The sequence below is a fragment of the Papaver somniferum genome, chromosome 7 (genome assembly GCF_003573695.1).
Source record: "Papaver somniferum cultivar HN1 chromosome 7, ASM357369v1, whole genome shotgun sequence".
Lineage (NCBI taxonomy): Eukaryota > Viridiplantae > Streptophyta > Magnoliopsida > Ranunculales > Papaveraceae > Papaver > Papaver somniferum.
The window spans coordinates 129,515,517-129,587,605 of record NC_039364.1 but is presented as its reverse complement, the minus strand read 5'-3'; the positions used below and the strand labels follow the sequence as shown (position 1 = coordinate 129,587,605).

General features: G+C 38.3%; 1 protein-coding gene across 1 annotated transcript; it reads left to right on the top strand.

Moving 5' to 3' along the window:
* The first annotated feature begins 29,455 nt into the window (after positions 1-29,455).
* On the top strand, positions 29,456-57,349 carry LOC113298403 (protein SWEETIE). Its single transcript, XM_026547139.1, has 48 exons — positions 29,456-29,863; positions 30,045-30,252; positions 31,764-31,870; positions 33,456-33,692; positions 33,816-33,905; positions 33,995-34,082; positions 35,635-35,699; positions 36,175-36,279; positions 37,896-37,985; positions 38,131-38,211; positions 38,716-38,784; positions 39,474-39,599; positions 40,211-40,314; positions 41,610-41,742; positions 41,820-41,926; positions 42,844-42,960; positions 43,095-43,262; positions 43,452-43,538; positions 43,727-43,820; positions 44,364-44,432; positions 44,514-44,636; positions 44,751-44,819; positions 44,941-45,045; positions 45,271-45,359; positions 46,213-46,369; positions 46,659-46,808; positions 47,095-47,144; positions 47,329-47,428; positions 47,514-47,570; positions 48,197-48,264; positions 48,819-48,912; positions 49,165-49,373; positions 50,629-50,773; positions 50,878-50,946; positions 51,104-51,160; positions 51,349-51,435; positions 51,514-51,642; positions 51,782-51,985; positions 52,093-52,545; positions 53,379-53,444; positions 53,567-53,664; positions 53,789-53,885; positions 54,065-54,200; positions 54,464-54,771; positions 54,885-55,031; positions 55,122-55,286; positions 55,578-55,703; positions 56,054-57,349. The coding sequence occupies exons 1-48, from the start codon at positions 29,699-29,701 to the stop codon at positions 57,107-57,109; spliced, it is 6,924 nt and encodes a 2,307-aa protein (XP_026402924.1). The 5' UTR covers positions 29,456-29,698; the 3' UTR covers positions 57,110-57,349.
* Positions 57,350-72,089: the final 14,740 nt, after the last annotated feature.

Here is a 72,089-nt window from a genome sequence, read left to right as displayed (position 1 = left end):
GGAACAGAGGCTTGAAAACTAGTAAAAGTTTCTGCTGAAAATTTCTTCGCAGCCGGCGTAGTAAGTTTTTTAAAAATAATGCCGGCTATTGTTTCGGCATTCTCGACAAGTGGTTTTCAATGCCGGCAGTACTTACAATTTAGAGATTTTTTCTGTTATGGTAAAAACGACCTCAATCCAAATGGATTTGCCACTATTCAAGAAGGGGGTGAATTTGGTTGCTTCCATGGTGTTGATTACAGGCGAATGATTATGGGTTGAAGCTGTTAATGGTTAGCTGCCGCGAAGAAGTGCAGGTGATGGATGGTCTGACGTTGCAGAGGTGAAGTCGTGTCGGCTGGTGGTGTAGTTGAGATGAGAGCTGGCAGCCAGTGGTGTTTGTTGGATGCTGTGACGATATGGCTTAGGTTGAATCGATGGCGGGGGTTGCTGAAATCCTGAGACAACAAACAAGATCGTTGGAGCAACTAACTTGGACAGTGTGATTTGTATGAGATGTTGATACTGCTGGAGGATAGACGGTGAGAAGTTGAATGAGATGGAGAGAGGTGATATTGGCTGGTGGAGAGATATTGTCTCAATAATCCAAAACGGTGAATGAAGGTGCTCAGGTGGTCCGTGTATGCATATAATTCATCACTCGTCACGTGTCTGGACAGACACACCTGGAGGACACATAGCCTGGAGCATCGAGATATGTGCTATGCATGGATATCCAAGCAACACGTTTCATCAGTATAAGACCATCATCTGATGGATCTGAGGACTGAGAATCGAGGAGCATTGAAGGAAAAGGTTACTGCGAAGCACTTAAGAACACCCAAGAGTTCACTTTATTCCATCTTGAGAGGGATCCAAGATCAACGGCAAGGGTTGGTCCAACTGACGCGGATGTGACAGGGGTGGCAGACAATTAGCTGGCGCGTGCAGACGACCCAACCACCCGCATTAAACACCCTAGATTAGCATACGTGTCAACCAACCTGTGGAGGGGGAAGAGGCGACTCATCGTCACCAAGTATAAACCGCTGGGGGCATCGGTTCAGAACGAAGATACCAGCGGGATCTTCACAAAGAACAAGAAGATAAGATTCCAACAGCCTCTGACGGTGGACTCCATGTACCACTACTATAAATACTCCTCCCAACCAAGAGAGAAGGGGTCGACCAATTGAGAGAAAAACTAGAGAAGAGTTTAGGAAAGAGAAATAGGAAGAGTAAGTATGGTTTCTATTCCCCATGGCATCGTTATTCACCTAAAAGTCATTCGACTATCTTTGTAATATCTCCATACATAGTGAAACCCTCAACCCCGTGGACGTAGGCCTTAGTACTGAACCACGTAAATCATTGTCTCATTTACATTTCAGCACTTACTTTCTGTTATCATTATTATGTCTTGTGATATATGCTTCGGAGCTGTGTAGAATAATTGGATCGATCCCTCACGACTAGACAAGGACGAGTCCAAAGGCTCTGAGTCGATGAGTCAACGTGATCCGTGTCGTTTTATATTTACATTATTTTACGTATTGTTTTATCGGCTCACGCGAATATTGTTTGTGAACACGTGGATGCCTTCGTAATTTATGTGTTCACAATCTGGCGCTAGAAACAGGGACTCTATCCCGGTAAAAGATTTATCTTTCCTGTGATTTTACCCTCTTGGACTCTCAGCGCTATTCCATGTGAAACAGTGTCTTGAATACGTCTCCATCGCTTTGTTATATTTCTTCTCAAAAACATTATTTCTTATAACAAAAGCCCATCAGATCTCATTTTCCCTCACATATGACTTAGATTTTGAACCATTTTAAACCAAACCGCCAGGATCTATTCTTTTCAAGTTTATGCTAAGTACTTTTCAAACTGCGCTTTAGATCTGTTAGCTTCGGATTTATGATCTTCGGATCTAACCTTCATTTTGAAAAGATTCTCTTTGATACCTTAAAGCGTTCGAAGGGATTTCCTTCGGGCTCATTCATAAGTGCTTTCTTTGTATTTAACCTGTTTGATTTGAAAAGATTTTCCTCCAAGAGGATCCCGCTACGGATTTGTGCTTTCGTCGGATTTATAAGTTTTCATAGTCCCTTTAACTTTGATCAATTAAATAAAACCGTCGAATGATCGCATGTAAAACCATTTAAGAAGTCAATACCTCTGAAGAGGGGAATAATAGCTGGATTCTCTCTTTTTACCTTCGGTGTCTCGGATCCATGAGTAGATCTGTGTTTTCAAAGTGTTTGGATCTCTCCAGATCTCCATTTTTAGTTCTCTATCTCTTGGAAATTTTCGATCAAGTTACGCTTTTGGGCCTACACGCTTGACTAGCTTTACTAACAGGATCCACATGGATATCGGATTTTCGATGATGTTTTACCTGTGCAGGCAAGTAAAGCAAAAATGGAAAGCACGATGCAGTAAAGGCTAAGGCATCGTCCAAAGAAACACCCAGGACAATACCAGTCATGACACGCAGCAAGCAAAAGGGTGAAAAAGCGAAAACAACAAACTAAAATCCAGACACTGTGGATATCACCTCCCCGTCAAATACCAATGATGTAGCAGCGGCGGCTCACAAAGCAGCAACAGCAAAAGCCGATGCAGCAAGAGCTGAAACAGTAAAAGCTGATGCAGCAAGAGCAGCGGTAGTAAGAGCAGATGAGCTAAAGCCGAGGCAGTAAAAGTCGCAGCAGCTGCCCGCGTCCTTGAGCAACGAGAAAGAGTTGCAGAATCATCAATACCACATCCAGCCTTCGGGATACTGCCAACAAATGAGCAGAATCAAACTCTGCCAATAACTCAGCCATTGCTGACAAGAAACCGGCCGTTACCCCCGCAAGTGGAATTACAGATAGTGAACACCGAACCTCCCATCCCCCTAATCCAAACGGTTGATGAAGATCATACCATGGCCCTTGGGGGGAAGGGACGACTCGGCACCCCAAACCAAGGATCAAATCATTCCCCTCTGTTGATGGCAGAGCTTGAGGAGATAAAGAAGAACCAAAGGGTGTACGCAGAAGCAGTGGCATTGCTGGCCCGAGAAAACCAAGAACTCAGAGATAAGATCGCCCAAAGCTTGGGAGCAACTCACCAACATAACGAAGCCTTGCACGAAGCCAACTCTAAAGCACCTGAGCCGAATCATGACTGAAGAATGGTCGTGACAAATGCAGCAAATCTAGAACCATTAAACCGAAGACCAACCAGAGGAAACAGATCCAGCGATCCAGATTACGTCCCAGAAGACTCGGACTATTTCGACAGCGAAGATCAAAGACCAAGTCAAAACCCAGCCAACGATGATCACCATCGTGCCATGGAGGACCTTCGTGTCAGAATGATTGAAGAGATCAAGCAACTAAAGACTAGGCACGGAGGGGGGAGACTAGAAAAGGTGATGAGGGAAGAAAACACCACACCGCTGACCCCACGACTGGCCAAAGCGTTGATCCCCCAAAAATTCCCTGTTCCAGCATTCGAATGTTACGACGGATCCAGCGATCCGACAGCGCATATTCGTTATTACAATCGTATCTTAGACCGATGGGATCAGGACGATGCAGTCCTCTGCAGGTATTTTCCTTCAAGTCTAAAGGGATCAGCACTATCTTGGTTCGACAACCTACCGCCCAAATCCATCAACTCTTATGGCCAGCTCACTGAGAAATTCTTAGAGACTTACATGTACAACAAGGCTGTCAACGCAGGAATGGACAAGCTCTTCTTGCTAGCAACCGCTTACAAAGAGACAATCAGGGAGTATACCGACAGATGGCATAGGATTTTCCAAGCCATAGGAAATGTAGATCCATTGGTCAGCATCAACTGTTACAAGTGGGGACTCGATAGAATGAGCCAGTTATTTGTAGAGATCCACGGAAGTGTCCCCAAGACAGAAGGAGACCTTCGAGTAATCATTGAAAAGCATGCCAGGCTGGAGGAGATCCAACGGGAAAACCCTAGGTCCCAAGCTCAAAGATCTCATAGAACTAATTCTGTAGAACAAACCAGCAGATCAAAGAGAGGTGGTTCGGCTGAACGTCCTAATGATGATAAAAGAGGACAAAGGGATGACCGTCGACGTGACGATCGGAAATTCGAAGATCAAGTCTTCACGAAGCTAAACACAAGCTACACGCGCATCCTGAGGGAGATCAAAGGCAGAAAAAACCTTGAGTGTCCATGGTCCAAAGGGAAGCAGCCCCTAGGTCCGCAAAATCAAGAGATTACTGTGAATGCCAGGGATTGATCCGAAGATAATTCATCACGAGCTTTGTATAAATCCAGGCACGCCCCCCTTCAGACAGAAAGTACGAAAGGTAGCACCAGAGTATCACCAAGCAATTGAGAAAGAGCTCCGCAAATTGTTAGAGGCAGGATTCATCAAGGAGGTCAAATACCCTACATGGATATCGAACATGGTCATAGTACCAAAGAAGAATGGGGGAGTAAGGATATGTATCGACTTCACCAACCTCAATAAAGCATGTCCGAAGGATAGCTACCCGCTCCCAAGCATCGATCAACTGGTGGAAGCTGTCGAAGGATACGAAGAACTATCATTTATGGATGAATATTCTGGCTAGAACCAAGTAGCCCTTGCTGAAGAAGATCAACAACACACGGCATTCTACACCCCGCACGGCCTTTATTGTTACACAAGGATGCCCTTTGGACTTAGAAATACAGGGGAAACATACCAGAGGATGGTTGATGCTATCTTCAAGCCTTGGATCGGGAACACCTTAGAAGTCTATGTCGATGACATGCTTGTCAAAAGTAAGTTGCGCAAATACCACCATAAGGACTTGAGGGACATTTTCAAAGCGATGAGGAAACACAACATGAAAGTAAACCCGGAAAAATGTACATTCGGCGTTACATCAGGCAAGTTTCTCGGATATTTAGTAACGAAGAGGGGCATCGAAGTCGATCCAGCCAAGATACAATCTATCGTGGAGATGCCATCTCCGAAGAACCTGAAAGAAGTTCAAAACCTTAACGGATCCCTAGCAGCTTTGGGCAGGTTCATCGCCAGGTCATCTGACAAATGCAAGCATTTCTTCAACATCCTCAAAAAGGGAAGCAAATTTGAATGGACCAAAGAATGCGAAGAAGCTTTCCAGAAGATCAAAGAATATCTCGCAACAATTTCAATCCTACAAATACCCGATCCCGATGAGGTCTTGGACCTTTACATAGCAGCTACATAGGATGCGGTCAGCGCAGTGTTGGTCAAAACTAACACGAAGATAGAACATCCAATCTACTATGTCAGCAAGACACTCAATACGGCAGAAAGAAATTATACGAAGATCGAGCAGCTCATCTTGGCGCTAATATGGGCCACCCAAAAGTTGAGGACTTATTTTTTGACTCACTATATTCGCGTTTCGTGCAAAGCACCGTTGGAAGTTGTTCTCAAGAGCGCTGGGAAAGAGGGAAGGATAACCAAGTGGAACACTCACCTGGACCAGTTCAACATTATCCATGAAATCCAACACTCCCAAAAGTCACAAGTCCTGGCATATTTCCTTGCAGATCTACCCCTGGATAACGACGAGGAAGTAAGGGGCATGCCAGAAGCATACGAAGGCAAAGACCCAATCGACATCCTTGAACCCTCAAGCCAAAGGCGATGGGAGGTCCTCGTAGACGGATCAAGGAATAGAGAAGGAGAAGGCATCGGCATCGTAATCACTACCCCCACTGGGGAGAGGATTGTGCATGCGCTGAGGTTGGAATTTAAGGGACATACCAACAACACCGTAGAATACAAAGTTGTAGTACATGATTTGCATTTAATAATAGAAATGGAAATAACCGATGTACGACTGACAAGTGATTCGCAACTAGTCATACGACAGGTAGGGCTAGAGTACAATGTCTACGATGACATCCTCTTCGCATACATGGCTTTGTCCAAACCTTAGCCTCACAGATACCAAGCATCAAATTCCGACACCTATGCAGAAAAGATCTTAGGAACGCCGACGCCTTGGCATACATATCATCCATGCTGAAAGATGAGAGTGTTAAAGCCATAAAAATATCAAGGGTGTATGAATCTTCGATCACCCCACAACAGTCCTTTGCTACGAATCGTGAAGACGATGTAGGGGAGGAAATTGGTGACGATGTTGTGGGGGAAGACATTGTTGAAGACTTCATCGAAGGCGATATCATGACAAGGGAAAACGAAGACGAGGACTTCAACAATGAAGAAGACTGGAGAGCCGAGATTCACCGTTATCTTGAAGAAGGAACGTTGCCAACAGAATTGAAGCAAGCTAGAAAAATACAATCAAAGGCAGGGAGATACGATCTTCGTGATGGGATATTGTACAAGAAGTCCTTTCTTGGACCACTGCTACGATGTTTATCCAGAGAGGAGGGGCATCGTATTTTGAAGGACATCCACTACGGGGACGCAGGTAACCAGCGGAATGAGATCACTGGCGGATAAAGCAAAAATGCAGGGATACTATTGTCCCCAGATGATCTGAGACGCATCCAGGATGTCCAGGAGATGCGAAGAATGCCAGCGGTTTGCTAAGAAAATTCACGCTCCTGCCACAAAGTTGAATTCAGTGGATAGTCCCTGGGAATTTTCAAAGTGGGGTGTAGACATCGTTGGCCCCTTTATCGAAGGATCAGGGAAAGGGTGATTCTTGATCGTAGCCACAGACTACTTCAGCAAGTGGGTAGAGGCCAAAGCCTTAGCTAGAATCCGAGACGTGGATGTGTTCACATTCATCTTTCAGAACATCATTTGCAGGTTCGGCATTCCCGCAGAAATTTTCTCGGACAATGGCAAGCAATTACAGGGGAAAAACATAGATATGCTCTTCGACACTTTCAAAATCAGGAAAAACAAATCAACCCCCATCTACCCACAGAGTAACGGCCAGGCCGAGGCTACAAACAAGACCCTTGGTCTCATTCTCAAAAACCAATTGGACGAACATAAAGGACGATGGTGCGAACAATTACACAACTTTTTATGGGCATACCGAACAACACGAAGATCTGCCACAAGTGAATCACCTTTCCTCCTTACGTACGGAGCTGAAGCAGTCATCCCGACAGAAATAATCATGCCAACTACGAAAACCGAAGCCTGGGAGAAGAACCTCACCACAGATATGATGCTGGAAAGGCTCGATGATATAGAAGAAAGAATAGAGATAGAACTTCAAAGGATGGAAAACTACCTACGAAGGTTAGCCAGAGAATACAACAAGAAGGTTAGGCTTAGTAACTTTGTAGAAGGACAGTATGTGCTGAGAACCATACCACAATACTAGCGAGAGAAAAAGTGGGGCAAGTTAGCACCATCATGGGAGGACCGTTTATAATACATGACATTGCCGAGAATGGATCCTACTACCTGCGTAATCTAAAAGGAGAAGTCCTCAGACACCCATGGAATGCTAAATACCTCAAGACATACTATCCGTAAGGCAGCGCAGTTCTGCACATGCGTGAAGAGTACCAGAAGAAGAAGAAGACAATGTATCCGCTCGACGTGTTTCTATCTCTGGATGAGGTGTATCATACCTCAACCTATCAATCAAACGAACAAACTTTTGCAAAAACTATTGGGGAAAGTAGTCATATACAATCTCTCCGGACTCCCCTATCAGCGTCTATAAGTGTAGGACCATGGGGAAGGCATCCAGCAGAAAGAGATACCCAACCACTTACAAGGAAGTGGTTCAGCGGAATGGGTGCTTGTAAATATTCCTATAACGCACCACATCCCGAGAGCCTGCTAGACCCTTGTAATATGTAGTCTGGCTCTCCTGCTGCACTAAGGAAGATTGAGCTTTTTCAAGTTTTTCATTTGCAGCGAGAAGTTGTCCCTCGAGCTCTGTAGAGAAAAAAAGATAACACCAAAGGTTAGAAGGCTGGAACTACAGAACCACACATGACCAAATAAATGTATACCTTCGACATTGGTCGAAGCTATTTCATATTCGTTAACTACAGCGTCCCGGGCTTCGTCAAGGAAATCATACTCATCTGGTATCTTCTTATAATCCAATCGAAGGGTCGTGAGAGCAAATTTATACTCATCTAACTCTACCTGCTTCATGGAGTCCAAGTGACGAAGGTGGTTGACTTCACTGTTTATCTCTTCTATCCCTTTACTAAGCTTGTACATATTCATTTCCATACTTCTTTCAGACTCGACTAAACGAGCAACATCGGCCCGGGAAGCGTCCAAAGCATTTCTAAGGGCAAAAGCCTCAGCTCTGGCATCATCCATCTCACGAACAAGTCGTTATATATAGTCCCGGACTTCAGGATCGTGGGAGGATCGAGCTTGATGCAACTCTTCTTCCAAGCCGGCTGCCTTAGCTTCCAAGCGAGAAATTTTCTCATGGGTCTCACGAAGATTTTCCCGAGTCCACAACAAAGCACCATTAAATAAGCGGCGGTCAGAGTTATACTTATTCTGCATATCAACCATCTGTTCCCGCCTTTCTCGATGTCGTGCAACCAGTTCGTTATGTTCATCAGCTCGGGAATCCCACTTCTCAGCTTCACCCTTAATCTTCGTCACTAGTTCCCGAATTCGAGAGGCTTGGCGAGCCCTCTCACTTTGAAGCCATTTTAACTATCTGACATCACCCGTTGAAGATAGGGCGGGGAGACTCAGACAGCGTGCTAAGAAGACGAAAGGGAGATGAAGGGGAAAGTTGAATAAGAATAAAAACCTTTAGAGGACGCAACATTGTTACGGTCCTTCTCCAACTCACTACGAGCCATGGCACGTTCAACACGAAGCTTTTCCTCTTCGGCTCCAAGCTGTTCTTTCCCCTTCAACTGGTTCTTTAGTTCAAGTATCTCTTTATCTCTAGCAGAGATAACAGCCTCGGCGGCGGACAATTCTTCCTCCCTATGACGAAGCTTGGCCTCCAACTTGAGGGATTCCGCCTTGAAAAACTGATACAGAGTATGGTTACGATGTTCGCTTCTCATCACCTGCATTCCAAATAAGTAGATGATGATTATAAGTGATCACGACAGAACAACAGGCAATTTATGAGGAATTACGATGGCTTACCTCAAGCATCCGCTGCTGAGGAAAACCATACTGATATCCATCAGTTATGGCCATCATATCAGCAACGGCAGACGAGGGATCAACTAGAAGGCTAGCGGAAGTGGCCCTCAAGTCCTTGTCCCACACTTCCGCAACTCTCCCTTCAGAAGATCGTTGCATCATCTGGCGAGTAAAAGCATCAGAATTCTTCTCACCAGGGATTATTGGAGCAGGATTGGGCACGAACATCAGGTTCTTTTTCTTCAACCAGTCAAGGATGGAATCATCATCATCACGCATTAAGTATTGTGGAAAATACTCGGAAGTAACCCCAGCAGAAGTCTCAGTAGCAACTCCACTACCTCCAGAGGCAGGCTGTTTTTCCATATTTTCACCATCACCAGGGGCAATATTCTCCTCAGCAAAATCATCATAAATATTCTGGCCATCCTCGTGATTAGGAGGAGAAGTATCAGTACGTTCCTCGTCATCAGTCAGATCTTCGTCTTCCACGATGAACTCTTCGTTCATGGGGCTGTTAACCTCCTCAGGAACCTCTGTTTCATCAGCCGCAACAGTGGACGATTGAAGAGGCCCAATTTTCTTTTTCTTGGTCACCTAGAAAGATAACATGGAATCATTACGACGGCTATTTCCTCCTTATTTTGATTAAAAATCCAAACAAAGAAGAAAAGGGGCAAGTAAACGGTGTAACAAGAAGCCATACCTTGGCAACAACATTACTCTTTGAAGGAAGAGTGGCATCAGAACTTTCTTCTTCATCCATATCAGCGGCATCATAGGCATAGTCAAAATTCATGTCTTCAAAATTCAACTGCCAAGGGCATAAATTACCATAACGAGCCGGGGCACTCTCACGAGCTTGACTGTCAGCAGTAGGACGCCATCCATGCGGACCGGGAACCCAGCCATAAGCCCAAGGACCAGCAATCTCGATAACGGTGGCATGCCACTCTTCCTGTGGGGATTCCCTTCGGTACCAGGAACATACTTCAGCTTTGAATCACTTACTTCACTCAAGAGTCGAATCTCACCACGTGGAGCAGCAATGGTTCGAAGGCCAACGCTCTATGGTTTACGGTTCCTACCATTAACATAATCCCCGAAGGAATTATTTAAATTCTCAGGAGTATACCAGTCTCTCTCAGCAAGAGCAGGAGTGTAGCAGGTTATCATCGTTTCTCCTTTGCGCCAAAGATAGCACTCCTTAAGTGCACGGAGATAGTTTCCAGCCAGCTGCACCACCGAGCGGCAATGGGTGTGAGGGGTGGAGCCCTCACGATGAGCCAAGACGTCATAGTAGAAATAATCTCCCGACTTGTATAAAGGCAACATGAGGCCAGCTTCGAAGGCTCCCACCGTAGTTAACAGATGGAACTCATCGTATTGATAATTCGAAACCAGATCATAAGTGAGATCATCATAGGGAGCGTAAAACCTAACATCAAAGCTTCGAGTTCATGTTTTGCCTTGAACGCTGCAAGATCTAAGTGCTTGAAAGTAACCTTCTTTTTACCAACTGTGACGCTTCGTATAAGTGGGGTAGTGTCCGAATCGTCAGCAGGATCCGACGAAGGTCTCTTCGGGGGACTCATATCTGAAGCTTTCCTTTTGGTAGGATGATTCTTTGATAGATCAGCATTCGGTGCGGGACCCTTAGTAGATTTTCCTCTCACAGGAACGGTAGAAGGTGGAGATGTAGGTTTCTGTAGGGGCATCGTAGGTGTAGCAATAGAACGAAGAGGCTGGGCGTTCAGCGGCTCAGTACGATGCGACGAAGGGGTCTGCGTATTTGCTGGCACAACACGTTGAGAAGCAGCAGGGCGATTAACGGCATACCTGGAACCCTGAGGACCCTTCGTCTGATCCCCTTTCTTGACAGATGAAGCTCTTGGACCAGCAGTAGGTGAGGTCCTTTGAGCACGAGGGTCTAACTGCGAAGGCCTAGAAGAAGCACCCTTCGGTGGAGATATATCAGGACTTCTATGTGGGGGAGACCGATAAGGTCTCGGTGGCGGTGTTTGATAGGGAGCCCGCTGACGATCAGCCATATCTACGAAGAAGCATAAAAACAAGATAAAGATACAAGCAGAGAAGCAAATGAAGATCATAAAACGTGAAATTTGTCAAAACTTCTACCGTCAAAAATATCAACTGAAAAGCCTAAATTTATCAAAAACGAAAAACCTTAACTTAATTGGGAACATCGTGGACAAGCTTAAATCTTCGAGTACGAATCTGTAAGTTTTGTGATAAAAAACAGGGGCAAGTATATATACTTTGTATATTTGTTCTTCATCACAAAACTAAAAACACAGTAGCAGAAGATGAACAAACAATCGAGATCGAAGAAAAAATAATCTCATACCTATATCAAAAGCCTTATGAGCTGAAGCGTGCGATAGGAAGACAATGAAAAACAACAACCGTCAAACTTCGAAGAATCCTAGGAAGATCTTACTCACTATATCACCAGCAGAAGTTAATGGCTAGAAAACAAGAAGAGAAAAATGAGAAGGTTCAGAGGAGAAAGAATTATGAACTGACAAGAGAATGAAGGAATGAAATTTATTTCAAATTTTTAGCATTCTCTCTCCTATTTATAACATTAGAGAAGATAGAAAACGTGCCCATAATCCAAGGAGAAGTTATTACCAGGAGTGGGAAACGTGCCCTAAAATCTAGGGGAAGTTATTATAGAGAGATGAAGAATATGTGAGGACGATTTTCCTCTAACTTCAACTGACGCCTTAGTCAGAAGAATAGGGACAAATTGTATGCACATAATTCATCACTCGCCACGTGTCTGGAGAGACACACGTGGAGGACACACAGCCTGGACCATCGAGATATGATGCCATGTGTGGATACCCAAGCAACACGTTTCATTAGTATAAGACCATCATCTGATGGATCTGAGGGCTGAGAATCGAGGAGCATTGAAGGAAAGGGTTACTGCGAAGCACTAAAGAACACCCAAGAGTTCACTTTATTCCATCTTGAGAGGGATCCAAGATCAACGGCAAGGGTTGGTCCAACTGACGCGGATGTGACAGGGGTGGTAGGCAATTAGATGGCGCGTGCAGACGACCCAACCACCTGTATTAAACACCCTAGATTAGCATACATGTCAACCAACCTGTGGAGGAGGAAGAGGCGACTCATCGTCACCAAGTATAAACCGCTGGGGGAATCGGTTCAGAACGAAGATACTAGAGAAGAGTTTAGGACAAGAAGAACAAGAAGATAAGATTCCAACGGCCTCTGACGGTGGACCCCAAGTACCACTCCTATATATACCCCTCCCAACCAAGAGAGAAGGGGTCGACCAATTGAGAGAAAAACTAGAGAAGAGTTTAGGAAAGAGAAATAGAAAGAGTAAGTATGGTTTCTATTCCCCATGGCATCGTTATTCACCTAAAAGTCATTCGACTATCTTTGTAATATCTCCATACATAGTGAAACCCTTAACCCCGTGGACGTAGGCCTTAGTGCTGAACCACGTAAATCATTGTCTCATTTACATTTCAGCACTTACTTTCTGTTATCATTATTATGTCTTGTGATATATGCTTCGGAATTGTGTAGAATAATTGAATCGATCCCTCACGACTAGACAAGGACGAGTCCAAAGGCTCTGAGTCGATGAGTCAACGTGATCCGTGTCGTTTTATATTTACATTATTCTACGTATTGTTTTATCGGCTCACGCGAATATTGTTTTTGAACACGTGGATGCCTTCATAATTTATGTGTTCACAGTCCGGGAATATACTGTTGGAAAACAATTAATAGAAAATTGATTTTTAAAGTTTTTAAGAAAAAAAACAACTTATTGTTTTCTTTTGTGAATGGAACTTTTTAGTCCCACATCGGGGAATTCCTCTTTTGAAGGTGTATTATTCCATTATATAAACAAATTCTTTACTTTTGTAAAATCTATGGGAAAGGGGTTTCTCTATATTTTAGAGAGACCTCTAAAGGAAAAATATTTTATATTGTTTTCTTAAGCGTTGGTGATTTTCCTTAAGGGTTTTTTCGGAGTTGCCAAGCTCAAGTTGAGCATCTACTACATATGCTAGTAGTAGGTGCAGTAGGGTGTTTTATCCTGGAGATATCTGTCCACACGTGACTCACTTTGTTTTCAAAGTTTTGCCTTATTGCTGTTGTGGAGATATGGGAAGCTCGTCCGTTTCGCCAAATCGATCACTTCCATTATAAAGGAGCTAAGTATCAATAACTTTTGCTTATTTGACTTTTATTTGTTTTTGATTATTGCACCCAACAATCTTAAGACATTAAAATTTGTAATAATCATGAATGTTAATTATGGAGTGAAAAACAAAAAACGAATTTTTGGTCAGCTGTAGAGTTTCTAATTTTTCTCTTAACCTAGAAGGAATTTCGATGACCCCTTTTCACCTAATGTAGTAGACATCTTGATAGTTACCCAAACAAAATTTCAAAATTTTTGGAGTTGTAAAAGTTTTTTTTTTTGATATTTTACAAAACAGATAAACGTTCCTGAAAAATTTTGACGAGCAGAAATTTGTTGTTGACTAAATTAGTTTTAAAGGGGTAACATGAGTTTTTTGAAATGGTGATTCAAACGAAGTTTGTAGATCTATATGTTATATTCAAAACTCATATTATATTTTTCGATTCAGAACTAAGGTTTGTGAGATGTGGTGTATTAGGTGATTGGGAAATTACCGTGTCCGTGGTCAGAGTATAAACGAAAATTGTGACATGAAATTGAAAAGGGACATGGCTACCAGGCACATGTGGATGAACACAAGTCTTCAGAAGATGACAAAGGCAAGAACATCAAACACAACTCTAAGCGTAGTCTTCATAAGAAAGGTATGTTTCGTAAAACTGAATCCGGCATTACTTTAATCAAGGGTGATTGTTATGTTTGTAAAATTTTGTGGCCACACGGCAATGAATTGTAGACAACATAAAAACCTTAATAAGTAGAAAGTTAATGTTAATTTTAGTTGAAACAAACTAGAACGAGTTCAGTGGCATGATGTTGGAAGTTATATTAATAACCAATGTGAGAGACCAGTAGGTGGAAACAGAGACCTGTTCGCCTCCTATCAGAGGATAGGGGATGTTGAGAAACTCTTTATGAGTAACTCATCAGCGGCAGAGGTTGCATAAAAGAAAAAGGTCAAGCAGAAGGTCATATCTGTAATATTCTCACATTGAGAAGTTATCATGTTCCGAGCATATGCAAGAATCTTGTATCTTGTTCTGTTGTAGATGGTAAAAGATTTAAGATTTTAATTGAATCTGGAAAACTTGTTGTAACTAGATTTTTAGGCAAGAGTTATAGGACTTTGGGTCTATATAAACTTAACGGAAAAACTAATGAAGTGAGCATAATTGATTCTTGTGCTTTCTTTGTGTGATTGGATATTTTGTGTGGTAGACTTGGAACCGTAAACTTATAAGTCAATGCTTAAACTGGTTAGCATAGGCTGCATACCCAAATTTAGTTTGGATTTTGAACACAAAAGTGAAATCTGTATAACATCAAAATATGCTATAAAACCTTTTAGCACAAATGTTCATAGTAATTCTAAGCCCTTAGAATTAATTCATCTAGGCCTAGTTGACATGAGTTCAACCCAAAAACATTGTGGTAAAAGATGGTTTATAACTTCCGTAGATGATTGTACGAGGTACTCTCTTGTATACTTGCTTAGGGATAAGGATGATGTCTTAGAAGCCTTAAGATGTATAAACTTGAAGTTGAAAACCAATTAGAAGCCTTGAACATAAAAACCGTATCCTTAAGGAGATGATAATTGACATGTTTATTAGTTCAGGATTACCTGAGGCCTTTTGGGGGGAGGCAGTACTCTTAACTAGTATATCCTGAATAAAATACCCTTTTAAGGATCAGATGAAACTCCATATGATTTACGGAAAGGTAGATGACCTTCTTATGAATGCGTCAAAGTGTGGGGGTGTTTGACTAAGATTGTCATTCCTCTTTCTAAAAGAACAAGATAGAAACGAAAAATGTTGATTGTGTCTTCATATAGGGTATGCTGAGTATACTTCTACATATAGATTATTGGTTGTGTGTTCTGATTTTTCAGACTTTGGTGTGATTTTTCTGACTTTGATGTGTATATTATTATGGAATCTAGGGATGTTGAGTTCTTTAAACATGTTTATTCTTAATCATGTACCTCATCAGAGATGTGATGTTGATCCCCTAGATTTATTTTCAAGTAGTCAGAACTTATCTTAAAGGAAGGTGAAGTTGAGGTTGAGCATAAGAGAAGTAAAACAATTAGACTTGAGACTTCTTATGAAGCTGACTTCATAACATGCCTAGCTTAGTCTGAGCCCCAGACTTGTAAAGAAGCTTTGACATCTACTGAAACCCCATTCTGGTAAGAAGCTTCATTTAGTGAAATGGACACAGTCCGTCGGAACCAGACTTGACCATGGGATGTAAATGAGTCTTTAAAAGGAAACGTTAGGTGGATGGAACTGTGGAAAAATATTAGGCTAAATTGGCAGCTAAAAGGCTATAAACTAAAAGAAGGTGTATATTTCCTTGATTCTTATTCACTTGTGACGATAATTACTTCTGTTGAGATGTACATCAACCATATATTCAGCTTCGATTGTCGATAATGCCACTGTAGGTTGTAAGGTTGACCTCCAACTTATCGGTCCACTCGCAACTGTAAAAACATACCCAGTAGTGGACCGAAACTTTTCCAAATCACTAGTGTAATCGGAATCACAATATCCTATTACTTTGCAACCAGTTCTCTCATTATGTGAGAACTTCTATCCAACATCTACGATACCTTGAATATACCGTAGAATCCACTTCACAGCCTTCCAGTGTTCCTTCCCTGGATTATGCATGTATCTACTAACCATACTAACAGCTTGTGAAATATCAGGCCTAGTGTATACCATAGCATACATAAGGCTCCCCACAACACTTGCATATGGTATTTCAGTCATTAACCTCTGTTCCTCCACTATTTATGGTGACTGTTCAACGTTCAATTTAAAGTGTCGAGCTAGAGGTTGTGTTACCGGTTTAGTCTTGTCATCTAAACCGAAATGCTTCAATACTTTTTCAAATATAACTTTTGAGAAAGACAGATAGTTCAAGATTTCCTATCTCTCTCAATTTCCATCCCCAAAATTTTCCTTGTTTCGCCGAGATCTTTCATCTCAAATTCACTAATCAACTGATTTTTCAATCGTTGAATCTCCACCTCACTCTTAGACGCAATAAGCATGTCATCTACGTATAAAAGTAAGTATATAAAAGATTCATCTTGGAGCTGTTTGAAGTACACACATGAGTCATAGTTGCTGCTAGTGTACTTTTGTGTCTTCATAAACTTGTCGAATCGTTTGTACCACTTCCTTGGATACTGCTTCAAGCCATACAACGATCTCTTCAAGTTACATACCCAATCTTCTTTACCCTCTACTTCAAACCCCTCAGGTTGCTTCATATAAATGGTCTCCTCCAAGCCACCGTGTAAGAAATCAGTTTTCACATCGAGTTCTACAAGCTTGAGATTAAACTGCACCACCAAAGCAAGTAAAATTCTAATGGAAGTGTGCTTTACAACTGGAGAAAAAACTTATTTATAGTCTATCCGTTCCCTTTGCGCGTAACCTTTAGCTACCAACCTTGCTTTGTATCTTACATTGCTTGCACTTGGAGATCCTTCCTTATTTGTATATACCCACTTGCATCTGATTGCCTTTTCCCCTTTAGGTAGCTCCACCAGCTCCCAAGTTTCATTCTTGTCAAGAGAATCCATCTCTTCACTCATGGCTTTCTCCCACTCCGCCTTTTCAACTGTCTTGACGACTTGTTTATAAGTGGTAGGAATTTCTTCTTCTACAATTAGTAATGCATATGCAACTATATACGCAAACCGTTCTGGTTTGCGAGTATTTCTTGGTTCTTTCACTATCATAATATGTAGCTTCTTCCGGTAATTCAAGTTGTGTTCCTTCTTTTTGTAATTGTGGACCTGGTTCTTGGGTTGAACCATCAATTGTTCCCAATTATAAGTCTTTCACCAGAACCTTCATCTTCAAAATTCTCGTCTATTTGGACAGAATTTGCTGGTTTCTCATTAGGAATAAACTCCGCCATTTGCCGATTTTCTACTTCTATTTCAGGTGATTCATTCTTCCACATTACAATCTCATTAAAGGTAATGTCTCTAATTATCACTACTTTCTTCGACTCGGGACACCACAACTTGTATCCTTTTACCCCTGATTGGAAAGGGGAGTTACCGTGGCAGCTAATGCAGAAGTGGAGAATGGCGAAGAGTTTTTACAATAATATTAGCTATGTTCATAGCTACAGAGAGGCTAATTTTTCAGCTGATGCCTCGGCCAAACAAGCATGTTTGTTGGCTGAGGAAAGTTATGAGTTTAATGAGGGTAGGTCAGGTTTCATTCAGTATGTTGAATGGCCTGGAGAGGTTTATTTTCGTTTCAAATAGACCTTATTGGCGTGCAGCCTAACGGCTTAACGCTAATATAGCCTAGTCCCTGTACAGTTTCGCTTTTTATTTTATTTTTATGTTGACCGAGTAAAAAAAAATACCCCTGATTGGAAACCCACGAAAATGACTTTCTTGGCTCTAGGATTAAGTTTTCCTTCCCTCACATGGTAATAAGCGGGACAACCAAATACATGTAACATATAGTAATCTGAAACTGGTTTACCGTACCATAATTTCATCGGAGTTTTACCTTCAAGTGTCGCTGTTGGCAACCGATTCACTAGGTGACACGCATATTCTATAGCTGCAACCCAAAATTACTTGCCTAATCCAGCATTAGACAACATACATCGTACTTTCTCCAGTAATGTACGATTTTCATGCGTTCTGCCACCCCATTCTGTTGTGTAGTCTCCCTTACTGTGAAATGACACTCAATGCCTTCATCTTCACAGTTCCACAGGAATGGATCCGACTTGTGCTCACCACCATTGTCTGATCTTAAGGCGTTCACTTTCCTGTTGGTCTTCATATCGACCTTCTTCTTCCACTTCAAAAATATTCCCAAAACTTCATCCTTTCTATTCATGGTGTATACCCATACTCTTTTGGTGAAGTCATCTATAAAGAGACAAAATACCTTATACCTCTCAAGGATGCAGTCCTTGAAGGTCCCCATACATCTGTGTGAACATAGTCTAGAATTCCCTTGGTGGTGCTTTTACCGGTCATAAACTTCGTTCTAATTCTTTTCCCCTTCACACAATGTTCACAAAATCCCAACTTGCTGCATGATTTTGTGCCTTTCAACATGCCTCGCGAAGTCATCTTTTGCATATACTTTTCTCTGGTATGCCCTAAACGCATATACCATAGTTTGGTAGTGTCTGACTCAACACTATCTGAGACTGCTGCAATTCCTTCACTCACACTTGTGTTTCCTTGCAGAAAATACAAGTTTCCATGTTTCAAACCTTTCATAACAACTATCCCATTGGAATATACCTTCAAAACTCCACCTTTCAATGTCATTTCGAACCTTCGGGATTCAGGTTCACCTACTGAGATCAGATTTTTCTTCAATTCTGGTACATAGAGAACATCTTCAAGCCGTTGAACGACGCCATCATTCATCTTCAAACAAATCTTCCCAATCCCTTCAACTTTACAGGTATTATTGTTACCCATAAACACTCTTGGTCCATCAAACTTTTCAAACTTAACGAAACAGTCCTTCCTAGGATACATATGGTAGGAAGATGCGCAATGCATAATTCACTCAATTATATTCGCAACTAGTGCAGAGTCATGAACAGTCATCGAAAACTTGTCATATTCATCATCTTCAATAGCACCAAACTTGATTTCAGCAACGTTTGCATCTAAACGCTTCTTCTTGTCTTTGTTCTTTGCTTTAGGACAATCCTTATTCCAATGTCCAGTCTGATGACAAAAGAACATTCATCATATGCTGGGATCTTTGATTTGGCCTTTGGTTTGAACCTTGATTTACCTGAATTCTTCTTGTCAGACTTCCCTCTGACTGTCAAGGCTTCACTTATCGTTTCCTTGTTCAAATCTCTATACCTTTGCCTAATATCATAACTTATAAGAGCAGCAGTCACATCATCAAACTTGAGTGTTTTATCCTCTATCTTATTCGGCAAACTATCAATGAATGTCTCATACGAATCAGGTAGAGATGCCAAAAAATAGCAAGTCTTGGTTTCATCATCGAGTTTCACATCGATATTAAGTGCATCAACAATTAATCTATTGTACTCAGCGAGGTGTTCAACCAAAGATGTACCTGGATTTTTGTTGAATCTGAAAATTCTTCTCTGCATCATGATTCGATTTGAAACACTTTTCACTACGTACTTGTCTTCCAGACTCTTCCACAGCTTGAAATCTACATTCTCACTCATCACATCGTACTTTATATCCTTCGTAAGGCAAAAACGGATCGTGCTGCAAGCCTGACGATTCATCTTTGCCCATTCAACATCGGTAATCACTGGTGCAGCAGGTTATACTTCTAATAGAGCATTCTCTAGGTCTTGCTGACTCAAAGCATTACGAACTTCACATTGCCACATGGTAAAATTGTTCTTACCATCAAATTTCTCTACTTCAAACTTTGCGTTCGACATCTTCACCTTCAAACTCTGTTTCTGACTTCAAACAAGCTAACTCTAGACGAAACCCTATAACTAGCTCTTATACAAGTTTGTTGTGCTTAAGATTAGATACTTCTTAAACACCCAGGATCTTCACATAGAAAACAGAAAAATATTGCGGAGTTTAAAAAAGAACACAAAGTATAGTGGTTCGGCAATGTGCCTACTCCACTGCAGCAAATAAACTTCTTATTGAAACTTAGAGAATAAACAAACTGTTTCTTCACACACCTCTAACAATTCAGACTAGGATATAATAACCAAAGGGTTATCACCTCTATTTGTAGGCCCAGGAATAATCTAGAATCTGCCTAGAAATAGAAGTCCTAAATAGAGAACTAATTCCTTATAGAAATCATATTCTTAAAATAACTTGCAAACTGATTTAGGAAATCAGTTTCCTAAAGTAAGGTGTTTCCTAAATCGAGCCAATAACTAACACAAATGAGGTTTTTTCATGAAGTGAGAGGTACAATAGCACTATATCTGGTTTTTCATCAAATGTTTGAGAAACCCAGATCTTTTGCCATTGATTGTAAAAGAAAAGGTAGAGGAGGACATGGATCACGCCTTAGCATCTAGTATGTTAAGATTTTTCTCGAACTTTTATTGGGGTATCAAAGAACCGTTGTTCTTGAGATCAACTTGCAGACGATCTTACTTAGATGTGCGGACTTTTGTGTTCAGCACAAAAAGGATCCTTAACGTAGAAGTTGTAAGTAATGATAAAATAGATTTCTTAGACACGAGTCTTATCCTCTCTTTATAAGGATCTTTTTGAGTTTCGAACTTATAGATCATAGATCTATAAGTATGATCAAGATCAATTATCAAAATAGAGGTGACTAGAATCACGAAAACATAAAGTAAAAGTGTTGTCAAGGAACCTCAAGTTGCAGAGGCTCAATTGTTTCTATCGCAATATTGTGATAACCATTTTTCTAGCTGTACAACTATTTGAATCTAGACCATTAATCCAAATTATGATACAAGATAATACATAATATTTAACATAGAATAACATAAATATCACTAAAGGTAAGTAAATGCACATAAGTATTATAGTGGTTCGGTATTATACCTACATCCACTTTGAATCTAAGACTTCATTGATGAAGAAGAACACAATACAAGAAGAATAAGAGTTTTTTTTAGAACCCTAATCTTTTACAGAGAGAAGGTATTAAAATCTAGCCTAGCCTCTTTAGAGCTTTGCTCTCTACTTATAAGCAAAGTGTTTATACACCACACATCGCTATAATATAATCCAACTCGATGTGACTTGACACGTGCTCATTCATTCGCATCCCTCATCTTTGATCGATAGGTTCAGGTCATTGAGTATCTCTTTGCTCCTTTCTTGACTGGTTGCGTAAATACTGCTATGGTCTCCTATTCATACTGTTTGCTGACTTTGTCAAAGATCGCATCATACTCTGTTCCTGCTCCTACTTGCACCTGACATGACTTAACCTTACATACTTTCTTTATGCATTTAATGCCTTATCGTGTTATTCAAACCTGCCCACTGTTCTTGCTCATGTATCTTTCCACATGTCACTTCTCTGCGGTGGTGATAGATATATCGAGTTTGGGAAGGTAACTTTACTGACCCTTATTCGGTACTTCTCATCTCTGTCTCTTCGCTACATCCACCTCTTGTGATGCTCACACGTAGTTTCTGGATATTTTACTATCATAGTCTAGATTGAGGCTAGAGGATTCATTTCACAACTTGTGATGCTTGCACGTAAAAAACTTTCCAGATTCTTTTCACAAAACTTTCTGCCCTCTCTCCTCCCCCAACGACTACTTTTCTTCATCCTCTTCTATTCCCCTTGTTTTTGATTTTCCTCAACTATTATGAGTGCTGAGTAATTCCCCCCATATGGATTTCGCTCGAACACCAGATGGGGATCAAGGTATGGGATGAATAACATCAATTGTTGCTTTGATTCTGCTCGATACCGAAGCTTGAAAATATGGGATATTTTTTAGTGCATTCTCATTCATTCATCTTTGCATATTTAGTCTTTCTGGTGCATTCATACTTCAGTCCTTCCCTTTAATCTGAATTTTTTTTTTCACCTTTGCTCTTCGGTGTTCTTTCTTTATCCCTTGCTCTGATCTATTAGTCACTTTTGTTGGGAGATATTTGTGCTCTAAATTCTTATGTTTTTAATTTGTTGTCTGCATTATGTTTTCTGCTTAATTAGTTTCGACCCTTTGAGCAAGTTAGAGGTTTGGCTTAGTTGATTGACAAGGTAATTTAAGATAACAAGAACGGAATTTCTACATCCATTAGATTCAGAAATTTAAATTGCAATACCTATTAGCAACTTTTGAAATTTAAGCAAGCTAGATACTAATGCATTCTAAATCTTAAAATAATAAATTAAACGGTAGCAAATTGTAAATCATCTTCTCTTTCTTCCTATTCTTCTTCTTCGGATTCTTCCACTTCTATTAGACCTTCGTTCCGCTCTTGCTGATAAATTGCAGACTTATCATGCACATAAGCATAGTCCATTCTTGGAGGATATTCGGTTAGAAAATAATTGGAAGTCACCAGAACTCCGGTGGCCAGCCTAATATGAAGATCCTTAATAGCTTGTTTTTTCAATCTCTCTTTCTCCTCCATGCTCGAATTGCATAATGCCAACCTCTGTGCTTGTGCTGGGTACATAAAATCTTCTTGGTTACAGACGTTACACCGATAGTATTGCATACAATGGAGTTGTCCCTCCTGACAGCGAATCACCTTTGTTGATGAGACTGGTACCCCTAATGGAATTCTAAAGTGGTTACATGCCATTTCTTCTAAATCTCCTTTCTTTCTTTCTCTCCTCCTTATCTGATCTGTTGTATTGTTTTGGTACAGGAAAGTGACCTTTATAGTATAAATCAACCCTTGAGTTTCTCTTCACTTTTAATGCCCATAAATCTCTTTACATTTGGTTTAGTTAATCTCAGACGTCTTATCTTCTTGTGTTCTTCGAATTTCAGTAATAGTTTGATTAGTGGAATTTTCATTAAATAGATACAGGCTAATGTAGACATCTAGTAGTTTCTTTCATCTCCTAGACCTTGACTAATAGAGTCGTAGCATGTATTTTCAATATTTTGTTCCCAATTCATTATGCCCTCATTATGGAGCTGTGTGGCTATCTTTCTCTTTAAGAGAACACTACTCTATCCCTCAGTCCTCTAGTTTAGCTGAGAAAACGTATGAAACTTATTAATCTTTAGCATTTAATTTCTGCACCTCTGAGCCAAGCCGTCTTGCCCTTGTCTCTAGTTTAAGCGTGTTTTTATGCTTATTTCTAGGAATTTATGACGACATGTTACCTCTTGCATGATTTATCTTAATTGGTGTTGTCAATGTTTGATTGGCTGAGGTTTATTTTGAATTAGATTTTTCCTTTCTTTAAGGTGAGTTTTCCGAGGTTTCTTTGCTTTTGTAATAAAGCAAACATTGTATTTAAGTTTTAGTTCAGTTGAGCCTTCTTTCTTCATTATTCTTTCTTTTTATCCTTCAACCCCTGATGGCTTGCTAACCCTCATCTAATTTCTTCTCAGAACCCTTTCTTTTCCATTATGAGTAATTACAACTTATACAAACACTTGATTGGTCTCTCTGTCGCTCAGAGATATGCAAACTATACGAATGTTGGTATTCTACCAACTCCTCCAGCCTTAATGAGGGAGTTCGGCATTAAAAACAACAATATCTTAGCTAGAATTTTCTCAACAAAGGTGTACAAAACTGAAGATATTAGAGGAGTGCTAAGACATTTCTGGGGTCTTAATATTGGGTTTCAAATTCGTGAAGTGGATCCTAATTTATTCATCATTACTTTTCGTACTGCGGATGATCTAAAATGGATAGCTTTAAATGGTCCTTGGTACCCATATGGTAATATTATGTCTGCTAGATCAGCTTTCCCAGGTATGCAAATCTCAACTGAAGCTGTCAAGGAAATTCCCCTTTGGGCCAATATCTCAAACTCAAGACATGAACATAGATTCGGAGAACGCATTGGTCTTATTGCTAGCAGGGTAGGGGATGTTAGTCGTGTAGAAAAAGGTAGTTTTGATTGTGAACCTAGAGTTCTAGTTTGGGTAAATATTGAAAAACCCCTAGTATTGAAGCTTTTAGTTAAGGTCGAGTAATAGCCTGTTAGAGAGCTAACCTTTACTTACCACAATCTCCCTTCAAAATTTTGTTGTCATTGCTTTCGTTTTGGTCATAAGAGTTCTCATTGTTCCATTCTTCAGCATAGGTCGTTGGAGAATATCTATGATATCTCAATGCATTCTCCAGGTCCAGCTGATGATATTTTCTGGCTTGATAATACCCCTATTCAGATCTGGAATCCTCAAGATAACACTGATGCACACGGTAACATGAAGCCTGTAGAACCTTTCTTGGCTATCCCGGGAAATAGAGAGACTTTACTTGAGTTGTTTGGAGAAGAACATCCATTGGTTGAGCAACCGAACAATGCTTCTGCATTGGCTGGCCGCAATTATGAGGTGTTGGGGCCGGTAACTTATGATGAAGACATGCCGGAAGCCTCAAACTCTATCCTAGGAAAGAGAACTTATTCGTTTAACCTGCCTAAAAACTTTACCCCTATTCATGGTGCTAGCTCTGAGTCGGTTGGATCGGGCAACTTAGAGACGCGTCGAGTTCTAAACTCAATGGTTCAGATTGAAGCCAACTCGTCTTTTGACGTTGAGATAGAACCAGTTCTTATTACTTCGGCTAGTAATAGGATAGAACCAGAACCTGCTTTAGTTAACATAAGACTATATTTCTCTTCTCCTCCTTATGAAGATGCTCAGGAAAATCTTCCTTCTCCCATCTCTTCTGAATCAATTGCTTCATCTATTTTTGCATCTCATGATAGTACATTTCATACTAGTCAGCATACATTACATACATCATCGATTACTCCTTTAACTCAACCAAAATCTGCATTCAAGCTGTCAGTCCCAGATTTTCTATCCTCTTCTTCATCTGAAGGGCTTCGAATCTTGGTATCGGATTCGGACAACCGGTATAAAATCGATCAATATGGTTCAAATCTTAAAGAGCAGAATCAGGCAACAGATGTGCTTTCACCAATTCCCTTCACTCTCCCCAGCTATGCAAAAGGACGAAATTCAGGTAACCCTAAAATTCAAGAAGTTTCTATTTAATTTGTTACAATCTCTGCTATTTTCAAATTCCTTTGATATTTGTTAGTTCTGCACTTAATCTTATCATAATTCTTTAGTTTAATTTCCTAATTTTAGTATGAAAATTATAGCTTGGAATGTGCAAGGGTGTGGAAACCCCTTTACCCAAAATCATCTTAACCAACTGATTAATGGGGATAAACCTGAAATTTTATTCCTATCTGAAACTAGAAACATTTAGTTAAAAATCTCCTTAAAGATTATCCTAATACTTAGTCGATCCTATATGACAAGCTGGAGGTCTAGCACTTGCTTGGGTTGATGGCTTTTCCTTTGATATAGTTCAATGGAATTTGAATATGATCAATATCCTAGTTCAAACTAATCCTGAATCTAAAAAATGGTTGTTAACCTGCTTCTATGGTAGCCTTTATCCTCATAATAGAAAAAAAGCTTAGGACTTCCTCTCTGAAATCTCCAATCAAGTTGACAAAAATTCCATGCCTTGGGTTCTGCTAGGGGATCTTAATATGATTTTTAGTCAAGATGACAAATTAGGAGGGCTACCCTTTAAAAAATCAATTGTGAATATTATCATAATATTCTGTCTAAAGCTGGTCTCTTGGATTTAGGATTTAAAGGATATGACTACACTTGGAACAATCATAGAGAAGTAGGGGCTAATATCCAAGAGAGACTTGATAGAGTTGTTGTTAATATAGAATGGAGCTCCAAGTTCACTAATGTTGAACTTACTCATTTAGTGGCAGCCGGATCTGATCACTGCCCTATAGCTTTAAACTTAGATATTACTAGTACCAAAGCTTCTTATAATTTTAAGTTCTATGACACTTGGCAAAAGGAAAGTTCTTGTGTCCAAACCATCAAAGAATCTTGGGATCATATTATTAGGGAGAACCCTACTAAGTCTTTGATTTTGAATTTCCAAACCTTACAAACTAACCTAGATCACTAGAAGAAAAATATCTTTGGTGTCCCTTCTAAACAGATTAAGCAAACTTTGTCCCAAATTGACATCCTGATAAGTGTAGTTTTGTCTACAAAAAAGAAGATAAGCTTAAGGATAAACTTAATCATTTAGTAAACCTCTACGCTTCACAAGAAGCCATAGCAAAACAACAATCTATAAATAATATGGTTCAATTAGAAGAAAAAAATACTAAATACTTTCATACTAAAACTTTGAAGAGAAGAAAATGGAATCTTATAGAACGCCTCAAGAAGAGTGACAATGAAATTACTTTCAAAAGAGATGAAATGCAAAAATCCCTATTAGATTTCTTCTCAAATCTTTTTTCAGCTCCCTCTCCCCCTCCTGCTCCCAACCCATTACTGTTTCAGCATATTCATCCTTGTATCTCCATTGAAGAGAATATTAACTTAAACTCTGTTCCCTCTGTTGAGGAAATCTGGTTAGTTATAAAAAAGCTTAAACCCAATAAATCACCAGGACCAGATGGATTCCCAACTAGTTTCTTTAAACTAAATTGGGAATTAGTAGGAGACAAGTAGTCTCAGTTGTTCAACATTTCTTTGAATCAGGGGTCCTTCATCCTGAATTCAATAAAACCTTTCTCTTCTTTATTCCTAAGAGCAAGCATCCTAAAGATCCTAGTGGTTTTAGACCAACTGGTCTATGTAATACTTTGTACAAAATTATAGATAAGATACTAACAAATATGATAAAGCCTCTTCTTAACACCATCATCTCCCCATTTCAAGCTGCTTTCCTCTCTAAAAGGCAAATCTCTAACAATATTATAATTACCCAAGAGATAATTCATTCCTTTAAAAAAAGAAAGTGAAACATGCTGGAATGGGTATTAAGATTGATATGTCAAAGGCCTTTGATAGAGTAGACTGAGTTCTTGTTAAATGCCATGAAAGCCTTTGGTTTTGACAACAACTTATGTAACCTTATACATCAATGTATCTCAACTTCTTCCATTGCAGTCTTACTCAATGGCAGTCCAGGGAGAATACTTCAAATCTTCTAGGGGGATTAGGCAAGGGGATCCTCTTTCCCCTTATTTATTCGTCATTTGTATGGAGATCTTTTCCAGGCTGCTCTTAACTAATTAATGGTGTCAAAATAATCCCTAAAAACAGCCCTATTTCACATCTTTTCTCTGTTGATGACTGCCTCTTTTTCATTAGAGCTCACTTTAGAGAGTGTCACAACATTCTAACTCTTATAGAATCCTTTGGTAAGGCCTCGGGTCAATTAATTAACTTTGAGAAATCAGGTGTTTTCTTTAGTAAAAAAGTCCAACCAAAACATCAGAGAATGATTAGCAAAGTCCTGAAAATTAAGAAAATTAATCCTAAAGGCTCTTACCTAGGAACCCCTCTCTTTATTAGTAAAGCCAAAATTAAACTTTTTGAAGGTCTGGTAGAAAAAATGGAACACAAAATACAAGGTTGGATGGGAAAAATTCTAGCCCAAGTTAGTAAACTGATTCTTAATAAGTCAACTTTGGAAAGTATGGCCAGCTATCAAATGAGCTGCTTCATCTTACCAAAAAAAATTACAAATAAAATAGATGCTTTACAAAGAGATTTTTGGTGGGGCAAGGAAACTGATTATAAGGGCTATTACCCTAAATCTTATTCTTGCCTTTGTAAACCAAAAAGTAAAGGAGGTCTAGGTTTCAGGAATGCTCATAAATTTAACTTAACAATGATAACTAAACTGGCTTGGAGATTACTAACTGAGCCAAATGCTTTATGGGTGTCTCATTCAAAGCCTAGATACTTTAGAAATACCTCTGTTTTCAAAGCTAAAACCCCAACAACTAGTTCTTGGATTTGGAAATGTATAAGTAAAGGTATACACCTAATTGAACAAAACAATATTTGGGAAATAGGGGATGGAATTAGTACTAATATTTGGGATGATAAATGGATACCTAACTTGGAAAATAACATTAGTAGCTTAAGAACTTCTATTAACTCTCACTTAACACTTGTGAAAGATCTAATTGATCCATTCACTAAGAAGTGGAATTCAACCTTAATTTTTGAATTGTCTCCTGAATACATTGCTAGGAAGATCACTAATATCAGAATAGCTAGAAACAAACCTGACACTCTTAGATGGCTTCTTACAACATCTGGTGTTTTTACTGTGAAATCTATGTACAATAAACTCATTGAAAGAACAGTAAATCACTATAACTTAGGGCAACGTGATTCCTTTTGGAACAATTTATGGAACCTTAATGTGTCCCAAAGAATCAAAATCTTTGCTTGTAAGTGTTTACATGGAGCTCTTTCAACAAATCTGAAACTGTCTAAATTTATGGAAGACATTCACCCCAACTGTTCATTTGGATGTAATGTAGCAGAATCCATTAAACATTTACTAATTTCTTGTCCTTATGCCAAGTCTGTGTATTCCTATAGCTCCTAACTTAGATAGTATAACTACTTTCTTAGATATTTGTAAGGCAGGGATAGAGAGATCAGACTCAGTCATACCCATAGAAATAATATTGACAAAAGCTTGGTTTATTTGTAAGGAAAGATGTAACAGAGCCTTTGAACAAAAACAACAAACTAAAACTCAACTAGGCTTAAAAATACAAAGGTTCTTAGATTTCTGGTATAAAAACAATATCCCATCAAGACCGTTCCCAATTGACAATAATGAGGTGCATCAATGGTCTTTGCCTAAAAGATCACAGTTGAAACTCAATATAGATGCTGCTTGGATTTCTCTGGATTTTCCTGCAGGTTTTTCTTTAATTCTTAGGAATGATGCAGGAGATTTCGAGCTTGGCAGAGCAAGACCATTCACAACCTCTACCTCTGAAGAAGCGGAAGCCATAGGATTACTGCAGGGAGCGAACTTGGCAGTTGAAAAAGGATTGTCAAATTTTACAGTGGAAGGTGACTGCAAGAATCTTTTCGATTATCTAAATGAGAAAGATTCTCAAATAGGCTGGCAAAATCGGACCATAATGGATGAAGTTAAAAGAAAATTCATTAAGTGTCAAATTTTTTTTGGGTTTTTATTTTGTGCCAAGAACAACAAATAATATAGCTGATGTCTTAGCAAAAGAAGCAAAGTCTTTTAGGAACATCCTAAATTGGAGGAATGTACCTCTTTTTTGTATTAACTATGCTATAGAAGTAGATAAATCAAATGTTAGGGTTGCTTCTAATAGCCCAACATTCGATGACTCTACTCAGATTGTTGTAAGGGACACTAACTCCCCAAGTTAGCCTTTTGAAATGCATTTAAAAAAAAAAAAAAAGCTTGCACGTAGTTTGTGGATATTTTACTATCATAATCTAGATCGAGGCTAGAGGATTCGTTTCACAATTTTGATGACTTCCTGTACGGTTTTTTTTTTTTTCCTTTTTTTTTGGACAACACTTTTTACATTTGTTTCGGGGCAAATCTCAGGACCGGCCATGCCTGGTATTCTCCTTTATCCCACTGCCCCAAATTATACTCAAGCAGCCTAAAATAGCTAGCGAAATTTTGTCTTCTTGTCCCCAGCCAAATCATTTCCCGTCACCCCAATATCAACTTTCGATCTGGTCCTTCGTAAATAGACATCTTCATCTGCCAGTGGGGCGAAGGGGATTCATCAATGACCTGAATTGTCACTGTTTTTTTTTTTTTCTTATCGCGGAATTGTCACTGTGGAGAACGGAATATTATTCTCACTTTCTCTCTAGTCTATGTTAACTACTCTTCCATGGCGAAGAATTTCGTAAGAGAGAATGTTCCTCTCTCTAGATTTGGAGTTTTAGTCGCACAGTTAGAATCAATTGTAGCTTCTGCTGCTCAACAACCTCCTGAATCTGTTCTTTGTTTTGATCTTCTCTCAGATCTCATCTCTGCTATCGACGAAGAACCCAAGGCATGTTTCCATTCTCATTCTTTTTAACCTTTTTTTATTTTTTTCTCTTTTTATCATTTTTAATTTCAGTTTCTTTTAAATACCATTTGATCCGCAAATATCAAGAGTCCTTATCAATTTTTTTTTATTAAGATTACTTTATGTTCAGATTTATGAATGTGATTTGAATTGGTTAATGCAGGATTCAATTCTTCTATGGCAGAGAAAATGCGAAGATGCTCTTTATTCTCTGCTTATACTTGGTGCTCATCGTCCTGTACGACATTTAGCGTCTTTAGCAATGGCAAGAATTATATCCAAAGGAGATGGGATTTCTATATATTCTAGAGCAAGTAGTCTTCAGGGTTTACTCTCAGATGGAAAAAGAAGTGAACCTCTTCGTGCCGCTGGTTAGTTACTTAATTAATGCCTCCTATATTGATAATGATATTTGCAAGTGACACTTAATTTTGGCTGATGCCCTAGATAACAGACTAAATTTCTCAAAGAAATTCACTTACAAGTACTTATAATTTAAACCCCAGTGACTTATAATTCGTTATAAAATAATTCTTGAACCTTCCTGTCTTCCCTAAACCAACACTTTAACCTTAGTAATTTTTTTTTCTTCATGAAACTACTTATGGAACACTGAAACAAGTGCCAAAAATTAAGGCTTTGAGGGGAGGGGGACTAGATATTTGGCGCCCAGTGGTAGGACTGTCCTTTGGGCGTAATGGATTACGGATTCAATTATGCATTTCCTATCTTGGATGTTATTAGCAAAGTCTTTTGGCATAAGTAGGTCTGTACTACAATGAACTGAAAGATTTACAGAAGCAGGTTCAATCTTACATACTGAACCTATCATGTCAGTGGATCCACATATAATTTGCAAGTTTTGATGTGTTACTGCTAGTTATGAAATGAACATCTGTTGTTTGATTTGGTTAAGATATCTAAGGTTTGACCTCCTTGAACTATATTTGTTTGAATCTATCTTGTCCAAGTTTAAGTGTGATTAATCAGGTTCAAAATCAATTTGTAAAACTTAGGGTTCAAGGTTAAATGAATTACCATTTGATGGTTAAATTCCCATGGATCCGATTCAAAAGCATTTAAGTAAGTTAGGGAAACAAATATGATTTGAGATTATTAACCATAGTGTCCAAAGCTATTAGGAGAACACCAAGGAAAAGGTGTTTATTGTGCACAAACTGCGTTTTTGAAAGCATTAGAAAATCATAAAAAATAATTTACTTATTATGGAAGCATGAAACCGTGGATCTTGATCTCATTTTTGTTTCCTGTTAACTCATATAAGACTAACTATCCAAATAGTAATGTTATTGAAGGAATACAAGTTGAAATGTAACTCTAAAACAATTTGTTTTGCTTTGTAGAGTATCTGTTCATATTGAGGTCTTGCATCATTCAGAATAGTGTGAACATAAAATCTGGTTCATTTAAGGTTCGCATTCTAAATATCATATCATGTATTATGATCCGACTCACCTACCCACTAAAATGTAAGCCGTGGCTCTGTTAACTCTAATTCAGTTGTAGATCATGAACCTCTCTCTCTCTCTCTCTCTCTCTCTCTCCCTCTCTCTCTTTTTGATGGGATAGCACATGATACTCTACTTATACCTAAGTTAATATTTGTTAATTTTTCACTGTTATAAATTTGCAGCGTTAGATTTGTTAGATGTTATCCCGTTATCGTGATCGATTCATGTGTCGCTAATACTTTCTGTTTTGTTTTTAAGATGTTCCACCACTGCCAGCCTATCCTTGTTTGCGAGTATTAAATATATTTGCTTTATTTATCAGCAAACGTTATATATTTTAGCTCTGTTTATGAATACCTATGTTGAAGATTTTTTTCCTTTGTTCTTGGCTTTTGGGAACTCTTTAACAGGAGCAGCTCAATGCTTGGGAGAATTATATAGGAATTTTGGGAGAAGGATTACTTCTGGTTTACTTGAAACTACTAATATTGCGGCAAAGTTGATAAGGTTCAACGAGGTAAGCATTTTTGGTAAATGAACTATGAGTTCTAACCTACTATGCTCTGTCCTCCTCCGCCATCTTGGTTTGCATATTTATCTGTGACTTTGGTTATATTTGCTTATAACCCCTTTACAAAGAAAGATTGGATAATCTCTACAAAAAGCTGCTGGGGAAGTGTGAAGCCAAGTCAATCCCTTATGCAACAGACCAGGGTCCAGTTAACCGAGTCAGTACCCAGTCAGTAAGGGGAGAATGCTTCCCCCCTGGATCGCTGTTTTAATATAATTTTAATAATACCGAAATGCATACAGGTCATGATGTTAAAGCAACATAAACTTGGAGGCAATTGCTTGGTTACTAATTGGTTACACCATCACGGACTAGCACAATTAGAATCTGTAATGGGGTAAAGTTGTCCAATTTTTAGACTTTATGTATCTCTAAGATTCAGCAGAGTACTCGTTAAGTGTTGTTAGCTTAGAGAATCCACCTAGAAATAGAAGTCCTAAATAGAGAACTAATTCCTAAAAGAAATCAGATTCCTAAAGTGACTTGCAAACTGATTTAGGAAACCAGTTTGGTCTTTCCTAAAGTAAGGTGTTTCCTAAATCGAGCCAATAACTAACATTCTCAATCACAAGATCATTTAAAAAGAACTTCTAGTTTAAATATTAGAAACAACTTTTCCTTTATGAAGACAGTTTCTAAGGTTGAAGTTCCGTCTCAATTATAACTCGTGCTTCACTGTCCGATAAATTTACCTACTCCTACGTCTAATATTCACAATGATTCATGTATAAATGTAGTTTTGCATGTTCTGCTGATTGGAGTATAATTGTCCGTGCTGTTGATTGGAGTAGTCTTGCATGTATATAAGTAGTCTTGTTGTTCTGCTAATTGTATATTATAGGATGAAGTTCCCTATCCACTTCCACTAGAATTTCTTCAGCAAGATGGTAAAGATCAATTTTAGAATGTAAATTTCATGTTCTAATGGAATGTTGTTGTCATAATCCTTATTCCTCCCCAGATGGAAAATGGCAACATGTGTTTCTGCGTACGTGTTTAACCATTTTGCTAGGTCTAGTCAACGGGTTCTTCTCAAGAATGGTTATAATTTTTTATTGAGCTGTTTTCTCGACATGGATCCTTTATTCATATTTATATGCTTCCTGTACAGTATCTACTTACACTTATCATTTTAGCTTACCTATGTTTGAACTGATTATAGGTTTTCTTGAGTGTTCTTAAGTAGTGAGGTGCAGAGTCTTGTGTTTCAGTGCACTCTTAACTCTTACATCCTGGATCTGGGATATACTAATGTTATTGTCATTTTGATTTAGTTGTTCTAGTGAGGCATAGCCTGAGAATCAAGTACGTATCAGGGCTGACCCTGGATAACCAGTGACACTTAGGTCTCGTTTTAGACTTACTAGTGAGATTATTTGTAATTTCAGATTTGATGAAGTTGTACAACAACCACAATCTTTGTTTGAAACGAGTAACAAGAACATGCTATTGCTCTTGAGGATATGCCATGATCTTTCTATCCTAGTCGTTGGTAGTTCTTCTTACAGCTTTATGAAACTCAAAATTGCAGGATTTTGTGAGACAAGAAGCTCTGGAAATGCTCCAAAACGCATTAGAAGGTTCAGGTGGCACTGGTGCCTTTGCAGCCTATGCTGAAGCATTTCGGCTCATAATGCGGATTGGTGTGTGGGATAAATCATTCATTGTCAGAATAGCTGCTGCAAGATGTCTGAAGACCTTTGCAAGTATTGGAGGACCTGGGTTAGGAGTTACGGAGCTTGATAACTCTGCCACTTACTGTGTCAAGGCAGGTTACTCTTTCTTTAAACTTTCTCCAAGTATTTACCTGTTGGTTTGTTACATTTTTAATTCGTTAAAACACCATGAGATTCTTTTATTACTCTTTATTTACAAATGCTCCCTACATTAGGTTCTTGAGGATCCAATGTCATCTGTCAGAGATGCTTTTTCTGAAGCTCTAGGTGCATTACTTGCTCTAGGAATGAATCCTGAGGCTCAGGTATAGCACATGTTACTCTGTGTATGCAATTATCTATTCTTGTTTTAAATCATCATGAGAGTTGTCTTTTTACGGTTTGTCTTTACTAGGTACAACCAAGACGAAAAACTCCTGCTACTCCAACACGAAAGCTTGATGGTTGTTTGCAAAAGCATTTGACTGGTCCATTTGTGAGAGGTAAATTTGTTGGATGAATTTCTCCTTTCATCTGCAAAAGATCAACAAAAACTATATTTTTTCTTGGTAACTGCTTATTTCATGGCATAAAAGTAGAAAAGTTACGTGAGTTCCCCTCATCAGAGAACTTTTTAGCTTCAAGAAGTTGAGATGCAATATGGGTCTGGTGGAACTTAAGGTGCAAAAACAAAGCATCCCAAGTGTTGAGATTTAACATTTTAAAATGTCTGTGAACCAGAATGTTCTTAAAGCATATCCAATGAACTAATGATCCTTGAAATAAATGAAAATCTCTTATTCGAATCAATTAGTGTAGGATTACTTGATAGTTTATTTAGATACTGAATCAAGAATCACCCAGATATTGTTTGAACATATTAATTTGCATTGTAAGTAAAGATTCTAGTCAACCACCTGCTCTTACATACTCCTGCAGTGGTTAAGTGTTGGTTTGGAATTTTTTTGGCTATTTTTTGTTGCTCTGGTTTATGATATTGCATGTTTTTATTTTGTCTGATTGTTGGGTGGTGAGTCTGGTAACTACCTAGTGTATCTTTGGATTAGTCATTGCATGCCCTAGCTATATTCTTTGGTATGTTTGAAAAGGAACCAAGAGGGCCAGTGACATCAACTGTTTCTTTTCATCTTGATATATTTATGCACTGCTACAAGTAGGAAAAATGATGAAACAGCCGATAGGTGGCATGCACAAGGCCAACATGAGGAGTAACCTCAAAAATGTCTACATCTTTGAAACAAGATGACAGGTATGGTGTTTAAAGTCAGTTATTGTTGAGCTTTTAGGGCCGCGTTTGTATATCGTATATGTCGCTAACAGAAGATATCAGCTGGTTCTTTATATTCATTTCCCATGGATTCTTAACGTGTTGGCTTATAATACCTAGATAGTTAACGTACTGCTAAGTGCTAACTCATCAAATTTGTATGGCATCTGGATTCACTTGTACAAATTATCACCTTTATGCTGATGTGCCTAACTGCAGAGTACCTTCGTGATCCTTTTTTCCATGTGCACTGATGTATCTGTGCCATCAGTGTGATTTTAGAGTATTTACCTGCTAGACATGAAAGACTTTTAGTTTTGTCTGCCAATTTTAGACTCTTTTATTCCGACCTATCGGCTTCCCTTAGCATAGTGCTCACTTGTCTACTTTCTTTTTGGCTCGTTGTGGTTGCTGCCTATGTTGCCATACGTGCTTCATTTTACCGATTTAGAAAATATTGTGATTGTCGATCTTTGACATTAATATGTTCTGGTAATATGTTATTCACTTCATACAATTGAAGAATGTAAAAACAGGTTCTACCATGTGTCAGTCTACAGCTAGACTTCGTTTCAGCTGGAGGTTATGGATGCCTTTTGAGATTACGCTGTGAAATTGAAATATTTTATAAAACCAAGGGTTTTCTTTTAGTAAGAAGTCTACGGTTTCGTGCTAATTAGTGTTGCTGATTCCCCCCTGTAGCATACTTGGGTAATCTGCTTTTCCTTGCGTAAGAAGATCATCCTCATCAGTATCTTAATTTGCAGCAAATGGAGTACACGCGAAGGACGTCAGAATCGGGCTAACATTGTCATGGGTATTCTTTCTACAGGTAGGTAGCAACAATTATCACCATGCTTATTTGATGATAAATGACTTCTAAACTTTTGTTGGCCATGCATATGTTATTGTCAGTTATTATCACCTTAGTTGCTCCAGATGAATACAGCGTGTAATGATAACTTTGTACCTCCGTAGCAACTCTATAGTTACCCGTTATGTCATCCGTGATATGTTTTCTTACTTTACAGCTGGTTGTTCTATAATTTTTACTAAAGTGTTACGTCCTTTTGGTATCGCATGTTATTCATCTGAAACGCCTCATTTTTGCATCCAACGTTTTTCCCATGCGGCTCATTTTTTACCGCACTATCAGCAGCAAGTCTTTAGTTTCATTACAATTTTTCTGTTATCATCTACAATTTGGTTCATTACTTGATCTCTAAAAGGTTCGTCTGCTGTTTTTTCGGTTTCTGCTGAGTATAATTTCTCTTTTGTCCTTTAATTTACCTGTATTCATCTTGCAGGCAATCCGTTTGAAGTATTTTCACCCAGATAGCGATCTTTCAGAATTTGCTTTGCAGGCTCTGGACATGCTTCGTGGGGACTCTTCTGTAGACGCTCATGCACTGGTATCATTCGTCTAAGATTTGCGGTTACAACCTTTCAGGTGTCAAATAATGCTAAATGGATATTTTGTCTCTGATCCCTGATCCAGTACCTATATTTATGGGGAATTCTAGGTAGCATGAAGAAATAAACTAACAGAAAGCAGAGATAGGAGAATAGAACAGTTGAAATCCAACTAGACGTTAATAAATTGAGTCTAGGGCAAAAGCCAGAGACTCGAAATTAACTGTTTATACTAGAAAGAAACCATAGGAAAGGGGACATAAATGTAACGACATCTAAAGTATAGAAACTGGCATTATTCCTAACCAGAAAAGAAGCATAATATGCCGTTGCACCAAATACCCAATGTTGAAAGAAAAATTTTGCTCTAACGAGGAAGTCTAAAAACTTCAGCATGTATCACAAGATCAGTTCGTCTCAGCTCGACTTCCAACATCCAAGTAGTATCCAGCTGACATCCCAAGCCCTTCAGTAGGAATTTAGGATAGTGCTGACAATCTTCAGTTCTTATTCTTTGCCAAGCAGCAGCCTTAGGGGATCCAATAAGTCAGTAGACCAGGGGTGTTGTGCACCATGTTGTGTGATTCGCAAGGCGGGCCGCTAGGTCAGACGCCTCATGAATTGTTGAATAATCGTGCCTTAAGCGACGAATTCACATAGGGCGACTACAGATTTCTTGAATTTGTGATTATTGTAAGGCTAATACACAAGCTCTCTCATAGACTATTTTGTCTGGGGCACGAGGCGAGGCATCAGGCTAGTCGCCCCACGAATTGCCGAATATGGGCGCCTAAGGCGTCGATTTATACATAGGCTCTCGTTATGTTTCTGTTGAAGAAAATGATTCGCCAAATAGATTTCGGATAACGTTTTGAGAAGATATGCAAACGAGACTTGAGGCTATGTAAAAGATGAAAGATCTTTTGAGAACATTTTGGTAGTTGTAATGAAAATAAGATTTTGGATAAATTTTGAAACAGATTCAAAATAGAGAGACGTAATCGCACAGCTCGTAGGCTCTTACTACAATTTACATAATGAATTCGAAAAAGAGGGTGTAGCTGCCATTGATGGCGAACTTTTCTGAAAACAAAGAGAAAGGAAGAAAAATACAAATTGGTTGCAATATTAGCAAACTGCATTTCCTCCAGGCGCCCACTTCGTGCAGCGAATAAGGCGCCTTAAAATTTTCAAGAGGAAGATGCGAGGCACATAATGAATGTAGACCTTAGGCGTCCAACTTAGGAATCAAACGCCTTTGGCGAATACTTGAGCGGATAAGGTGCGTTTGAAAACATAGCTAATTGGGACACCCCATCCATTGCCAATTGAGTGGTTCTCTCCGTTTTCGAGAGAGAGAGAGAGAGAGAGAGAGAGAGAGAGAGAGAGAGAGAGAGAGAAACACAGAAGAGGAAGAAGAAGTAATTTCTGTTTCGCAATTCTTGAAATGAAGGTATTTTCAGAAAAACCCTAGTTCAAGGCTTCAAGCTGGTTGAAGCCATGAACTCATCTATTCATATGTACTTCTAAGAGAGTTTGTAATGCTGCAACTGGAAGTTACTTAGGAGGCTCTTTGCAGTGGTCAGTATCTTATATTTTACATTTACTTTTGAAGGCATGTGTTCTGTACATTCTTCGCGTGGGGGTAGTTGATCAAATGACTGAAAGCACTCAAAGGAGCTTTTTGGTTCTTTTGGGGAGACAGGTATGATGGAATGTTCATAAGCTGATAACTAAACTGTGAAAGGACATATGCCTGAGATTTGAATATTACATGTGTTTCTCCTCCCTATTTTTCAATTACTGTGGTTTATCCGAAATTCAGACAATTTTCTTTGTTCCCTTTGCAGCTGGAATTTCATGATATCAGCCCTTCTATGGAAGTTGCTGTATTACGTACCTGTTCGTATATTCTGAAGACTTTAGGAGAGGTGAGCAACATCTTGCAGGTTTTGGCTTTTCTTTTCAAGTTTGTTGTTGCTTGTACAAGGATGGAGACTGATGGAGAAACAACAAATGAGCAAGAAAGAGAAAATTGTTCTCAGATGCCAGGACCTAGCACAAATATTTTCTGGATGCATTTGCAAAATTCACTAGAACCCAGCTCCTAGAAGGTTTAGGATTATGTTATTAAATATCTAATGTACGTAAAAGTTATTTATCAATAACTAGAAAGGAAAGAGAGAAAGAAACTAATGGCAACCAATGGCAGCTAATGGAGAAGAGACAATGAAACCATGCTTCCTGTATTAGTGCGGTGATATTTTGTGTTGACTGTTTGCTTATTTGTTAGTAATGCAAACTTTCTTTCGTTCTAAAGACTTACTGGAGATGAATTACTTTTAATAGTCTTTCTAAACTACAGTTTGTTTGATTAACTTTAGAGGATTTATATTAATTGGTTTGATGCGAATGTAGCTTTACACCTTTTGCAGGTCCCTTTAGAATTCAAGGAAGTCCTTGACAACACAGTTGTGGCGGCGCTGTCGCATTCCGCAGTACTTGTAAGCATTTGACCAAGCTAATGGATTCTGTTTTTCTATTTGGTAGAGTGCTGATGCAGAACTGCATAATAATATAATTAATAGTGGATCAATCTCCATGTTCAACACTCACAAAAAGTAGGTTATATGTGTGATGCTGTGACTCTCTGTACTTCTGTTCTAATGATTCTTTACACCTCATTACCCATAATGTCTTACTAACATATGAAGAAGGTTTTTGACGTTGACACATGCTTATTGAATACATGCGAGTCTCCTGAGGTGTTGGATTAGTTAACAATCATTTTGTGGTATCCCGTTGTATCCGCCATATAAAGTACATTATTATTATTATTATTATCTTTTTGTTGGATTAGTTAAGGCAGTTTCCTCCTGCCTGAACTCACTAATTTTTTTGGATAGTTGTCATATTTAGGTGCTAATGTAACAGATGATGTTGCTATTGTTACACAACAGATAATATAGTCTGAATTCCTGGTATTACATTTTTATGTAATTTTTTATTTATTTATTCATCTTGTTATTTGCTCATTGGACTAGTCTATGATGTGAAGATTCAATGATACAAAATGAGCGCAGTTATTATATCATATACACATTTGATTTTATTTCTGTATTTTCTCTCTGATACTTGCTCTTCCAGTGGCTTGTATTCCTAGTCACAAACACTAATGTAAATTTGGTGCTAGGTGCGGATAGAAGCTGCTTTGACTTTACGCGCATTAGCAGAGGTCGACCCTACTTGTGTTGGCGGTTTGATTTCTTTCGCGGTGACAACAATTAATGCCTTAAGGGAAAGTGTTTCATTTGAAAAGGTAGTCCTGGACGAGTTCGTGTTCCACATGTTATCTTATTGTGTATTGTCCTTGATTATACTGTTTAGCAGTCTTAACTGCGAAGCAAGTTGTTGCGTTTCGTTTCTAAAATAGAAACTCGGATCTTTTCACATTGTCAATGGTGCTGGCACTCCAACTCAGTTTATTTGTTATGTTTGTGCTTCTCATGTGTTCAACTTATTTCCCTATACTTCATGCGTTTTAGTTACTTTGTTGATTTATACTACATCAGTTTTTATGCTAGAAGAATTTGACCTTAAGTTATTTCACCCATGATTAATTTAATAGAAGTTGGTTATTTGCTCACCTGTAAAGCTCTGCCGTTTTGTATTTTGAGTCATATTTATTTGTACAAGTGGTCTTTCAATTATTGAATACTGTAAAAGCTTTCTCTTGATTATATGTTTCAGTATTTGATCTAAATTAGTCTGTCCATTTTCATTACTCAGTTGAGTAATTATAGTTGGTGTTTTGACATGTCCCAAAGAAGTCGCACGACTTAAAGGTCACTTACAAAATTCAATTAAACCTTGGTTTTGATGTATGTGTAATTCTCATTATTCATTGTGCACCTTGTCATCCATTTGTAGGGCAGCAAATTACAGCTTGAGCTTGACGCATTGCATGGCCAAGCTACAATATTAGCAGCTTTAGTGTCCATCTCTCCAAAGCTACCTCTTGGTTATCCAGCAAAGTAAGTTTGTACTTCTGATAACTACCTTTCTTCCTTATTTTTAAGGCTCTGGAGCTGTTGAACAAGCACTCCGTGTTTTTTGTTCATCACCACTTTGGGGTGTATTTTCTGCATTTGGTGCACGGAGTTTCGCATTTCATCATGCTTTGGTTTTAATTTTCTACCGGAAATTGTAAACTGTTTATTGCTACTTTTTCTGACAATCTGTTTCTGTATAGAATTTGCTTGGCATCATTGGATTAGTTCGAGTGAGTTTGTATGGTGTTATGCAATGAAGGTGTTAGTTCTAGGCTTATAGTAAGGTAGCAAGTGGACGGCAGAATCCTCGCTGATTTGTTTTATCCAAAAATAGTCTCTACTAATTTTTATTCAAGGAGGCGTTGTGTAATTATACTCACGTTCTGATTGAACATTTTTTAGGAGTGAAACATTTGCTCATTATTTTAGTGGTAGAATAGGAGTTAGAATCAAGCAACTCCAGAAAGGTTGCATGTGAGATAAGGTGCACTGAATTTATCTATCTTATTAAAATAAGTTAAGTACCTTGATTTTTCTCCTATCTTTTACGTGAATTTGCTTTTGCTCAGAGTGTTTGAAAGGTTCTCATCTGCGCAAATTTTTTTCCCACTTCTACTCCATTTGTTTGTGAAGTATCCCTACTTCGAATGTTCCAGATCTCCGACCTTCTGGTCATAGGACTTGGGAGTTCTCTGTTTTTTCCCCCTAGACATACAAATATGTGAGTAGCAAGTTAACTTGATTTTCCTATAATTAGCGGTGGAATTAAAGACAGTTAAGGATGAATTATCTAAAATGAGAGAAACATGGGAACAATTTTTTTTTTGTTTTTTGTCAATTAGCTTATATAACTAACACTTAAAACTCAGAAGTGACATTCGGAGCAGATTTACATATTCTATCTCTGATGGGTAGCATTTAGAAAACTAGCGCAGAACTTTGCAAATAAGAAAACCTTGGGGTCAGGTATATATTCTGGCCACTTAAGTCAAAGATACATATTCGAATAATTACAACGCATTCTAGACTTGGAAGCATTGCTTTTCTAAATGTATGGGTAGTAGATACCCTGTGTGAATCAGATTCTCATGCTGTGATTTTCCTTTGGGAAGTATATCTTAGTGATAATCCTTTGTTTTGTAGTTGGAAGCTTTTTATGACTCCTTTTCAAGATCTTAACTAGCGTGATACTGTTGCATTTGAGAGCCTAGTAGTGATACAAATTTTGTACCATGCTCTTTTCTCAATGAATTGAATTCCTGTCAAGTTGTGCGCAGATTGCCGAAATTAGTGCTGGATGTTTCGAGGAAACTACTGACTGAATATAGTCGGAATCCTGTTGCTGCTACTGCTAAAAATGAAGCCGGGTGGTTGCTCTTAGCATCACTTATAGCCTCCATGCCAAAGGAGGTAACATGCATCTGTCTTGCTTTTACTTGGCACATCTAAATCACTTATCTTAGTTGGTGCTACTATGACTTTTGCAGGAGCTTGAAGATCAAGTTTTTGATATCTTGTCTCTGTGGGCTTCTCCATTTGGTGGAATTCAAGAATATGCAGCTAAGCAAAATGAAGACCTTACATCTGAGATACGGTGAGCCAGTTTTCATATTGTTGAAGTCTACACTGATCTACTTTATGAGTCGAAGTCGGTATCCTTTTCTGGTTTTCTAGCAACATCAGGCTGCTGAGCTTTCTCATTAGTTATTGGAACTTTATTTAGTTGAATGCTTTGCCATATTATTCATTTAATATATATCGTAGGATTCCCTGAGTTTGAAGTCTGAGCAGTCTAGTACCATTCTGAAAAATCGTGAAACAAAGCCCCCAATTTTGTCAATCATTTCTAAATTAGATGGAGTCGGATGGAGTTCAGATGAGCTAATGGCAAGTCAGATTATTAGAAAAAATAACAAACAGGGGTGTATCATCACCCCTGTCATGTCCGAAATTACACTGAGTTGACTTTGTTAGGAGTCTTAGTGATTGAAAGAAAGTTCTGTTTTGGCAAGGTCTCCCATGTTTGTTTTAAACAGCGAGACCTTCTGGTCTTTCAAAAGGGAGCAGCAAAACTCGTGCACTTGTCAACAGTGGATTTTTTTTTTTCTTTCAAATTTGCAACGGCAAGCGCGAAACTAGTCTTTGACGTAGAAACAGAACTAATCTTTTCTGAATAGAAATTTGCAACACCTCAGTCGTGACAGATAGAACTTCTGATAAATCATATAGTTGGACAAGTTAGATTCCTGCTTAAAAGAGTCCCTACACTATACCATGATTCTCATCCTGGAGTACTAGGAGTCTATTAATTTAAAGGTTTCTTTGCCTCTTGATTATGTGCTACATTTTCTAAGTGGAACGAATGCAGTAAATTATTGTGGAGAAGCATTGATATTTAGCTGATTAAATGGGTAATAGAATGGTGATACAAGTGATCAGCTGCCAGTTATCTTGGATAGTGGAACTTCTGATTTCTTTCCGCTTTTTCAATGATTTGTACTCTCCTTGCAGTGTATGGTCTGCTGCAATTGAGGCTCTTACTGCATTTATAAGATCCTTTATTTCCCAACCTCTCGTTGCTTCTGATAACGGCGTTCTACTCCAGCCAGTGCTAATATACCTTGGCAGGTAAGTTGCTGTTTTGTACAGATGAAATTCAAGGCTGGTTGAGCTTTTCTAGCTTCATATTTGAATGTGTTTTCTACTTTCTTTCCTTAGTTGCATTGTGATTTTCGTAATTTCCTATATTTGATCATAAGCAGGGCTTTGTCCTACATATCGTTGCTAACCTCGAAACAACCACCGAACGTGAAACCAGCTCTGGACCTGTTTGTCATTAGGACATTAATAGCATATCAATCTCTACCTGATCCAATGGCCTACAAAAATGATCACGCTTCGATCATCCAAATCTGCACTATTCCTTTTAGGTAATTGATTATATCAGCTTATGCGGCGTAAATCTGAATGATTATTGTCTATTTTTTCTTGATTCTTTCTATCCTAGTCCCATGAAAAAGCATATTACATAGTTCAATCAACTTTCCTCCTTTAAGGTATTGTCATTGATTTCTTTTTTTTCTTTTGTTCCTTCCACTTTTAATTATGACGGGATAAAGGGAACCTTCTGGATGTGAAGAAAGTTCATGTTTGCGATCACTATTAGACAAGAGAGATGCGTGGTTGGGTCCTTGGATCCCTGGAAGGTAACATTTTATGAACTTGATTACTAAATGACAAGTTTAAGGCTTTGTGAGGATGACATTGTTTTGTCTCTATGCACTTTTCTTTAACTTTTGAGTGACCGAGGTTACATGTCAAGGGAGTTTATGCTCTTGGCTCTTGCTTATGCTTACTACTTTCCCTGTATTAATTTCTGTCTTGTATAACCCAGGGATTGGTTTGAAGATGAACTTAGAGCTTTTCAAGGAGGGAAAGATGGGATGATGCCTTGTGTCTGGGAGAATGAACTTTATACTTTTCCTCAGGTATTATTATTTCAGTTTTCCTATTAAATACCGTCTTTTGAACACGTTATTAGGCATCTTTAGTTGTGTTTTACAGATATACCTTCAAACTTACTCTTCAAGTTCACGATAAGTTAGGTAATTTCACCGACTATACTAAGATACCACCAAGGAAGATGACATAAAGTACCGAGACAGGAAATATTCTCTTGGAGTACTGCACTGTTCCTTGATCACTATTTTTGTCTTATTAATTTTGCGCGGACAGGGATATGGTTACACAAATGATAGACATTAAAAGAACTTGGTGAAGGGCCTCCTCACCATGTCTTCCAACAAAATGATCTTTATACAATTTGAAAAGGCTATGAAAGAAATATTGATAAGGCAACTGTTAGAAACATTTTGCTAACATATCAGCTACCTCAGTGGCTTTTATATGCTTCACATATTGAAGACTGCATCAAGATGTTTCAGTAGACTCCACATTTCATTTATATTTATTGCGTGTTATTTTTCATGCTTTTATCTGATGGAATGCAAATGCTTTCATTGATTCTGAAGCCGGAGACAACAGGTAAGATGCTGGTGAACCAGATGCTTTTGGGCTATGGAATGCTTTTTGCCACTCAGGTAACACTATGTAAATTGCACTTCTCTATTTATTTGTTTTGGTTTGAAGTTGGTTTACTGGTTGTCGGAGTCATATTTCAGGATCGCAGTGGAAAGCTCTCACTTCTTGGCATGATTGAGCAGTGCCTGAAAGTGGGAAAGAAGCAAGCATGGCATGCAGCCAGTGTCACCAATGCATGTGTTGGCTTACTCGCTGGGCTCAAGGTGTTTATGATCATAAAGTGATATACTTGCAATTTGATTTATGTCAACATATTTCGTATTTAGTTATTATTCTATTTTTGTCTGTCTTACATTAATGTGATGTCCCTTGTGTAGGCTTTTGTTGCTTTACGTCCCCAGCCATTGGGTGCTGACATATTAGGTTCCGCACAAGCTATCTTTCAGGTGGATATGCACACCATGGATATTGAATATTCTCACGTCATTGTTACTTGCTATTAATTAGCTCTAATATGTGTTCGATTTTTTATGCTGAGCTTCCTTATCATATATTTTACGATAACAGGGTATTCTAGGAGAGGGGGACATCTGCCCAGCTCAACGTAGAGCATCATCAGAAGGTCTTGGTTTATTAGCTCGTCTTGGAAATGACATCTTCACAGCAAGAATGGTTGGTTTCTCAGTTGATATCCAGAATGCTATTTCAAACTGTCAAATATGTTATCCTTGATTATAGTATGAGAGGACATTTTGGCACATCGAATTATTATTAATATCTTCTGCCCATTTCAAGTTTAATATCATGTCGTTCTTTTTTATTACGATAGATTCTAATCTGCACCTTTTCTTAAGTTCTTTCATTTATGATGGCAAACTTGTTCCTGATGGTAAACAGACGCGATCACTGCTCGGAGATCTAATTGGGGCAACAGATTTAAGTTATACTGCATCAATTGCCGTGTCACTTGGTTGCATCCATAGGAGGTAAAATTTTAAGTATTCTTGTATTGAATATCAGCTTTACTTGGTACTTCTAGAGACACGTGTCATTCTCCAATTGTCAATTTATAAACACCCTACCGGTTTAAAAACTGATGGGCGGCAAATGCGTTCTGTTTTATGCTTAGAACACTAATAACTAATAAGATATCTCACTTCTGAACTGTTTTTCTTTCTAAAAAAATTACCTTCATATGGTATCAAGTTCCAACTTTGTATCTAGATAGACTCTTTCCACTTTTAAATGTCCATTCATATTTGGCATGCTGTGGTTTGTTTCTTCCTTGATGCCTTTTCAACTTCTTTTCTTTCAGTTGTAAATGCTTTAAAGTCTTACTAATATAAGTTTCTCAACCTTTTCTCTTCATGATTGCAAAGTTGAGATTAATGGCTAGGCGTTACTGATCGTCCAACCTTTTGCATAGAGTTAGGAGAATGTCTTCAGTTTGATGTCAAATTTTCAAGTCTTAGTGAATTAACTTGACGTCAATCAGCAAGGATTAGCATAGTTGGTTATGAGCTTGTCTTCGATTAACGAGGTCAGAGGTGAGTCCCCACTTTGTAGTAGTTAGCCTACCCTGTGTGCGAGTTGTTAATTGCCCTTGTGTGGGTGTTGTTAGTCGCGCAGAGTCCCAGGCATGCTATTTTGCATGTCTTTATGATGTGTTCTGATCCAGGGATGAGGGAAATTAAGTTGATGTCATTCACATACACTAAGTGTTCTCTTTTTGTTGTGATGGGATGTCAAACCATTTTCATATATGACCCATCCTTGTAGGTCTATTGCTCTATTGTATTTCTGGCATAGGAAACTTCATTTTAGTTATTTCACATGCAGTGCAGGAGGAATGGCATTATCTACTTTGGTGCCTACGACAGTGAGTGGTATCTCCTCACTTGCAAAAAGTCCGACCTGTGGTTTACAGATCTGGGCTTTGCATGGACTTCTCTTGACCATAGAGGCTGCTGGCTTGACTTATGTGTCCCAAGTGCAGGTAATTTTAAAGAATGTTGCTTCCGCAGTATGAAGTGAAAAATTCATGAACTGTATTGGTACAAGCATGTATATGCATTGGCTTTTATAGCATGTATATAATTTCCTTGCAGTTTATATTGTTCCTAAACAGTATATGCTACTTTTATAATTGTCTGAACAACTAATGTTGCAAACTTATCTGTCTACATCTTGATATTGAATATTATATATTGATATTTTTGTAGTCTACTTTTTGTATCCGTAGTCCAGTCATTTTGTGTTCTGGTGTTTGTGATTCTTATTGGCAGGCGACTCTCTTGCTTGCTATGGAAATTCTCATGTCTGATGAAACTGGATGGGTTGAGCTCCGACAAGGGATAGGACGCCTTATCAATGCTATTGTTGCCGCCCTTGGTCCTGAACTTGCCCCTGGAAGCATCTTCTTTTCACGCTGCAAGGTTTTGACTTTCTCTAATTCTTCTCTCTTAACCTTCGTCCCTGCTTAGGTGCATGACTTGTGCATCTAAGTAGGGTTCTCTTCCAATAATTCCACTTCATCTATCCACCAGAAGAAAAAAAAGCTTTCCTCTTAGTTGTTCTTTGAACAGAGAAAGTCATCCTATGTGGTGCTGTTATTCCACTGATTCAAACCACCATGTCGCTACTGCTTTTCTATTAGTTTCTGGTTTGTGTTTGATAGTGATGATGATCTTTATTAATATTTATTATGTGCATGTTTTCTAGTCTGTCGTGGCAGAGATAAGCTCTGGGCAAGAAACATCAATACTTCTCGAGTATGTCACCTTTAATCTTTTTTGAGCACCTCCTGTGTTTAAATTTTTATATATGAAAAAAAGTTATCTATGAAATTTTTCTATATAATTCATCAATTCAACTTACTTAAGTTTTTATCTATGAAAAAGTAAACCTTGTAGCTTAGAGTGACGGGGATTTTTGTCTTATGATTAAATTTTGCAGGAGTGTACGATTTACACAGCAACTAGTACTTTTTGCCCCGCAAGCTGTTTCAATGCACTCTCACGTTCAAACTCTTCTTCCAACTCTGGCATCACGACAGGTTTGTTTGCTGATCACTGCATGCTGAGCAGCTCACCTTAATCTGGAGCATTTTGTGATTTGAGTTTGGTTTTGGTTTCTGACAGCCAGCACTTAGGCATTTGGCTGTTTCAACTCTACGTCATCTTATAGAAAAGGATCCGGTAAGAATTGTTATTTGAAGTACGATTATCCCGCATCTTTGATTAAGGATCATTTAGTTTCGTTTCTTGATAATATTTCATCAACTTCACACGAGGTTATTTGTTACTTCGACTGACTTCCTCTTGGATGAAAGCAAGCAAAAACAGTAACAATATCTTTCCTACCATATTTAAGGCTAATTTGTAAAATGTACATTATATATTACATTCCCATTTCACATTATAAAAGATAGTATATTTATACATGCTCCATAGCTCAGTTAATAACTCATTCATATGCTTTTTTTTTTTTTTGCTTTCTAATTTATCTGTCGACTGGTCTAAAATTCCTATTCCTCTGCTGCAAGCACTTCCTAGTGTAGAACTTTAATTCAGTATCTAGTGAACTATTTCAGCTTGTTACAAGGAAAATAAAATTATACCGGTGTAGGGAATACTGCATGTGCTTGTGGAATTCGTCGTACTTTTTTTTTGTGATTTCTTAAATATATGTTGAAAATATCAAACGATGAATGTTGTTGAGTGTCGGTGATATTGGCTTGCTCTTTCATTGCTGTTCCATGAGGACTTTTGAAATATTACCGTCACCATTTCATTACTCATGTGCTATTTCTGTTTATGTGTAGGTTGCCATTATTGACGAGAAAATTGAAGAGAACTTGTTCCATATGTTCGACGAGGAAACTGATTCTGAGTATGTCTTAAACTCCCTTCTTATTCTTCTGTTTATGGTGTTCGGGAAGGTGTCTTACAAGGTTGTTTATTTTGTGATGTACAATTTTGCTTCCGTATGATTTTTGTGTTTCCTTTCTTTATGCTGATTTGGATTGTCCTGCATTTATTAGAAGTAACTGCTAAAAATTATATTTAGTCTACAGTGCATAGGTCTTGTTTTCTTGGATATTTCCTCGACATTTATTCCTTCGGAGAACTCAATGGACCATTTTACTACCTTCATATTTTCAAGCTTGTTGTCCATGGTTTGCTTATTCTTAACCATCCTCATCCATATTCACTTTCCTCATTGCACACATTTCTCGCATGAGATATTGACATCACAGATATTCTGGTTGATGGATAATGATGTGATATATCCATTTCTATAGTGTTCAACATGCCATGTCTTTTTTCCACGAATCTTGAATTGGCAACATAAATGGAAAAAGGGTTGCTATTGTTTAGTATTATACTAACCATTCAATCTTGACTTCTGCAATAGTCTAATGTTAAAATCATTTCTTCTTGTAGGATTGGCAATTTGGTGCGCGCCACAATTACACGTTTGCTTTATACGTCTTGCGCATCATGTCCATCACGCTGGATATCAATATGTCGTACCATGGTAAGCTATCTTCTCTTTTCTAGATTTGTTTTTTCTTGCAATTCAATTATTACTAGATATGCGCTTACTTTCACAAGTTTCTCCATGTACACTGTAAAAACACTTTTTGGAGAATCTACATGAGTAGTAGCAGACAAGCTAAAGGGACACAATAGAGTTATTAGTACTGCATTGCCTACTTCTTGTCACCCTCTAAGACTAGGAATTGTGATTGATCAATGTGACTGCTAATTGGGATATTCTTTTGTCCAGGTTCTTGCTATGCCAGCAATGAGAAACACCAGATCAGATTCTGATCCTGTAAACTGTGCGGATGGTGAATCTAGTTTGTATAATGGAGATAATGAAAACATGGTTACAAGACATGGAGGACAGAAGCTTGGTTCTGCGAGTGGACTTTCGAGAATTGATTCTAAAAGAGATAATCATCTCAGATATCGGACAAGGCTTTTTGCCGCAGAGTATGTGACCTGTTACTTATTGTTTCTACGGTATTAATACAATTTACATCACCACAGCCAAAAATAAGCGCCAGCATATTCTATCCGTTCTTTCTCACAAACTAGTTTAGATGCCTCTTGCCTGACTTCTGTGGTTGTTATAGGATTTGCTTGCTGAAAAAATTGAACAGAATAATTTGGGTGGACAAAAGGATGCTGTTCTAAACTTCCATCACTCTGTTAACCTCTTATCCCTAGTCTTCATGAATTCTAATGCTTGAGATATTAAATATAAATGCTCCATCCTCTACCACTTGTTTGAAGCGGATATACTAAGTGAGATGCTGTTTGCCCCTCACTCTGTAATACATTTTGGAAAAAAAGAAGATTTTGTTAGGTGTTGAGGTTGCAAAGGAACGTGAAAATGAACATGGCCGTTGAAGATTGAAGATTGTAGACTTGATTTATGGCGAAGAAAACCAAAGGCTTATTGTCCACAAAACATGGTTGTTATAGTTGGCTTATGAATGCTTCTTCCCTGGATGGATGGTGGATTGTATTTTCGTTCCAGTTTGTCCTGCCATCAATTCTTAATAAGTTTTCTCCTTGGGAAAGAGGCTTGTTTAATTAACTGGTGTCAGTTATTACTATGATTAATTAACGGATGGTTGGATAGGTACGTAGCCTCGCTCTACTCGGTTTTCCTACGGTGTTAGGGAGAAATTGTCCTCACATATAAAAAGGGGATGGATCAGCTGTGGGGGTACTCTGGAGTTTACACCATAGATACTTACATCTAGCATCCGACAATGTTGCATTTTTTCATTCCGTGGAAGACAGCAGCAGATGAAAGGGCTGTAAGTGATGGCGTGTTTGCACAACTCTCCAAGAGTTGGCACTGACATGCATGTCAAACACAAGCAGACACGCAAAACTGGCGATTACACATAAAATGTTTGCCCTTGTGTGTCACTCGTAATAAATTTGGGTTAGGCTGGGATCTTGCTTTTATTGTTTGACAAGTTCAGTAATTTTTAGTTGTAACTAAAGTTAGTCAAACCATAAATGGGATGAGAATAAACAGGATAATGGTAATTGTTGTGGTCCATGTTTTGCTGTATTTCTTTCCAGAGTTCCGTACTCAGGGCTTGCAATCAGTGTCTGACACTTTTTTTTTACATACCTATACCATTGTACTATACTCTGTTTTCAGCCCTTTCCCTTTCTTTATTTTCATGATTATGCTAAACTTTTGTTCACGAAATACTTAATGTAGGTGCTTAAGCGATGTACCCGCAGCTGTTGGGATGAACCCTGCCCATTTTGACCTCTCTCTGGCAAGGAAAGCTTCTTCAAGTGGACAAGCTCATGGTGATTGGCTTGTACTGCACATACAAGAGCTAATTGCACTTGCTTATCAGGTCAATGAAATTCACGTGCTTATCGTTCATTTACTCTTATAGGACAAACTTAACGTTCCTTGGTGTTTCCTAATGCTACTTCTGTGTATTATTGCATGTGATAGATTAGCACAATGCAATTTGAGAGCATGCAGCCGATAGGTGTGAGACTCCTAAGTACCATAGTTGAAAAGGTACAACTGTGAATTATTTACTTAACATCGTTTTTAAGTTGTTGGCTTTGAATGTTGTAGCTGTTTTCATGTTGATTTTGACGCTTGATGCCAAGCATTTTTTTACTGAAAATATTGCTCATACTCTAATGCTTATTGACGTCTTTTCGCTTTTCAGTTTGAAAAGATACCAGACCCTGATCTCCCAGGACATTTTCTCATGGAACAGTATCAGGTTAATTTCACATCTGTAGTTCCGGAATGTTTTCTTGAATTTAGAGGGATAGTTTGGTCAAAGGTTATTTAAAGAGGGATAGCATTATTACACTTCTTTGATATTCATAATAGTGGCTTGTTAGGATGTACGTTCATTTATGAAAAACCATGATACTCATTGGTTAATAATTTTGTGAATGAATTCAGGCACAACTTATTTCTGCAATTCGAACTGGTCTTGACACATCCTCAGGGCCTCTACTACTGGAAGCTGGCTTGCACCTTGCAACCAAGGTAAGGAATACTGACGTTTCTTTAATTGGCGAATTGGATAATTAGTAAATTTGACTCCCGGTTTTTGTTTTCCTCTAGATTCTAACAAGCAGCATTACAAGTGGGGATCAAGTTGCAGTGAAGCGTATATTTTCATTAATCTTACGCCCACTGAATGATTTCAAGGACCTATACTATCCTTCATTTGCTGAATGGGTAGCATGCAAGGTATGCTTTCCACTATTGTGCGAGGAAGTGATATACATCATGGAATCTCCAGTCACCAGATTAGGGCATCTATTGATCAGCTATGTTAGTTTCTGTAAGTGCATGAAGTATTTTACTCAAGCTGTTTAAATTCTCTCAGATTGAAGTTAGACTTTTAGCTGCCCATGCCACCGTCAAGTGTTACACGTATGCACTGTTGAGAAGACAACACAGTAAAGTTCGCGATGAATATCTTGCATTGATGCCACAGTTTTCAAAAGCCTCGGGTCGTTTGGGGAAGCACTGGATGTCAATTCTGAAGGACTACAGTTACATTTGCTTCTGCTTACAGTCTAACGTCAACGTGAGTTCGATATTCTAGATAAGTTCTGTGTTCTATTGTTTATAGCTCACTCAGAGATTTATGTGTTTATTGGCTATAATCTTATGATGAATGTGATCCATAAACAGTATAAACCATTCCTGGATGGCATCCAGTCACCACTGGTTTCTTCAAAGTTACAGTCATGTCTAGAAGAAGCCTGGCCTGTGATTCTGCAAGCAATTACACTTGATGCAGTTCCTGTTAAGCAGAAAGTCGGAGAATCCTCTGAAGAAACTGATGAAAATTTTGTTAGAAATGATCTTATATCTGGATATAGAATGGTCGAACTCGAGTCCAAAGAATTTCGTTTTCTTTGGGGATTTGCATTGCTTGTGCTGTTCCATGGACAGCATCCAGTCAAGCGCCTTCAACTTCTCCATGAAAATACAAAGTCTAGTGAAGATTCAAAGCTTGAAGAATCAAACTATCAGGGTTTGAAGTTTTTTGATATTGCTCTTCTGGTCTTTCATTCTCTTTCGACGGAGAGGTTTTTTAGTGCTGGATTTCTTAGTGTGGACATTTCGAGAGAACTACTGCAGGTATTCTTGTGCCTCCTTTCTTTTGGTCTCTTTGTTTTTGTTCGCTTTGATTCTTTAATCTTTATGGAATTTTTTGGTGAAGATACTTTATCGTATATGCTCATCTTTTTATCCTTCCTGTATTGCTCGTGCTTAATTTCCCAAAGAACTGTTAACCGACAGCTTTTATAAGTACAAATATTACCACTTCAAGGCTTCAGTGCGCGACGCTTCTGACAATGTAGCTGAAGTTTTAACATTTGAGACTTGTTCATCAAATTTTTTTCGCAATTTAATAGTCCTTTAGCTAATGCTTGCGCTCAAGTTAGTTTTGTGCACTGTTACACTATTGCAATATACAAACATCATTATGGTGGGCCTGAACTTGTCACATTATTTAGATCCATGTACTTTATCTACTACTTAAAGCTGAGTAGGTGACTGCATCCAATAAATCGAACTGGCTAATTTAATTTTCATACGGTACCTTTATCTCATCGTATCAAATCTTTAGCCATGTTTGACTAATGGTGCCATTAGCAAGCGTTACTACGCGTAAGACTGTATAATACAGGTTAAGTGTGAATGTAGTAGAAGTTCATTTGTGTGTATAACCATGTATGTGTATTTGTACGTTCATTTGTCGATAGGATACATGAGTTTAGTTGTCAGCATTCTGCACATAAGGTGGGTTCCTAATTACTCAATAGTACTACTAGAATGAGAACAAGAAAGTAGGATATCTGTTGTGATTGGTTTTATAAGGAAACTGTTGTGATGCTTACTTTCCCCAGGAAAGCACTGTTGTTCACATGTGGCTGTGTTCTGTTTCTGATCGTATTTGTTGGACGCAGATATTCACTTATGCCTTCCAGACAGAAAATTCACAGATGAGTCTTGTGGTTCCTGTGCTATTACAGGTATGGTGCATTTAATTATTTCAGGGGCTAACATTTCCTATTTGGGGATTAGTGGGTTTGGCTAACTACAATTCTCATATTAGAAGCCCTGCCATCTAAAACCTCATTTTGGTGGATAACAGATTGTGAAAGTAAGCACAGATGACTTCTTTGAAGCTGAAGACTTCGCATCCATAGCAATGGAACTTTGTGTGGTGCATATCTATAAATTATTTCATAGGTAATCAGGCTACGATATTAAACTACCATTTTTTGGGTTCTGATCAAACATAAACCATGTTCTATAATTTTTATGATCTGTTCTGGCCATTAAACTTTCTGACACGGTTTTAATGCTATATCAGTTCTAATACAAGCTCACAAGATGATCTCAGTTGTGAAGATTTGGTTTCTGCATCAGTTGAGACTGCTGAGATACTGATACACCGTTTCAAGTCACAGGTGAGTTTATTCATCGTATTCTCTATTCATATGCATCTGATAATTATTGTACCTCATGGTTGTTTAAAATCCGAGGGAATATGCTTATAAAGCGTGCACCTAAGAGATTTATTCATTTTGGGATGTTCGAATTTGTATTATTATTCATATGGTTTTACTATTTTGTACTTGAAATCCAGATGAAGTTGAACACAGTGATCGCCTGTTTGATGACAAGCTACAATTGTCTTAGAGGTGCTTCAACTGATTCAGGCTTATTGAAGGTTGTTTCTTTGGTTCAGAGTATGGGAAGTCTTTTGAGGAAACATATTAAGTGTAAGCATTCACAGGCATGGTTACTTTATGATTTATTGCCTGAAGAGACGATTGTTCAGGGCAGATTCTGTTGATGTTTCAAAAGCAAACGGTCTAGTTTATATTTGCCCCATTATCCTGCTACATTAAATGATTTCTTGTTTAGTTTTGGAGCCATCTTTGATAAATTTTAATCAAGAAATCATTTTTTAGATTGATAATGATAATTTTTAACTAGTTTTAAACAATGGTCACTCACATAGACGCTACGATTTGGTTCGCAGATGCTAAACTGGATGCTGATGGTTTTGCACAATTGAAGACAGTCTTCGAAGCTTGGCTTTTTGTGATTATTAACTTGAGCCAGGACTGCACCAAGGGCATACACATGCAGGAGAATAAGAAAACAAACCTATGCAAATTATTGCAAATGAAGCTTGCCTTTTGCCTTGAGCAAGCTTTTTCAATTGCTAAGTTGGCTCATGAAACTCAACTTCTTGTAGAGAATGAAGACATAAACAAGCTCTTGTTCTCTGTCTACAAATGTTGCTGCAAATGCCTCCAAAGAACTCTCACGGACTCCAATATGCAGGTACATTTCAATATTTACTAGTAGTTCAAAGTTGTTTGAGTTAATTTAGAATTTTTTGCGCTGATGTTTGATTCTCGATTCACATAGAAATCTATTGCCAATTTTGTGGACAGGTTCAAATTAGTGCATTACAAGTGCTGAAAAGCATGGCACAAAAAGATCTAGGTGATGGCTCTAATGTGGATAATAGCCCTTTCTTTATGTTCTTTGTTGGGGAACTCTTTGAAGAAGTTTTCAATGTTGTAGAAAATGCGTTGAAGGTAAATGATGTTTAAAGCATTATCAAGGGAAACCTTAAATCATCTTAAAATGTGTCTCTAAAGAAGCTATCTTATGATGTTGTACGGCAGAAACCAATGAGAAAGGAATCAGCGACAGTAGTTGGTGAATGCTTGAGATTGTTAGTCCTCCTACATGCATCGTCTAAAGAGGGGAAATGTCAGAAAGGCCTTTTAAATCTATTTCTGGAGGCTGTGATCATGGTTGTCTCTGCATCATCTGATGATAGTTCACAGGTACTACTATCAGATTAACAGCTAGGCCTCAATTGTTAACTTTTGAGTTAATAGTATAATTTAATTTGCATCTCGTTCTCCCTTTCATATGTTTTCTTTTTCTTTAATTAAAATTTTTGTCCCTTGTGGATCTTTGCTTAAAAAGTTTCAAATTGAGCATTTATTTGAGATATTTAGCTTCTTTAGAAGACCAACAAAAAGCCCGCCAAGCACCAATTAGTTATAAAAGAGGTTAACTTGCCTTATTGCTTTTCATTTCGGCATTAATCTTGTTCTCTGCTAAAATTTCAGGAAGTTCTTGAGATTAGGAGCACAGCGGTGAGGCTTGTTTCTCATATTGCTCAAATGCGTTCCTCTGCCATTCACTTCAAGGATGTTTTGCTTGCTATGCCAGTCACTCAGAGGCAGCAACTTCAGGTAACCAGCATAATTCTGACATTTAACTATTATCTTTCCTAAATTCCTTCCAGAAATCCTATTTCGGTTACTTGCTCATACCGAGAGGACTTTAATAGCCATAGAGGTATCTCTACAGTCTACACTAATGCTATAACCATGTGATCCCAATTAATCCTCATTCTTTTAATTGTTTTAGTTCTATTTTGATATTTTCCTCTCTAATAGAATAGACGTTAGCATCTTCATTCATTTTCAAGAAGGTCAGATGGTGTCACACACTACCCCCAGTGCGGAACAATTCTCCTAGGTCATGATTTGAAACCATTTATTGTGTTACTGATTAACTACCCCTTGGTTTATTTTCACAGGATATCATACGTGCATCTGTTGCTGTGGATCAGAAGCCAGTGCAGACAAAAGCAGTTGCCTCACCTCTCATAATCAAGCTCCCACAGCAAACAGAACACACTAAAAGAGATGATCCCCAAGTCTCTGAATTCACATCTTCATCTAAGCACTCTGAGAAAGATGAAATGGAGGAAGAGGACGACTGGGACTCTTTCCAGTCTTTTTCTGCCGCTACTGATACGGCAGCAGAAGCTGATGCAAATTCTCAAGGGAATCGGCAGAATCCAGAGGAACAAAAGGCGGTTGACCATCCTTCTCTTGCAGATGAAAATGATTTTGACGATAATGATGATTTTCAAGAGTTCTCTAGTTCATTACCCCCTGAGAATGATAAAGAAAGTTATGATTCTAAGTTTCCGGAGGGTGGTAAAGAGAATATAGGAGAGGAGCATGATTTTTCTGCTGCCCAAGTTTCAGAAAGTATCTCTAAGTTGTCGGATGACCACTTAATTGAATCTGATGGTTCTGATCATAAAGCTTTTGAAGCCAACACAACAAGGTCGACACTCGGCAATTTCTCAGAAGACGATGAAAAGGAAACCAAAGAAACTCATAAGTCTGGCGATCATCTTGAAGGATCGGATATTTCTGATGATACAGTTTTGGAAGCTAACATAAGGTGTTCAACAGATGACAGTTCTTCTGATAACAGCGACAAAAAACCCAACAAAACCCTAAAATCAGATCAGCATCTTGGTGGAACTGATGATTCAGTTCATAAAGTTTCAGAAGCCAAAACAAGAACTTCAACCAACGACAGTTCTTCAGAAGACGGTGAAAAGAAATCTGACGTGACTCAAAATTCATCTTGTGTTGAATTGCATCCCGAGGAAGTTGGTGATGATGAGAGGGAGATCTTGAGTAGACAAGAAGTGGTTGTTGTGGATGATCTTCAAGAGTTCTCTGAAGCCCAAACACTGGATGCTGAATCAGACAAGGGAACAACTAAACAAGATTTAATAGAAAGTATAAGTAGTAGTAGCTGTAGTGAAGAAAATGCAGGAGAGTTAACTTAACCGGTTGCCAGAGACCATCCTCAGTTCTGAAGCTGTCATTATATGCAGCGTCAGTGGTGGTATCGAGGATCAGATATAATTTTGCTGTTATTCATTCTATATATTTCTGGTTGATAATCTTATATCAGGTATCACCAATTCACTACATGCATGTCCATACCTTTTTGAGCAAAATTGGCGTTTTCAATCCAGTGTACTTGGCTATGTTTGTAGATCCCGTTTGTCGGTTTATGACTTGCACTCTTGTTCTCTTTTTCATTATGTTTTCTTTTTTGCAAAAGCTAACCGGCAGTTCAAGTTAGTTGCATCAGGAACCGTAGAGAGATCGAAAATGGGGGTCTAGTTTCTTCTATCCTAATACTGGATCTATGTACTGATAGATTAATTCTAATTTAATCGATCGAACATGGTGGACTACTTTCCCAGGTCAAAATAAATCGAAAAGATCTTGCCTTTTATCAAGAGCATCAACTGCCTAGAGCTTCTCCAGTGGCATGTGTGTGGAGATAAATGTCAAAATCCACCTAGGATACACATCCATTTTTTCTAAAATCATTCTCCAACCCTGATGTCTTAAACCAATGTATAGATGACTTTGGGTAGACACTGTCAAGGTGAATGTCTAGTTTTAGACATTCCCCTTGACATTGTCTACCATCCTAGTCAGCTTTTATTTAATTGAATTGACTTTAATATATTAACTAACCATTTTTATTTCTAATCAAATCTTAATTATGGAAAATAAAATTTATATTAATTAAAATAAGAGGTTACATGCAATACTGTTGGAGATGGATTTTTTTCCTCCCTAATTTTAAGGAAAAATAGATTGAGGATGTCTTATTTGTGCTGCCATATAGGAAACACACACAATGACCATTGGAGAAGCTCTTAGTGAGAAACAATAAATTGTATTGATAAAAGTGTTAATTATTACAGGGATATGATTAGCCTTAAATAGGCTATCATTAGAGATGTAAGAATATTACAAGCACATGTGCATCTCACACACACAATACAACACATAGTCAAGTCAACTAATGTTGACTTGACCTACACTATCTAATACACCCCCTCAAACTGTTAAGGGCTAAAAGACAGAACAGTTTGAACTGAAAACAAAAAACAAGTAGAGAAGTAAAACCAAGTAAAGAAGTAAAATCTTCAGGAAGTATGTTGAAGTAGTAGACTGTCAAGTAACTGTAGAAGTCCCAGAAGAATGATTGACATCCATTAAAGACTGCAAAAACCTTGAGAAAGTAGGAGAACATAGTCCTTTTGTAAAAATATCTGCTAGCTGCTCTTCACTGGATATGTGCTGAAGTTTAAGAAAGCCATTCTCCACCAACTCCCTGATAGTATGATACTGGATCTCTATGTGCTTTGTCCATTGCCTACTTGCACCTTCTCCTTGCCTCTATAACCAGAAGTATTTTGAAGTAAAGTTTCATCCCCTGTCATATGTGCAGTAGCACCAGAATCAGCAAGCCATTGAGGAGCCTCAGAAGTAGATGCACCAGAAAACCCTACATCTTCACTCATTGAATTATAAGCAGATTGCTGTTGTACCACATTAGCTGAGCCATATCCTGAATTAGAACTTGATGCAAATTGTGGTGGGTAACATCTGAAATGACACCTACTAGCAAAGTGACATTTCTTTCGACAAATCTGACACTCTACTTGTGAATAATCTCTTCTCATATTTCCAACACCAGAATTACTATCAAAAGAACCATTTGACCTAGAACTAGTCATAGCCTTATTATTGTTGAAGTTGCCATTCCCATTAGTCTTGTTATTGTTGTAGCCATTCCCTGAATTCCTTCCTCTTCCTTTACCATTACCATTCCCATAATTACCATTCTTAGAATAAAAGCCAGAGGGATTCTGAGAATCAAAAACTAAGCCAGAGTCTTGTTGTTGATCAATGAGCCACTGCTCATGATTTAATAATCTAGGCTTAATCTCAGCAAAAGTAAAAGGAACTTCACGATTTTGAGAAGAGATAACAAAGTTATCATACTCCCTTCCTAAGCCATTCAGGACATACATGACTAAATCTGATTCACAAACTTTCTCTCCAATGGCAGCCAAAGAATCAACAATTGACTTTAAATTTTGAAGATAAACTAGAATAGTTGAATTACCTTTCTTGCAACCATGTAGCTGATTCCTCAACATCCATTTTCTAGCCATGAATTGATTCTTGAAACTAACTTCAAGATAAGACCATATCTGATGTGCAGTCGACAAACCTAACACATCTCCAGAAACAGAAGGAGTAAAAGTAGCCTTCAAACAACTCATAACAAAAGAATCAACTTTCTTCCAGTAAACCCGCTTGGGATTAGGACTAAGAACTCCATTAATATTATTTTTTTGGTGGATCTACTTCTTCTCCATTAACATACCCAAACAAGGATGTAGAATATAAAATCGACTCAAATTGATCGCGCCATAAAAGAAAATTTGTTGAATCGAGTTTTGTTGAAACAAAATTTCCAATGTTAGAGAAGGGAAAAGTGAAATTACCATCAGAAGCAGCGGAAGTTGACTCCATATTTCGTCGTCTTGTCTAAACAATCACGTTCATAAAAGAAATTCTTCAAAGAATTGATGAACTGAAACCAAGAACTGAGATGTTGTTCTTGACCTAAATTTGATGTTGATGAAAAATTGAATTGGTATTGGATCGAAAAATTATATGTAAAATTGTATAAAGGATTCAATGATTCTGCTATGAAAAATTATTGATGAAAAGTTATTTTTACAGAAGAAATTTTTTCCGGAACGAACCGAATGATACCGTGAGAAACAATGAATTGTATTGATAAAAGTGTTAATTATTACAGGGATATGATTAGCCTTAAATAGGCTATCATTAGAGATGTAAGAATATTACAAGCACACGTACATCTCACACACACAATACAACACGTAGTCAAGTCAACTAATGTTGACTTGACCTACACTATCTAATACTTAGTTCCTTGTTCTTGGTGTAAATTTAAATCATCAGCTGCTTCGTCCCCCCGTTCATGGTGTAAATTTAAATCTTTAAGTAAACACTAGATTGTTCCACAACTTTCTCAGATTTCTTTGTACTAGTTGTACTTTCCCAATTGACGCACGTCTGTTGTCCATTGAAATAATTCAAAAGGCTTTTACGATCTCCTTAGCACGAAAGAAAGGTCCCCATCAAAGCGCGAAGATACAACCGTAATGAGTCACTACTGAGGTAACCGATGACGTCACGTGATGAATGTACGAAGATAAGGTTCATGTGATAAGTGTGACATCTTATACGAATGAATGGTTGATTTACTCATATTAGTGCGATGGAATCGAAGATGGTCGAGATAATATACAAAAAAGAGGGCTTTATTAGTTGTCATCCATTATGTAATATTATCTGTCATCCACTATGTAAAGGCCTATATAAGGGGTAAGAGAGTATTGTAATAGGGGTTGAGATCTTTTCTAGCCTAAGTGATACCTTGGAGAGAAAGTTGTGTGAGTTCGAAAATTAGGGTTTACATATAGCTTCAATTGTAATATTATCATTATCATCTTCATAATAAAACTTGGTATTTGTGTTTACTATATTGTGATTCATTTACATAAAGTCATAAGGGCTTAGTTGTAGGATTTTATGCATCTACATTTTGGCGCATAGAAACAACTTGGAAAAGTAAGAGGATTTTTCCCCACATGTTGAGTTGTTTGTAAAAATGATTTAAGTTTATCATTTTCTTCATTGTTGTGTTTTAAAAGTTTTTATTATCATGTTATCACAATATCAGAGGTTGAATAGCCTCTTCTTTTAAGGTTTCATTATATTTTAGAGTTTTTCATCATCTTTGAGTTTCAGATCTGGAACATGGTTGAAGTTATCACCATTCTTGGCGTTTTTTAAGAATAACATCAAGTTTTAAGAGTTTATGATTCATCGTTTTAAGTTTGTGTTAACTCAGTGAGTTTCGTAACTTAGAGTTGGTATTGATAACTTGTCAACGAAGTAACAGTTGGGCGTAAAAATGGTGAGAATAGCATCCAGAGCAGAACGCGTAATAGCCACGCGAAGGAGTAGGCAGGTTGCAAACAGAAGGAGAGGAAGAGAAGAGGTTGGTGAAACATTAGCTGCAGGAGAAAGACGTACCCAAGCTCAACCCGTGCGATCTCAAGCTTAACCTGTACAACCAGACGATAACACCAACATGATTATTTATGAAGGACTTGTTGTGACGACTGACACAAATACTGAAGAAGAGGATGATCAAACGACTCGCGAGGAGAGAAGAAATCCGGACGATGAAGGTAATATGACTATTGAAGAATTGAGAAGGATATTAATGGAAGAAAGGGAAAGAGAGACAACTGAACAACCATAAAATCTCGCGCGATAAAACGCGGTACTGATGGAGGAGAATAACATGCTTAATGAAGAAAGATCATACACTGCTTCAGAATCAAGGACAAGTAGGAGTACCTCAATAAGAAGAAGATCACATCGCAGGGGAGGAAAAGTGAAGAGAATAACACCGAGCACCCTCACAGGGAGGAAAGAGAAGAGAATCGCATTGAGTACCCTTGCAGGGAGGATAGAGAAGAAAATCGCATAGAGCACCCTCGCAGGGAGGATAGAGAAGAAAATCACCCTGAGTATCATTGCAGAGAAAGGTGTGAAGAAAAAATTTCCAAAGGCGAAATCAACTAAGAAATGAAGATGGAAGACGATGACGCAAAAGAGAAGATAGTGAAGGGCGAGATTTCCAAGAAGCATTAAGGCAAAGCAGGGAAGGGGAAAGAGCTAGACACGCAAGGAAAAGTAGGGAAGAGGAAAGAGCTATACAAGCAAGGCAAAATAGGGAAGAGGAAATAGCTAGACAAACAAGGCGAGGAGGTGAACAAAATTTGAATCGCACAATATTGAGAGAATTACACGAAATGCATGCGATGATGAACCAGCAAAACGGAAGAGGAAGGATGCAGCTACAAGAAGCTATCGAAGAAGCAGGGCGATCTCCGTTCGCATTGGAAATATTTTATGCTAAGATCCCTTCAAAGTGTACTCTACCCACTTTTAACAACATATTTGATGGGACCAGGAGCGCAATTCAACACATCAAAGCTTATATGCTCACGCTTCTTCAATGGGAGAGTTATGATGTGGTATTATGCAAATATTTTCCAGCTAGCTTAACGGGAGAGGCTCTCGCATGGTTCAGAGGCTTATCATGAGGATCAATTTCAACATTCGATCAACTGCGAAGAATATTCCTCGATACTTATATCAGTAACAATCTATTGAGACCAGGAGAGACAATTTTCACTCTAAGGAAGAGGCAGGGATAGAGTCTTCATAGTCTGACAACGCCATGGAGAACAATGTGCAGTGAACAAGCAGGGAGAATATCTAAAAGAAATATCATCCTCGCATTCATTAACACACTATGGGCAACATACTTTCTATACACCCAAATATTCAGAATGAGAGACAAGTTGAAGATGAAAGAGATGAGAGAATACCAAGATGAATACATTGCTTTGGAAGAAAAGCAGAGAGAGATGGCAGTACAACAACCTTCCGCAAAAGAAGTAGCTTTGCGACTTCTCCCGCGAACAAAAAATAAGATAGTAGCCAGACAGAGCATGGAGGACCATCAACTGATAATCAGCAAAAGCAGGTGGCTATGTCAAGCATAGATGGATAAATATTTAATAGGGAATATAGAAACATGCGCTATGGGGATAATAATCAAGGGAGAAGATATGATGACTAGAGAGGAAAATCCAATGACCAAAAGGGGAAGGTACAATGATCAAAGGTTTGGAGAGCGCAGGTCGAACGCGCGAACATTCGAAGAAGTTAAAGTTCCAAGGCTAAATAGAACAACATAATGGATTTGGGAAGCAGTAATATTAATGAAAGAAATTCAAATTCCCCCAAATTTTGGAATAGAGACTCTTCCAGGAAGACGCATCAATGAGTTTTGCGCGTACCACATACTCTACGGGCACTCCACCAATGACTGCAGAAACATATACAGAATTATATTGAGGTTAATTGAACAAGGGAAGTTGAATCACTTCCTAACTCTGAATGCAGTATTGCCACCACCACCAATGCAACAAGAGCCTCAACAACCACAAGAAAATCAACCAGCCGAACCCTTCTCATCGATGTAGTAAGGGATGCTAGATACCTAAACTGAACTCAATTATACACTCGTCAAAGAGCATCGAAGAATTTCATGATAGTGTACTCACAAGGGTTCACAAGCGCGACTACAGCGGAAATGAAATTCATAGTGTAGCAAAAGTCTCGCCTCTAAAGGATTGGCAGAAGCAACACATCTCCTTTACCGTAGAAGATACCCCAGAGGAGGAGATTTGCAAACAAACTCTCTATTTGTTACTCTAACCATTGGGCCATACTCAATATGGGAAGAGGATGACACTAAGGAAACGAAGAAATGGGCGATAGAAAAAATATTAGTTGATCCAGGAAGCTCGACATATATTCTTTTTTTACCATACATACAAGACAATGAATTACGACGATTCGAAGATTATCCCATCCACATATAATATTTATGGGTTCAGTGGAGTAGCTTCTAAGCCAAAAGGAGAGATTACCCTAACTATCAAGCTTGGGTAATTGAAAACGGAGGTAACCTTTTGCGTGGTAAATGTGGAGTCGCCTTACAACGCGCTTATTGGAAGACCATGGATACATGGAATCAAAGGTGTAGCTTCCACATTTTACCAGTGCATTCTCTTTCCAATGCCATAGGGTATTGGAGAAGTTAGAGGGGACCCTACAAAGGAGAAAACTTGTCATGAGCTGGATGTTAGCCAGTACGAAGGGCGACATCAAAGGAAACAAAACCATTAGAAGGTGATGAGAGAAGAAAAGAGAAGGGAAAATTTAATGGTCCATACGATTAAGACAAAGGTTACAAATGATATTCCAAGTGATGATCCTACGACGACTATAAACACAAAAATAAGTGCTAGGCCCACTGCGAAATGGGATAAAGATAATGAAGAACTGATTGATTCAAAATCCAGAGAGCAGAAGTGTCAGATTATAGTTGTTGAATACTTTACAAAGTGGGTAGGAGAAGGAAGTAAGAAAAGAGCTGAAGGGCGAACTCTTAAACCAGGCGATTGGGTATGGCTCGAAACATCACCATATCAGAAAGAATCAGGCGGTAAGGAAAAGCCCATCTGGGAAGGGCCTTACATCATAAAAAGTATCGCAGAAAACGGTACATGAGAACTTACAGATAATGAAGGGCGAAAGATAGACAAAAAAACGGATCACCCTTAGAATCCAGTTATCTTAAAAAAAATTATCATTAGATGAAGAAATGTTAGCAGTTGTATTTTGAAAGAAGCAAAAAAATTCAACAATATATTGAATTAATATATTAATAAAAATGAAATATTTGTGACATGGAACTCTAAAACCTATTCAACAGGCTGATAAGACCCAATAAATACAAGTAGAAGAAAAAGGCAAACATAAGACCTTATATAAAAACGGACAAAATGAGACCTCTTCAACATGCGAGTAAGACCTCACTAAGAGGCTGATAAGACCCATATTATATTTAAAACATGTACTTAAGGAAGCTAGGTACCCAATGATGGCGTGCACAACTACGTAAGACCTTTCGCGCGTCACATTGGGAAAACCCTAGTAACATAATCAGGGGCAAACATAAGACCTGTTCGTCAGAAGTCGCCGGGAAAACAACCTGGGGAAAGATTTCTGGCAAGGGGTGTAGAAATAGAGCAGGGTACCGAGATACACTTTTGATATACGGGTGTCTGGGATGTCTGGAGCGTTACCAACCATTACCGGTTGACAAGTCCTGGCTACGATACACTCGGTCCCTAAGAAACCCCCTAGGGTGCGATCTCGTAACCATAAACTATATCGGTGGAGGGATAATTAAGATATTGCGAAAAAAAATTGATTATTGGCAAATCTGGATGGGAGGATCCCAACTGTATCAGTTAGGGGTAAGCTTCCTTGAAGGGGTGGTCATGGGGGAATATAAAGGGAAGACACCCTTTTATAGGTTTCATTTTATTCAGTCGAAAGAGTTTAGGTCAGACTTTTAAAGCGACCTTCGACGCAAGAATGGAGGCTATTCTCCATTAGGGAGCTGATTGACCATAAAAGGTGACAATATCGCGGGGCTATTACTCACGGGAGTATTTAGGCCTGCGATATTGTTGCGAAAATAAAATCCTGAAGAGGCAATAATACGATAAGGTGAGATCAATGGGCATGGGTTAAAGGTGCCTGCGATTTCGTCGCCTGACCAAAATGAAACCCCTGCGCATCGATAAGACCTAAATCCAGAGGGAGGCAGCATAAGACCTTACATAGGAGGCGCAATAAGACCTCAGAATAAACCCAAAAGAGACCAAAAACTAATAATATGTAGTTACTATATATTATGCAGGCAAAAGTTATGCAAAGGAAAAAATGTGATAATGCGATAAATATTGAAGCAACGATCATAAATAATACGATAAAGAAAAGTCTATAAAAAATAGAGGAGAATCTCAATTAGGAAAGATGAATGCCAAACCCGATCTCAGGAATTACACAAAAGGATAAAGGCAAGTATATACTTTTAGTTTTTAGTATTCTTTTGAGTAATCTCTTCGCATACAAAATAAAACCTTTGACCTTCGCATACAAAATAAAACCTTTGACCTGATTGCATAAGTCGATCATTTTCAAAAAGACTAATCATTCGCATAAAGTTTAGTCATTCACATCACATGACATTCGTATAGTATGTCTTTATATATACATTACTCACGTAATATTCGTTGATCGCATAACCTGCGCTTCGTACATATCACTAGGACAACATGGAAAGTAGACCATCCTTCGAAGGGGAAGGAAAGAGGAAAGTATGGGAATACAAAAATTACATATTATATCCTTCTCCTTCTCAGTTAGTGAAAAGACGAGGGTACCCAAATACACCACAATCTTTTTGTTCTCAACCTATAAGTCCTCTTACCGAAAGTGATCTTCTATGGACGGAGTCGAGACAGTACAACAAATCGGTATTCACACTTTGTATGATTTTCTATGGATACAAGATCGAGATTCGAGACAATATGACTACCAAAGTGTGATACTTGATAATAAGTTCAGACTTAACCAAACTCTATAGGATCAAGTATATGCGGAGTTAACGTTTGTGTAATTTACTTTAAATTATATTAACAAATATAATTGCGGAAAATAAAAGTAAATCACACGGAAAGATTTTATTAACGAAGAAAACTGCAAATGCAGAAAAACCTCGGGACCTAGTCTAGAATTGAATACTCTCAGAATTAAGAAGCTATATAATATCTACACCAACTTCGTATAGTTGAGACCAAGCAACTACCCCTAGTTCACTTAGTTTCCTCAGTATCCCTTCGCTTCCGACTTCAATGAGTGCATACACTGGAACAATTTCTTTGGATCGTATTCCAAACAGTAAAGGATCAAAAAATCTGTTTGGTAACAACTCTTTCGATTCTTTCAATACAAAGATATCTCAAGTCATATGCAAAGGCTCTTCCGTTTAATCTAATAAACTCCTTTGCCTGGTTAGATCAATCTATCCAATAACTACCAAAGTAGTCAAGTTTATATTCGCACTCAATCAAAATAAATCTCAAAGAGATATATTGAGAATCGATCTCATGCAACTAATCAATCGAATAAATCTGATTCTAGTTAGATCCCAGCCGATCAAGGTTTGTGCACACACAAAGATATGAGAACTAATATGAAATCTTCTTCGTCTTCAAATCTTCTTTAATCTTCAATAAAACCATGCACAACACCACTTGAATCTCTTGTGATCAATCACACATAGAACGGAGTCTGTTAACAATGGATTATTACAAGATGTCTTTAGATCTACAAACAACTCTAAAGATCCCGTCGATACTTCGATCTAGTTTGAGTGAATCTTATATCAGAAGAGAAGATTCTCAAGAATAAACAAACTAGGTGCATTCAAAGTTTCAACAACTATTAATCAATCAAATCAATCGAAAACTAATAACACTGCAATTATCTAGTTTCCCACCAACGGTACTCGTAGAGCTTCTTGATCCTACAGAAGTCTTTAAACGAGCGGTCGTAAGAGATTTCACCTAATTAGGATACTTTCCTCTCCGAATAGACGGCTCCACCAGAAACAATAAGGATGAAGTTTGCCTGGCTCTTAGGATAGTTTGCTAGAAATGCAAACTTAGGTATTTATGGACCAAGGATGTTTGGACACCAAGGAATTTCCAAAACCGAAAATATTCTCAAGATATGCAATGAATAACAAAATTCGGTTTTCCCAATTCCAATAAATGCTTGTCCAAAATTTTCGAAATCCCTCAATATAAAATCTCCAATTAGTAAATGCACATTACTAATTTTTATTCTCTGGAGATATGCATTTAATTGCTGGTAATTAAAGCATATAAAATCAAAAACCTTAATTACAAGATTCTCAACTTATTTCGGCACAGGATCTCCTTGAGTATTAAGGAATATCTTTGAACAATAAATGATAAGAGTTACTGTACGTGTTCAAAGTATGTTGACATCTTTTCACTGTAAATCCTTATTCATATTTACATGGATTTACATTCTTGGAATAGGTTATACCACACTTCCAAACAAGTTTAGAATTGGTTCACCTATATTCCAAGATAACTATGTGATTGATCAAATATCAAATCACATACAAATCGGTTCTACCAATCACTAGGATCGGTTATACCTCAATATGGAAATACTTGCGATCGATCGTACAAGTTACCATGACCGGTTACATCAGTTACCAGGATCGGTTACATCAATTACTTGGACCGGTTACCATATTCTCATGGTATTGATTGTGATCGGTCACACCAGTTACTAGGATCGGTTACACCAATTACCAGGACCGGTTACCAATTAAAAGGATCGATTACACAACACTCTGTGATCGTTCACACCAATTACCAGGATCGGTCACACCAATTACAAATATCGGTCATACCATCTCATGGTGATTACTTAGGATCAGTTAAACCAATTAATAAAAACTAGTCATACCAAATCATAAGTCGGGCATTGTGATTAGTTATACCAAGATACATAACAAAGTTACGAACGGTTCTACCATCTCACACATATTGGTAATCCAAAGATTTGCAATGAATAGCCGTACCAATAAGCCTAATAATTTCCCTTTCGATTCATAAAACAAGTTCATGAATGTACTTCCTTTAAACAAATGTAAAATATTGTTTCCTAGGATGAAATCTTCACCATAACCTATTTCCATAATCATAACAGTATATATATACAAGATTATGTCGATGTCATATCTACGAAGTTCAAAAGATAAGCGTTATACTTCGTAGTCTAATTTCCTAATACCATGATCATACAAATATGACCATGTCACATCACTAGAGTATTATATAATAGGTGTCTAAAACACCCAATTTTGATAACGATTTCTTACACTATTCTTATTAGTTTTCTTGGAATTTTGTATATTACGCTTCTTTTCTATGTTTTTAGGTACAATGGTTCGAAGTTGCGAAAAGGAAGGAAAAGCGCCACTAACTTCTTTCTCTTAAATGTTTTATATCAGGAAAATTCCCAAGACATAGTCCCATAATAGTTTCAATTTGGTTATACCAAAATGGAACTTGTAGTGACAGAATTTGCTGGACCTGTTGGCCATTTGTTATGGGCCTAGATAACACTGGCTCAGAAATTTCTACACTCTGTAGAAGAACTGTACTTCACACAAGTTCGGTGGAGTTCACACAAGCGAAGCACACATGTGCTGGTGGACTGAAAATCCAGAGAAGAGAAATTAGGTCTCCTTTAGACCAATTTGAGAGACTAATATACAAGTAGAAAGAGGAAAGTGAAAAACAGTTGTCGGAACTTGCTATTGCTGCTCCAAGACTAAGTTGCCGTCACTGGCCAAGGTTCGTGTTAGTCTGCCAAGGGTTGGAAGAAGTATTCTAAGACGAGAAGAACACAGAAACAAGATGGGTTTCGTCTGAGAATATTTATCGAGAAGAAAGAAGGGAAGATGACTTGAACTGGTGGTGATTGATGAGCAAGGATGGCGAGAATTCAAAAGATTTGAACCTCAAGAAGATGGGTTTTCGAATTAGTAGAATTTGGGTTGGTTTTGAGTTTGTTAAGGATACCACAGTTATCGGTGCTTAAGACTCTCAACATAGTCAGAAGTCTGACCGAGTTACTAGCTAGAGTCTACTGCCAAACTATACGGCATGTTCAGTCTTTTAGGGTTTGTTAAACTGTTAAGAAAATCTGTAACTGTTTGTTGAATGTCTTTTAGTATAAATAAAAATTTTATCTCCATTGGTAAATCTGTGGAAGATATTCACCAAATATCATGTTCTAAGTTGGTATCAGGAGGGTTCGATCCCTCACTCTTCCGCTGTGTTAAAAAATATAGGTGTTTGTTTTTCACCCATATCACCAGTTCTATCGCCTACTTTATTCACATCATCCATCCATTTTACCTACAACACAAATTTCCATCACCAGATCATAACCATTCACCACCACCATTAACATCGTTTGCTGCTAAGAAAGCTTGTTTGAATGTCTCTGCTAGTGGCAAGGCAACTGGACAGAGTCTTTCCTTTGATGTATCAAAACTTTAGATCTGGTACTAAAAACATTCTTAATAACCAGTTTCTAAACAAATTTCAATACCTTTCAACAACAATACCAAAACAAATCATTACCATTACCAATTATATCTGTTAATCAACACAGATCCATACTACCAATTGAAGAGGTATTTCGACTATCTCACACAACCATTTGAAGAGGTATTTTGACTATCTCACACTATGAATTTGAAGAAAACACCAATTTTCTCATACAAAAGGTCTATCTTTATTACGGATCCAGTACATTAGAAGCAAGTTGCACCTACACCAGCTCCAGTACAACTTGAGGGGGAATGTTAAGGATACCACGGTTATCGGTGCTAAAGACTCTCAACATAGTCAGAAGTCTGACCGAGTTACTAGCTAGAGTTTACTGCCAAACTATACGGCATGTTCAGTCTTTTAGGGTTTGTTAAATTGTTAAGAAAATCTGTAACTGTTTGTTGAATGTCTTTTAGTATAAATAAAATTGTTATCTCCACTGGTAAATCTATGGAAGATATTCACCAAATATCATGTTCTAAGTGAGTCTGTTTTCTGTAGCCGAAACAGTCGAGACATGAAGTTGTTGATGTCCAGTTTTGTGGATGTATTCCAAGGGTTTTTGACTGATTTTTGAAGACAAGACGGAGTGGAGGTATGGGTACAAATCTATTTCAGTTTTTGATGATTTCAAGATGTAAATTAGTGAGAAGAAGATGGAGCTGTTGGTAAGAGTTAGCAGCAAGGGAATGAGCTTAATGAGACGTTCAACTGTGTGTTGGAGTTGAGCCGTTGTTGTGGTTGAATGTTGCAGTAAATGGTGATGATCGAGTCTAGTTTACAAGTCCTGGAAGAAATAGAGTTATTGGGCTGTGTTGAATGTGAAATTGTAGGAATTGGAGAACTGAAGGAGATGGTTTCTCAACATACAACAACACCATCAGGTTGCGTATATCAACTGTTCGACAGAAAAGCTGAACCATCAGTTTAATACCACCTAGTTCGCAGCTGTTACAATGGTTGCTGCTATGAGTTTTACTGACTATCTGGGTCATGTAAGAAGAGGAGGAAGCTGTGAAGTATTTCCATGGGTCAGTGGTGCAAATTGGGAGCTGATGTTGTTGTGAAGGTCAGTTGAGATGCTGCTGAGATATGGCGGAGGTACAAATGGGAATGAACTTGAAGACTATGGCCTGGAATGAGTTGAACTGCAGTCGAAGAAGTGTTGTTGTTGTTGTCTATTGTGTTATGAGCTGTGACTTGTGACTTGTGATTTTTTATAGATGGGGTTTGTGGTGATGTTTCAAGAGCTGAGGCCAGTAGAGAGAAGTGGTTGAGTTGTGGTGATATTACAGGTGAGTCTTGGCAGTGAAAGAAGTGTTGCTGCTGTGGGTATTGTGGTTACTTACCGTGATGTACACGAGCTATGTTTAGAGAAGCTAAGAAACTAGGGAGGAAACCATCAATTCTGTGCAAATTTTGTGCAGCTTTGAGCCATGGATCTGTAGGCAGTGAAGGAGGTGCATATGGCAGTTGTTTGAATTGCAACTGAATGGCAGAAGCCGGGTAGAACAAGGCTACAGGTGGTTCCAGTTTGGGTAATTTGGTTTGTTCAGAAGGTCAGTGAACTAAGGGGCTCTATGGCTGATTTGCCGTGAATTTGTGGGCTGAGTAGAAGGTGTGTTTGGCAGCAGATAAGACTGGACTTCGAAGCCTACAGGAAAACAAAACTTGGGTACCAATTTATTGCAGAGATTTAAGTGAAATTCTTGTCGTGAAAACATCCAGAAAAGTGTTGTCTTGGCCGTCAATGCTGTGAGATGAATGACCGTGATTTAAAAGCTGGTAGGGTTTGTGAATGTTGAGGATTGCTTGGTCTGTTTTAGGTCACGACTTTGCAGGAAACAAAAGCTATAAAAGAGAGGTGCAGAAACATAACAAAATCTATCTCTTTTACCATCGGAGGACGGCACAGAATTTTGAACCTGAGCATTATCAACATCAGCTTGGTTCGCTGCCAGGATTTCCATCTCAACTGTTTGATTTTCTGAACCTCTTTTGAGCCATGTGTTTTACTATTAAGAATATGAGCAGCTAATAACTTTATTGATTGGGGAGGATTTCAAAACTCCAAGCATCTTTTATTAATTAATTTTATGCAAGTTATTCTTCGATAAATATCTTTTGTTGATTGTCTTTTACCGATCTTATGACCATGAGAAGTATGCTAGGTATCTAAGTGCGC

Coding starts and splice junctions, on each gene's coding strand:
- LOC113298403 (XM_026547139.1), top strand. CDS start 29,699: ATGGCGAAGAATTTCGTAAGAGAGAATGTTCCTCTCTCTAGATTTGGA. Junction 42,961..43,094: donor GTGCTAATATACCTTGGCAG/GTAAGTTGCTGT, acceptor GATCATAAGCAG/GGCTTTGTCCTACATATCGT. Junction 50,947..51,103: donor TAAGTACCATAGTTGAAAAG/GTACAACTGTGA, acceptor TTCGCTTTTCAG/TTTGAAAAGATACCAGACCC.